Raw genomic sequence first — 72,089 nt, 5'->3', positions numbered from 1 at the left:
TCTCTAAGCAAATAAAAGCACAAATCTTGCTCAAGTTTATAGACATACCTTTTTAGATGAATCCAGTCGAATTCTAAAGCCTTACCGAACATAATATGTGTGCCCCAATTCTCGTGCTTCTCTCACCGTATACATAACAGGGCATTCCTTGGTGAGGATGCACTTACAACACAATCAAGTTGTGTTGGGGTGAATAATGTCTTGCTCACCACAAGCGACCTTTGGATTATCATGAAAGAGATCGGTTTTAGGACCTTTCACATCCAATTCCATTTTCCCAAAAAACTTGTTAAGTTCCAACATCATGGATATTGCCTTCTCCATAGTCATGGAATTTTCTTGGAGATCATTCCTTTTCACACTCAAAACATCATCGACTTTCTTTGGTATCCACTTCTGAGTGCGTTTAGGAACAATTGGAACCTTCTTCCCATTACTCTCTTCTAAAATTCTCGGAAGAGAATTGGATCGACTATTCTTTTGCAAGTTAGTCTTTCTCCAGTTGGGAGCATCGGATCTTGTCTTCGTCTTTACGAAGTTATCCTTTTGATAACCATTACGATTTTGAAAAGGATTCGTACGACGTTTATAGGAAAATCTAGGTTTATCATAGCAATGGTTCCCTTGTCTAAAGGTTGGACAAATACAACCTGTAACGTTAAGAGGATCAGTCTTAACGTATGATCTTGGTTTCACAACTTCTTGTGATGCCAAAACAAGAACATCATGAAGTTTCTCATTCCTTATACGTAAACGACATCTCCTTTCCAGGTGACCTTTATTTCCGCAATAGTGGCAAACATAAGGAATGTTCTTACCTCGATCCATGTGTTCTGTCTTTGGAGGTTGATAAACTTTGCTCTTATGAACCTTAACTGCAGGTGAAGGTATTTCACTTTTGCCATCAGTGGAAACCTTTTGTTGAGAAGAATCATTAGCCTTGACAAATTTTACCTCTTTGCTAATACTTGGAGCATCTATTCCCTTATAGCCCAATCCTCGTGTATCACGATGATTTTTACTTTCTCCTAGCATAGTGGTTAATTTGCTTGATCTAGTATTGAACTTGTTCAAGTCATCTTCCAACATCTTGATTTTATCAAGAGCAGCAGCTAAATCAGCCCCAAGGAGTTTTTCTCGAGCGAGACAAGCACTTTCTCTATCATCAAAACTAATTTGTTGAGAGTTAAACCTTGCTTCAGATTCTGCAAGTTTCTCTTTCAACAAAAAGTACTTTTGATAAAGATTATCCCATTCAAGTGACTTCATAGTAGGTTTTCCTCAGAATCCTTGAGGATCGATTCGCATGAACGATTCGAAAAATAAACACCTGCGTAACATCTTCTCAATTTCTTGTTTTATCGACAGAGAGGAATCAGAAGAGGTGAGACATGAGAACTTGTAATCTTCTTCATTTTCCATGAAATCCAAAAACTTAACATACTCAGAGACTTCCTCATCAACATCTCTATCAATATCTGAATCACCTTCATCAGAAATTTCATCCAACTGTTCTTCTAGGACAGTTTCCCAATCAACAGTTTTTACATCAAGAGAATGTTTGGATATTGACTTAGATGTGACAGTTCTCTCAGGTGAATCCAAGATTTTAGAATCATCTGGTAATTTTTGAACTGGTACGTTATTAGAGATAGACTCGTCCATAATCAGATCGCTACAAACACAGACTTATAAGGTCTTTAACGTGTTTGCTTGCTCTGATACCAATTGAAAAAGCGAGGGTCTAACAACACCACCCAATATTTCGCTTAGCAATCTGTATGGACTAACTCCAATATACTTTACTAGAGAATCAACTAGACAGTCAGACTCAATCTTGAATAAAGTATATCGAGGAGTTAATATCTCTCTCTTGATTTGATTTTTACTCAAGCTAAGAACAATAGCGAGTCTTTATCAAATACAAGGAATAACTTGAACGGAACCAAAGACCAATATCCAAGTGTTAATCAATGAAATCAACAACCACAAGGTCGGATCTCTAATCGATTAAAATTTAACGCACAACCTGTATTATTAACGAGGAAACCGCAAATGCAAAAAAAAACCCGGGACTAGTCCAGATTGAATATACATTGTATTAAGCCGCTACAAACACTAGTCTACTCCAAGATAACTTCGGACTGGACTATAGTTGAACCCAAATCAGTCTCCCAATAATTCAAGGTACAGTTGTACTTCCTACACCTATGATCCCAGCAGGACACTGCGCACTTGATTCCCTTAGCTGATCTCACCCACGACTAAGAGTTGCTGCAACCCAAAATCACAGACTTGATAATAAACAAATCTGTCTCACACAGAAAAGTCTATCAAAGGATAAATCTGTCTCGCACAGAAGAACCCTAGGTTTTTGTTCTGTTTTATGATATGAAATCAAGGTGAACATGAACCAATTGATAATCCGGTCTTATATTCCCGAAGAACAACCTAGATTAATCAATCACCTCTCAACAGTCTTACTTGTATAAACAAGAGGACATCGAGGAATCACAAACAGTGAGATGAAGATGTTTGTGACTTCTTTATCTTTCCTATCGGAGAACTCTCACGATCACAAGCCAGTCAATAAGATTGTACTCGTATGATAGAAGATGCAAGATCATATCACACAACTACGATAAAAGTAGTATCGGTCTGGCTTCACAATCCCAATGAAGTCTTTATGTTGTTAACCTGGTTTTAGAGAAGAAAACCAAAGGTTAGAGGAGAATCGACTCTAGCGAGCGCACTAGTATCACACAGACGTGTTGGGATTATTTTTGCCCAATGCTAGATGTCTCCTTTATATAGTCTTCAAATCAGGGTTTTTCCTTAGGTACAAAGCAATCAATATTCACCGTTAGATGAAAACCTGATTTAGATTCAAGCTAATATTTCTCAACCGTTAGATCGAAAACTTAGCTTGTCACACACACTTGAGATATACGTTACTGGGTTTGTGAAAACCGTGACCAAACGTGTACGTGTATGTTGGTTCAACATAGTAACCCCAAAAGGTTAACCATATGAGCATTTCATATTAACTTTGTTCTTCTTCACCATAACTAGTTCAATTGACTCAAATGAACTAGTTAGAGAGTTGTTCAATTGCTACGAGATCTTATGTAACCACACAAGACACAATTGAAACAAAGATGATTCGATTCGATTTGAATCAGCTCATGAACTTTAGCCACGGTTTGCATACTGCATTCCTTAGTAATTTAAGTTTCATGTTCAGAGCACATCTTTAGATCATAACCCACTCAAGTTCGCAAACAGGTTCGTGGACTTAAGGCAACCGACAGAGTTTTCCAGACTCAGCAGAAAATCTCGGCAAAGAGACTTCCGCCAGTTCGCCGACTAGGTTCGCGTACTGAGTTCGCGGACTAAACACGCAAACGAGTTTCTGGAAATCCCAGCATAAATTCTCGTTAAGAGAACTTCCGTCAGTTCGCGGATTTGGAAAAGCCAATTCCTCCGGTTTCTCTCAATCAACAAAGTTCACAAACTTCGGATTAAGGAATAGGACTTATGCACATATGTGTTACCACACAATGCTTATATCCATCATTGGTTATATTGACCTAAACTCTCATTCCAACCATTGAAACATTCTTAGAGGACGTTATATAGTTGTTACACTATTTCTCGTCAAAGCGATTTTCAAAGTGATTGAAACATTATGACTTTCGTCATTAGGTGAAGATAAACCCGATCAAAGCGAAACGCTTTACCAACACATGATTTCGAGATATAGATAGGCGAGATATACTCGGCTCGAAATATCAAATGTGTATGATCCAGTCTATATAGCATACGACTTTTGTCTGATAAGAAGTAGGAGATAGAATAGATAGACTTTTGAGTGATAGATAAGTTCAAGTCTCCACATACCATTTTGTTGATGCAGTTTCACGGTTCCTTGAGTAGATCTTCGTCATTGTATGATGAATCGCCATGAAGTCCTTGAGATCAACTACACTTTTCTATCCTAGTCCGAGACTTAGCTATGTATACTGGAAATCAAGACTCATAGTTTTGATCACTAACATTGACAAACATGCTTGATATAGAAACGCATGCGAGGTCGACCGAGCTATGCTCTAACAGTCACTAATAAAATTGGTTTATGATCTGATATTACTCTAGTTAGAGCAATCTGAACATCTTCATTAAACAAAATATCTTAGTCCACACTTAAAAGGATTATGTCTAACCTGCACAAAAGGGGATCTGTATGCATATCTGACCAAGTATAAGATCCTCCCACCAAAGGCAAATCCACCAATTCTTGATTGTAGATGAAATTATTGAGAAAAATAGAGTTTCTTGTATCAGCTTCACCCATATTTCTCTCATCATCACTCTGAATGCATTCCAATCACCTACAAAAAAAATTGGTCTTCCCCACCAGTGTCTTACTTCCCTCAGATCATCCCAGAAAATAACTCTCTCATTATACTCACATGGTGAGTATGCATTACATACTGCCCATTTAACCCCATTAGCCTTAGCTGTGAAAACATTTGAAATTGAATTTACTCCTTTTCTAACATCCTCCTTCAACAATTTAGAAGAATCCCAAATTGTTAACATCCCACCACTATTGCCACTATTACCAACAGAAAAAATAATCCCAATCAAAATGCTCATCATATCATAATTGCTTTATCAGCCATTTGTTCATCTTCATCATCTTAGTTTCCTGAACCAAACAAACTGTACACCTTTGATTGAAAATAGCATTTTTCAAAGCAGTAATTTTCTCAAAAGAGTTTAGCCCATGAAGATTCTATGAAATAATTTTATAATCCATTAATTACTTCTCAGATGTTTTCTCCACTCCTCCAATTCTCAAAGGCGAAACTTCAATTAAAGGTAACTCATTTTCCCAATCCTCAGCAATTCTTTTCATAGCTGCCTTGTTCTTCTGCTCATTAATCTTCTTAAACCTTTCTTTATACTTCATAACCTGCTTCAACACCACCTTCTTAAGCAATTGCTTATCTCCCTCATGTTCTCCTCCATAAGAGCAACAATGTAACATCATAAGCTCAGCAGCTTCCATCACCTTTTCCATACTCTCTGTGTGTGAAAGTTGAATATCTCCCAACTTCTGCACTACTTTATTTTAAATTTCACAGAGTAAATTGATTTCCACTACTTTTTTACTCATAACCATCTCTCCTTCCTCTATCTCCAACACCCCATTCTCACTTCTCTCTTCACCTGTCTCAAAGTTATCGCCCACTCGAAAATTTGAATTCGAATTTCCAACGTTCGAGTTTTGACCAAATAAGACCAGTTGGTCAACTTGACCACCAATATTATTTTCCACCAAAATTACATCATATGATTTCCTTGAAGAAGCCTTATTCTCCTGTCCCGTTTCCAAGCTCGGCCCCATAACACCCTTCTTTCTCGCTTTCATATTCAATGCAACATAATTTTGAATTTCTTTTGAAGAAATATCTCCGCAAAAAAAAAAATCAAATTCCCTTAATTATCTACCGTAATATGCTTCATCTAGCAAAAATTCCTCCACATAAAACGGATCCCACTCCACCGTCAGCACCACCTTCTTCCCCTCCACCACCGTTACCAACACCGCTGGCACCTTGCTGAGTTCACCCAACACCACAACTCTGAAGAAAAAAGATCATTCTCTTCTTAATGTCTCTGTAACTATTCTCTCAAATTTGCCAAGAGAGAGTTCATTGCCTATGTTGGATAATATTCCAGAGGACCATAACTTTTGATCCAGCACTCTAATCTTAAACCATTGATTGTCTCTGAGGTTTTAGACAATGGAAAAGAATGACCTACTACCTTCTTAACATCCTTCCTACCTTTCTTTTGATACTCTCCTTCTTCCTTGCTTTGCAAAGACTGAATTGTATTTGGAACAAAGTCACCAGTCCACTGGGATAAACAAAGATCTACATCTTGATATCTCCACTTTTTTGGCACCCAAATCTTCTTCCAGTCCATCTCATCTAAAGTTAACAAAGCTGTAGTTGATGATATATTTTGAATGATCATGAATCTCTTAATCCCCAATACCTTCTTAACCAGCATAGCCACATGATTCCAACTCAACTTCTTACTCACTTTGACCACCCATGTCCATTTGAGTCTTTAACTTTTTGAATTTAGAACTTCCAGAAAATTTTTATCCTTTGGTATTTCTTGTGTTAACATTTTTAAGCCTTGCCTCTCCATACACAAATCCAGAGCTTCACTTCGACCAACACCTTCTGTTATCTCCACTTGGCACACAAATACTGTATGCCTTAGATTCATCCCCCTTTCTAAATCTAGAAATACGAATATATTCCCCTCCTTGGTTATCCTGAACCTTAACAACGAAAAGATCATCTCCTTCCATCTCCCCCGTTTTCTTTTTTTTGTACTTTCCTTTGAAAACTTTTTTCAACACCCAGATCAACCACCAGATAATTATTTCTGGAAAAATCTCCCAAGCTCTTAAACCTTCCCATCCACGTTCAAGAATCTTAATCATCTCCCTGTTTCCCATGGATTCTATAGAGATCTCAAAACTTTTCTTATCAAGTTGCAAGAATTTTTTTCTCCCCATAGTCACTCCTTTTTTCTCGCTCCCCCTCTCTCATCGCTATCAGAACCTTTTTCCCCAATTTACTCTCTATGTTATTTCTTACTCTTTATGTTATTTCTTAATCTACGTGAAAAACTCTACAACATCAAGTAAAATGGAACGGAGGGAGTAATAAATAATTTATTCTATCAACAATGATAATAAATATATTTTTACTAACTGATGCTTAGGAATAACAACATGATTCTAATGTGTGTTGTTGTGCTGAGCTATGTACAAAAAACAATTGATGTTTGGCAAAACATAAACCAAAGTTAGAGCCAAGCAATCAATTTTGTTTCGTAATATCAGGTTCAACTATTGTTGTTATAGCAAATGACTATAACATACATATCTCTGAAAGTTGTTGTGTATTTTATTGTGCTTAAGAATGATGTATTTTTTAGTATTAAATAAATAAGTATATAGATAATATTAAAATTTAAAATTAGTATTATTGTACAAAGGTATTATTTTTTAAAAAATCAGTTGTTGTTTAATATTGCCTTTGTTTTTATTGTTGATAAATTAAAGAATTTTCGGTAATTTTCTAGAATACAAAACAAGGTTTGGACAAGTTAGGCAAGATAAAGAGAGGTCCAGATTTGTCTAGGGAGAAGATAAATCAATGACTATGGTTTGTTCAACTTAAAAATATTATGAGTATTTTATTAATTAGTGTCTCATTAATTTCTCATAATGAATAATTCATTAAATTTTCATTATAAATGTCCTCTTAGTTAATCTAATGATACATATTTCCATTAATAAATAATTTTAATAAAAATTACTACCTCCGTCCCTAATTAGATGACCTAGTTAAAATTTACTAGTAAATTTAGAAATGATTTATCTCTCAAACTATACAACGGATTTTCGTAAACTTTATATCATCGGAAAGCATTTTAAAACACCTATCTAATGAATATAAATATGGCTATCAAATTTTGCATATTTATTATAATAATACTAATCTATCACTCCACTTATTGGACGACGACCAAAGGGAGGAGTCCCTTAATGATGAAAAAATGGTGAGTTTGTCCGTCACAATGTTTGTGCAGAGAAACTGAAATTGGCTTTTTGGAAATCACAATTTCATGAAATTAAGCTCAAACTTGGGATCATCAATCAAATTGATTACAGATTTCAGTCAAACACCATTAAACAAACAGCTTCACAGTTCAAATTTGTCGGGTAGGGAGGGGGCAGGAAGAAAAATGAAACTTATAAAAAAATTGACCAAACACAAGGCTACACGCAAATTAATTGTAATCGGTTCGGTTTCTCACATCTCTCTTTATTCCCCTTTTCTGTCATGGTTTCTGTTTCCTGGCTAAACTGGGGCCTACTGTGATTAATTTGGGTCTACGACTAAAAAACGAAAAGGGTCATTAAGAAGTAATCTCTAGAAACCCCTTATCCTCTTATTTATGTTAATGGCTAATATACCCTTATACATTAGTGATGATTAATTAAGTTAGTATTAGTTAAATTAATTAGTGTTTGAGTTTGATTATAGTGTTAGGATTATAGTAGAAATTCATTTCCTCTTTTAAGGTTTGCAGGGAAAAAAGAAGTAGAGGGGAAAAAAATAAAAAACTAGGGTTTGTGTTGAAGACTCTAGTAGTGATGAAGAAGTGGGTGCATCAGATAATCATGATTTCGATCCTACCAAATTGGATAATTTGTTGAAAGAAGAAGAGCGCGACAACCAAATAATGCTTGAGGATATTATTCAAGCACAAGAACAATATCTCCGGGAAGAAGAAGGTGATAATGCTTCAAATAGACAGGTATGAGTTGTAATGATCCACAAACATCTATTTGCATGTCTAGATCATCCACAAAGGAAAAAAATTTCAAAATAAATTCCCAGAATCGGTTTATTCAATATAACCACATAAACCGATTCTGGGTAAAATCCCCAAATTGGGTATCATAATCGGTTATTTTTCATCACCATATAATCCGATTGTAGTAAATTTTTGACGCGATGGGTACGTGACCAAAATCGGTTTTTGTTGGTGATGTACATATGTCGATTCCTTCACTTGGATGTTCACGTAAAATACACTGAATTCACAATCGGTTCATTTATTGGGCCGACCGAGCGAAGCAAGGGAGGACCTTTATATGGCCACTTTTTTATCAAATCTAAGTGATCAATTACCACAAAAAGATTGAAAATGGTGCATGCTGAAAAACCAAGAACGCTCCTCATGTAGCTGGATTTTTGTTAAATGAACTAAAGGTCGCGGGTTCAAATCTCGGACACCTCAAAGTTTATAGTTTTTTCTTTTTCGTTCATCTTCTTTCTCCTCCAGCTTTTTTCTTCCTCCAAGTTCATATCGAAACTGCGCCATCTTCTTCTTTAGTCCACCACCATCACCGTCACCATCACCACCACCATCTCCACCACCATCATCTCACCACCATCCAAAATTCGTATTGAGGAACAGAGTGAACTAATTTCTTTTTCTTTTCTTGTCTTTCTCTTCACTCTCCTCCACCTCCTTCAATCTCACTGTTACAGATTCAATCACCACCACCACTCTTCATCAGCAGATTCAATCAGATTGGTTTGGTGGTTGAATCTGGTTGGACTGGAAATCAGAAGGGAAGATGTCGTTGTTGCTATGGAACTGTGGTTAAGGAAGAAATGGTAAATTAGGGTTTGTTGCTGCCATTAATAAAAATGATGAATCGAAATTGAAATGAAGAAAAATATATAATGATTTTGAGTATGTTGCAGAGCAGGTTCGAGTTGGAATCGAGGGTGGATGCTATTGATTGCAGATGGGTTTTGATGGATATGATTATGGTTTGAGTCGAATCTGAAGTTGGCAGTGAATTGAAGCCAAGAAGACAAAATGGAGATGTTCATGGGAAGTGGTTTTGATGGGTGATGTTTCTGGGTTTGATTTATAGCTAATTCAACAGAGAAAAATGATGAAATTGCAATTTGAAACTGGAAATGCTGCCGTTGAGAGGAATTGCAAATGAGTTTGTACTTGGTTTCATGCTGAGTGATATTAGTACTTCAATTGTGATTCATAATTGGTTTTATGCTGAATGTGATATTAGTATTTCAGTATTTAACTATAGATGTGATTTGTTTCGGCCTACTAGCAGAGTTCTGATTCTTCTGGAGCATCTGATGTAAGGAGATGGAAGAAAAAACAACTTAAATTCAATAGTCAAAAACCATTCAAGCTTAGAACTGAGGTATAAATCAATAATGATCTTTGATTGTTAACTAGTAGGGATTAATTTTTTTTATTTTGATGCCCAGTCTTTATTTCAAAGGAATACAGGTTACTAATGGGTAATTGTCCTTTCAGCAAAGAGGAAAACATAAAGAAGAAGTATTCGTAAAGAAAGTACAAGAAATGCTTACAGAAGAGGATAAGCAACGTATACCCATTGCGCAAGGCCGTCCACGGGCAACAGCCGAACCAGAGGTATGCCAAAGCGAGTTTGTAGGCTTCTTAATGATCTTAATACAATGATATAGAAGTAGATTTTGTATGGAAAATCGTTCACTACATAGTATCTTTAGTTGCACAATTGGGTATGGTTTGATTGTTGGAGATGGGAATACAAAATTCGCAATAGTAAATGGGAAAATTGAATTTCGCAGTAGCATAGTACCTCATTTATCCGATTGTTATTGTTATTTGTCTCAGAAGATGGATATATAAAACTCACTCTAGTAAATCGACTTACCATGTTCAATTAGAGATGGACATCTAAAGTTCGCATTAGTAAACGGGTATTTCGTTGAGCGCTTACTGTAATCTGGAACTTCCATTATGCAATTGTTATTGTTATTTGGCTTAGGAGATAGACATATTAGTAAATGTGTTACATATTAAGCGAGTTCTTAGGCTTCTTAATGATCTTAGGCTCAGGTAGAAATATGAATGATAGAGATGGACATATGGAATTTACACTAGTAAATGGCGTAATTTGCTTAGGTGTATATTATAAACTAAGACTTTCAATTGCTACTGTATTTAGCTCAGGAAGAACCATTGTGATGTATTCTAAATTCAAATTAGAAGGCAAGCATATGTTTTTGTGAATGCTGAGTGTAGTTTCTGTGTTTTCAACATTTGATAAAGCCACCAGTAAAAGACATCACGAGGCCCATCGACTTGAAACTTCACAGTGATGTGCGAGCAGTTGAGCGTGCTGATTTTGATACTCAGGTAAGCTGCCAACTTCTTATCTTAAGCTATATGATCCTCAACAACGGTTTCGTGCTTTTAATAATCCATGTGATATTATAAGAACTGATTTTCATGTGACATTTTCAGGTTGCGGAGAAGTTAAGCTTACTTGAACAGCATAGAATGGAAAAAAGATAGGCAACAGAAGGTAAATATCAGAAACTTTGAACCATATTGTCTTGGTTGATTTGTAGTAAAAAATAAAATAAAATTATGTCTTGATGCCATGTAGTAATACTTTCAATCTTCTTGGTTTCTGCTTTTTAGTTGGAAGAAGAGGAAGAAGTCAAGAGGTTGAGGAAGGAGCTAGTTCCAAGAGCTCAACCAATGCCATATTTTGAACGCCCTTTTATTCCTAAAAGGTATTCTTGAATTATGATATCCATCTACATATAATTTCTTTTGTTGTTTAGTTTGGAGGAACGTAACTGGCTGTTCGACTTGTACCTGTAATTTGTTTTGTGTTTTTCTGGTGTTTTAGGTTTAGTGAAGCATCCTATTATTCCAGAAGAACCAAAATATCATGTTTCCCATCACAAGAGAATTGGGAGACATGAGACGAGAAGAGGAAGAGGGAGAGAGATGAATGGTTGGCGATATAAAACATTACTTAACCGAGAATTTTTTTCACCATTGATCGATCGATCATTTGTTCTCTATTTTTTGAACTTTTTACCAGTACACTTTAAAGATCATTCACTGACAGTTTGTTTGGTTTTTTTTTTTTTTTTTTGTTTGTGTATGTCAAAGCTAAAGCAATAGCTTTAATTGTATTGTGTTTTTTTGAGTAATCTTGTTGATTTTCACTTAGGTCGTATATAATTGGGCCGAGTGAGGGAGGACCTTATATTACGATTTTTTTTTTGTAAAATCTACAAGTGATCAATTGGATTTAGAAGATTGGATTTTTTTGGTAGTAACTCTTTTTTGGTCGTGTGCACCTCAGAATCCGAAAACGCCTCTCCCTTTTTGTCCAACTATTATAAAAATCTACGTAACAAATATAAACAACAATATCAAATTTGGGGTAATTTCCGTTGCCTCCCCCGTAATGATTGGTAATTTGCATTGCCTCCCCTACATAAATAAAAGTAGCAAAACCTGCTCTCATCAATAATTCCGTTTATTTCAAGTTAGCTGACTCTGCACTGATTTACACGTGATTTTTATTTTTTTTGGGGTATTTGTGTTACTTCCCCAGTAAAAATTGGTAATTTACATTACCTCCTCTGTAAAGATTGGTAATTTGCATTACCTCCCCTACGAAAAACCACGTGTAAGTTAGTGCTGAGTCAGCTGACTTGGAATAAACGGAATTATTGACGAGAGGAGGCTTTGCTAATTTTATTTTTGTAGGGGAGGTAATGCAAATTACCAATCTTTACAGGGGAGGTAATGTAAATTACCCAAAAAATAAGAGTTTTTGTGAAATTCGGAGGTGTTTGTCATTTTATGCAAACCACCACAAAGAATACATAATAATGTAGTCATATTTTGGTTTATGCATCACCTAATTTTCTGTTGCAACTAATAAAACGATAATACTCCCTATGTTTCAAGAAAAGTGATACTTTCACTTTAGGCACAGTTCTCGAAAAATGAATGCATAGCCAATGCAAACCACCACAAAGGATGCATAACACATCATGCAACCATATTTTGGTATATGGATCGAATAAATTTCCGTTTTTGAAAAAGTGATACTTTCACATTCCGTTTCAGGTTGGTGATACTTTCACTCTTTTTTACGAAAAGTGATATTTTCGCTCCGTTTTAGGAAAAGTGATGTATCACTTTTTCTGAAACAAGGCGAAAGTATCACTTTTTCTGAAACGGGGCTAAAGTAGTCGTAGATAAACCCCATCTTCAGATTCTTATTCGGTCAGCCCTTCCACCGTGGCAACGGTTATACTAGTGTATATATGTAATCCGATTGTGGAGACGAAATGATACAGGAATATAGATGAAAATCAGATTACATGTTATGCAATGTGAACCGATTGTGAAATATGGAATTTTTTCTCTGAAATCATCAAGTCTTTAATCAGACTTTATAATTTCTCATATAATCTGATTCATGTCAATCAGTTGCCTTGACTGTGACACATAAACCGATTCTATATCCTACACCTTTCGATATATGTTGTATATTGTTGCGGCGTTCGATGAAGATCAGCCCAAAGTCGTATCTTTGCTGGGTGTTGATACCTCTGCCCACTATTTCACCGATTTGGAATGGAAAGAAAGAAATGATGCAAAGCAATGGTTTATAGACAAGGGCATAGAGAACAAATGCGCATTAGTTTTAGGTCGTCGTTCAAAAAAAGATCGTTTGGAACTTGTTTGTAAGAGAGGTGGAAAGCAAGAAAGTCACTGGGAAAAGGACAGACCGTACGCGAAGAAGACGACAAGGGAATACATTACCAAATCAAAGAAGTATGGTTGCCCGTTTAAGATTATAGTTAATAGACCCAGTGGACCCAATGGTAAGGTATACAAGATCGATAAAGTGACGAATGGTTATCATGATCATGATGATCCAGAATCTCTTACTGGACACACGGCCGTTTTTGGGTTGAAACCACATCAATTGGAAACGGTAAGGTCGATGAAAGCGTGTAAACCAAGTGACATCCTTAGGAAGATTAAGGAGGATGATAAGGATAACTTGTCCACTTTGAGGCAAATTTACACGGCAAGAGCATCCTTTAGGAAGAGGGAATGGGATGGTAGAGCGATTATGGAACAATCTCAGTGGTTAGCCGATCAACACGGATACACAACGAGGAAGCTGCTATTGGAAGGAAAAGTGACTCGTATTTTCTTGGCGCATCCGGAGATGATCAAGTTGGCCCAATGCTTCTATCAAATTTAGTTAATAGATTGTACGTACAAGACCAACAAGTACAACATGTCGTTGTTAAACATAGCTTGTCATACTTCCGACAAGCAAACTTTCACGGTAGCATGGGGGTTTATGGATCGGGAGAATGATGTGAGTTTTACTTGGATTCTAGAGACCTTGAAGGAGATATTTTGCCTTAAGTTTCTCTTCATATTTTGTCGCAGCCGATGATGATGATATGGTTTCTTTTGTAGTTATTTGTTTGCTTAACACTTCATCCATTATATTAATATGTTTGTTAGGTGATGAAGACGAAGTTGCGTTTGTTTGTTCGCTTCTTTTGCATATCTCTTCTTCCATTGCCGCAATTGATTTGGTTGTTCGCTTGCATCTTTTAAGTATGTGTTCGATTGAATTGGTAGTTGATGATGATGGACTTGACATCTTCTAAGTAGTGTATGACAGAGAATAGGCTATCCACTTTATATACACAAGGTACCAACGGCTATAATTTCAATTTCAAATAATAGTCGTTAACATTCACAATCGTATTATATAGATGCACTAATAATCTGATTCTTGATTTCTCTATCCGAACTTGAACCCGGAATCGGTTGATGTGTGCATTAACGTAAACCGATTTTGGTTGATGTTCACCCAGAATCGGGTTATGTAGGTGCACCATAAAAACCAATTGCTTGTAACATCAAGCATAATCAGACTAATATGGTGCACACATAAACCGATTCTGGGTGGATTTTTAAAAAATTTGATGAGTGAATTTCAAAGATCTAGTGGTAAATCATTGTAGAGTACCTCTTAGAAGGAATGAATTAAAGGGATTTAACTCAATCACTTGAATTGTTTGTTTTGGTTTTTTTTTTTCAAAACCCAAAAAGAAATTAGATTTTAATTGTTGTTTGTGATTGATTAGGTTTTAGATTTGATTTTGATGGAAAAAAATTGTGTTTTGATTAATGATTTTTGTATTTGTTAATTAAGTGATTATGATTTTGTATTTGTATTTGTATTAGAATAATTAAAGTTTCTTTCAAGGTTAATTTATTATTTTTACCGTCATTTAGACACCCCATATCCTACTCTTTAGGTTAGTTGAAGTAATTCATAGGCCCAAATTAATCACAGTAGGCCCCAATTTAGCCAGGTTCTGTTTATGTCATTATTTATCTCCTATTTCATGGGATTATGCAAGGCTACGCGTGAATTAATTGTAATCGATTCAATTTCTCACATCTCTCTTTATTCCCCTTTTTTGTCATGATTTATGTTTTTGTCATTTGTCCCCAACTTCGTGTAATTATGCATGCTTGAGAGATAGTGCATGATGATAGGTAAAGAGACAAGAAAAGAAATGGATCAAGAATTAAATATTATTATAAATTTTAGGAAAATGAATAAACATAAATCTATGTAAATTGGGAACCCAACAATTTATATCAAAAAAAAATTTAAATTCTAATGCTAACATATTTTACAAGATTAATCTAATTGATTTTAAAGTAATTTTATGTGTTTTAGTTTTGTTACAAGTTTGATGAATGACCTTTGATGATATTTTTTTGAAGTAGTGAACGAAGTAATGTTCTACTGCCCATAAGATTTGCTTAACTATTAACTATGTTTTTCCCAAAGGTTGTATGACTTACATACACAATATTAAAAGATTCGAGGATAAGGACATGTTTATTAACCAACTCCTCAAAACATTTAGACCTGGATCGATCGGTTCGATTCTTCTCAGGTAATTACGACATGTATGAATCAATAGACATTTGAAACGCATATCCTTACCCGTGCCGTTACGGCACGGGTTGAGACCTAGTGCCGATACAAGATTTTTTTTTTTTTTTTTTTTTGATGGAATGCCGATACAAGTTCGACATACAATAATGACTACTTTAGTGTCTATTGAAGAAAACCATGTCCCTTATAGCGGTCATTTATACATACGCTTCGTAGGATTAGGTGTTGCTGGAAAATGAAGGATATCTTATGTCCTAGCCGAGAGTGCAATCGCTTCCTCAAGTTTCTGATCAGCTGTATTTAGATTTCCGACGTAAGCTAGTAAAATTTAAGATAGTAAAATGTGTAAAATTTTATAAAAATGTCATATTTCTTTCTTTTGAAAAAAAGTGATTTAATTGGTAGTACAAAGCAAAGACTTGGTTATGACTTTCCAATATACTGGTAGGACTGTTGCCACGGTGGGAGGGCCGACCGAAGAAGAATCTGAAGATAGGGTTTGTCTGCGACTACTTTTGTCCCGTTTAAGAAAAAAATGATATTTTCACCCTGTTTCAGAAAAAATGATACTTCGCTCCGTTTCAGAAAAAGTGATACTTTCTTCCCGTTTCGGAAAAGTGATACTTTCGCCCCGTTTCGGAAAAAGTGAAACTTTCGCCCCGTTTCAGAAAAATATCACTTTTTCTGAAACGAGGCGAAAGTATCACTTTTTTCGAAACGGAACGAAATTATCACATTTTTCCCGAAACAGAGCGAAACTATCAAATTTCCCGAAACGGAGTGAAAGTATCACTTTTTCTGAAATGAGATGTGAAAGTATCACTTTTTCTTAAACAGAAAATTAGTCGATCCATAAACCAAAATATGGTTGCATTATGTGTTATGCATCTTTTGTGCTGGTTTGCATAATGGTTATGCATTCAATTTTCGAGAATTGTGCTAAAATGAAAGTATCATTTTTCTTGAAACAGAGGGAGTACATCGTTATTAGTTGCAACGGAAAATTAGTTGATGCATAAACTAAAATTTTGCTACATAAAGTATTATGTATTATTTGTAGTGGTTTGTATAATGGGTATACATAATTTTCTAAAATTGTGCCTAAAATGATAAATATCCCCGAATTTTTTGTGAAAACTCCAAATTTGATATTGTTGTTTGTACTTGTTGCGTAGAGTTTTTTACAACCTTTCCAACGAGATAAAATTTGTAAAATTCCAAGGCACGAATTTTTAGATATGTTATATTAAAGTTTTCCTTCCAATTATACCCCTGAAAATATAGGATATACAAGGAGTTATAGTAATTTGACTAAAAGGGAGGGACATTTTTAGTTTTTCGGTCCTAACCATTTCCAATCTTTTTGTGTCAATTGATGACTTATATTTTACAAAAAAATGGTCATATAAAGGTCCTCCCTCGCTTCGCTCGGTCGGCCCAACAAGTGATGTAAATTCTCTATATATCCCACTGAACCAGAAATAGTGACACCAAAATATTCAAGTTCTGATCCATTTTCATGGAACCAACGTGAAGATGATTTTTTTTTTTTTTTTGAAGCAACGTGAAGATGATACAAGGAGGGCAAGTGCTTACCAAGCCTTTGTTTTTTCTTTGTTTTTTTTTTTGATTAATATCACCCTAGGTTATATACAATACACGTGAGTAATTATATAGAAAGTCATGATATTAGAACAAATGAGTCACTTTGGTCCTATTAACTTCGTCAGATATCCGGTTGGTCCTTTTTTTATAGGGGAAATTAGGCTCAGACCCAACCCATGGATAACCCATAATATGAGGCCCTTAATTAAAAAAAGTTTAAATCTAGGCCCCGAGTTTTTAAAAGACCTTGATACCCTTATGCATATTGTCAAGCCCATAATTAAATAAAATTTAAATCTAGGCCCAAAATTATTAAATCTAGGCCCGAAATTATTAAAATACAGTGTGAAGGTGTAAACAGAAGTTACACATGCATATGGCATGTGTAACCAGAAGTTACACATCTTATGATATGTGTAATGCAAAGTTACACTTGTATATATATATGTAGAAAATAAACATCAAAAAGAAAACACAAAAGAAATACATGTATTACTTTAATATTCATTTACAACAATTTCTTAGCATGTGTAACTAGAATTTACACACACATCTGTCTAGTGTAATTGAGAGTTACATATGTGTCTATCTAGTGTAATTGAGAGTTACACATGCATCTGACTTGTGTATTCAGCGTCAACTCCAGCTCCAGCGAGACCATTACCACATTTAAGCAATTAGCTTTTAAGAAGTTATCTGAAACCTAAAATATAACAACAAACAATCAGTATTTATAAGATTAAAATGAACAGTACATACAACAGTGTATATTCAGTTTCACAAGCATCTGATTAGATGCATCTGAATTGTGTAACTGAGAGTTACACATGCATATAACATGTGTAACTAGGAGATACACATGCATCTGGCTTATGTAACTAGGAGTTACACCTGCATATGAAATATGCCATTTATCATGAACTTGCAAGCGTAAGTTACCTAAAGCAAAGTATGTGTAAGTAAAGGTTACACATCTAATTAGCATATGTAACTAGAAATTACACATCTATTTAGATTGTGTAACTAGAAGTTACACATGTAATTAGCATGTGTAACTAAAAATGACACATCCATACCAAAACACCATCACTAAGACAAGCAGAATGTAAAGTAGATCCAAATTACAATGTCTAACACATCCATACCAAACACCACCACTAAGACAAGCATAATGTAAAGTAGATCCAACTTACAGTGTCTAATACAGCTCTAACATCCATACCAAACCTCTCAGCTTCATACCAAAACACCACCACTAACTCCAAATACAAATTATCCTCCAAATATGATCCAGTACCACCACCACTGCTTCCTCATCCTCCTCCAAAACCTGCACCTCCACCATCAACACCACCACAACTTAATAACCAATAGCTTCCGACAAGCTAAACATAAAATGAGTCATCAACATACTCAACAGGAGAAATATATCATATGCAGAAAGCAATAGATACAAATGTGTCTTAAAGATACAAATGCTACAACTATTTACAAATACACATGCAACAGGATATATATGTGTAACTTCAAGTTACACATGCTAAAAATAAAACTGGATATATACGTGTAACCTCAAGTTACACATACTGTAACAAAAAACAGCATGACTACATTATCAATTTGAAGTTGTTCTTCTGAAACAACATTGTTTCTTCATCCTCTTCTCAGTATAAAACAAAAAACTCACAAAAAATTCACAAAAAACAAGAGACAAACAGAAAAATAAAAATTCCATGCTAAAAATACAACTGGATATAATGTGTAACCTCAAGTTACACATACTGTAACAAAAAACAACATGACTACATCATCAATTTGAAGGTGTTCTTCTGAAACAACATTGTTTCTTCATCCTCTTCTCAGTATTAAACAAAAAACTCACAAAAAATTCACAAAAAACAAGAAACAAAGAGAAAAATACAAATTCCATGCTAAAAATACAACATGATATATACGTGTAACCTCAAGTTACACATACTGTAACAAAAAACAACATGTCTACATCATCAATTTAAAGTTGTTCTTCCAAAACAAGATTGTTTCTTCATCTTCTCGGTATCAAACAAAAAACTCACAAAAAATTCAAAAAAATAAGAAAAAACAAATAGAAAAATACAAATTCCATGCTAAACATACAACAAGATATATATGTGTAACCTCAAGTCACACATACTGTAACAAAAAAAAACAGCATGTCTACATCATCAATTTAAAGTTGTTCTTCTGAAACAAGATTTTTTCTTCATCCTTTTCACAGTATCAAACAAAAAACTCACAGTAAATTCATAAAAAACAAAAAACAAACAGAAAAATACAAATTCCATGCTAAAAATACAACAGGATATATATGTGTAACCTCAAGTTACACATACTGTAACAAAAAAACAGCATGTCTACATCATCAATTTAAAGTTGTTCTTCTGAAACAAGATTTTTTCTTCATCCTTTTCTCAGTATCAAACAAAAAACTCACAGTAAATTCATAAAAAACAAAAAACAAACTGAAAAATACAAATTCCATGCTAAAAATACAACATGATATATATGTGTAACCTCAGGTTACACATACTGTAACAAAAATTATCATTCACTAGATTGCTGTAGAATTGGACAACACAACGTTTTAGCCCTTCTTTAATCTCATCAGCATAAGCTACGTAATCTATAGCATTAATAAGATAACGATTCGTTGATATCAAATCTGAAAACAAAATTTCAGTCGAGAATTAAGATAAAGAGATTGATTGATTCTCAATAAAGAAACCTAGCAAATTTTTGTAATATGTTTTCAAGATTTTCATCTAAAAACCAATGTAAACAGATGTAAACTCCGGTTACGAGTTCATCAAATAATATCATTTGAAATAGTAAAAATGTTTCTAATCAAAGCTGTTTACAAATCTGAAATCAAAAATAAAGATTAAAATCATATTACGAATCTGGAAAAAAATCCCTGACAGATATATGCAATTCATTTTCATTTGACTATTCCTCTGCGGCTCCACAAGAGCTTTGATTTTTTTTCTTCACTGTCCAAGGAGACAAATACAGCGTATGAGAGAGTCTTAACAAACCAAGAAATGAAAGCGAAATGCATTAATAGAAGATGATACTCATACTTAGATTTTTGATGAATTCATGTTGAATCTGCGGATCTATTAATTCGAATCTGTTTCGTGGATTTATTTTTTCTACTGAAACTGATACTCCTCCTTCTCCTGGTGGTGGATTTGTGATCTCCATCGTCGCCATCAATGACAATAATTTACCCTGATAGAGATAAAGATGAATCTCAGAAACCCTATAAACTATTTTTCTACAGCAGAGAGAGAGATCAAGATGAGAGAGAAAGAAAATAGAAAAATGAAAATGTATTATGATATTACTCTTGAATAAATACTAAAGGGTATTCTTGGTATTATTAAAATTCGTATTAATTAATTATGGGCCAGATCTGAAGAAAATTTGATTCTTTGGGCCTAGCAATATCATTTTCTGAAAGTATGGAGTTGACAATATATGATCCATTTGGTGGGGCTTCAAAATATTGAACCCATATAATAGGGTGTTTCTAGTATTTTTCACTTTTTTATATTTACTAATTTTTCACTCGTGTGATGCACAGGTCTGTTTCTCTCTTATGAAATATTAGATCCATATTTAAAAATCAAATCATTTTACAAACAAAAATTAATATTAAAAAAAATTAGCTTATGAGCTTAAAAGCTAAATAAACCATTCTATAAACTAATAAAAAATCAGATGCAAATAACCTGTTTTAAAAATTCATTCATGGGATTGTATTGCAATATGATCTTCAAAGCTTACTATTCTTATTCAAGCTATATAAATTGATCAATATATTTGAATTTCTGGAGCTCATGCTTTTAATATTATACTCTTGCCTCTTATGGTCCACCCAATGATTATATGCCTTTACTTCATCGGGAGATGTTTGAATTATTCTGGTTCGACAATTGACTACTTTCATTGAATTATATTTCTCACACAATAATTGTTATTTCTACCTTGAATTTTGCGATGACACATCTTGTCAGACATGTAACATATACCATTCCCTTCGTGCAACCAAACCAAGCATCGTTGCTTGGCAACTGAATATTTTGTCATGTTAACATTGAAATTAATATACATCGTATCAATTACTGATAAACTTTTGTAATTATAAGAAATATTATTTATTGACCTCGTTTTCATTATATGTTAGCAATTCAACACATTAGGTTTCAGCCAATGTACTCAATCTTGACTGAGATGGTCGAAAGTTCGTCGGAAATTTTGTTTCCGGCATTTAAAGTAGCGAAATGTTAGATTCCGCCGTTGAAATTTTTTAAATTTGCATGGATCTTGAGTTATATATATATATCTATGCACAATTATGTATGGAAAATGTTTGTTATACAAATTATAGATATAAATTTCAAAAATAAATTTTCGGTAATTACTCTGAGAATTTACCAAGAACGTCCTCGAGACAAAATTGTCCCAGTGTCTCGGTCCCTACCGAGATGGACTAAATCCGGAATTGACTACATTGGTTTCAGCTATAGTAAAACATTAAATAGTCAACAGAAACAAAGGGTAAAGTCTACAACTGATCCCCACACCCAGGTGCATTGATCTTTGTAACACAAGTTGCAGCTAATGCCAAGGATTTTTCGGGTTTTTGATGATGCCAAAGCTTTTTGTATCCTGGATATGTTAAGGTTGCCCAGTACTTATTTGTGAACCCCGTAAAAATATTTAAGGTAATCACATAGAAAAATTCATTTCACTTATGATTGTAATTGGTTGACAGATTTTACCTGGCCTCGGCTTGCTCCTGAGAACTCCCCACAACCTTAACAAAACTATTCAAAATGTATTTTTCACTCTTCTGCTTTCGTCATATACATGTAACTTAGGGTTGTTGCATAATTGAAATGGAGTCGGCACTGTTTTTTGCACGAAGGAAATGAACTTTAATCAAATATATTGAACCCGCCATTTTGTACCCCTATGCTCACCCATTATCAGATTTCATGTTCGACGTTTTTCTTAGTATGGCTTACAAATTGAAAAACAAATAGATTTAAGGTTGTCACCGAGCACTAAATTTTCCCTATGCCAATATGTATTTTTCCAAAGTAATTTAAATAATTTTTTACAAAATTTGAAATTTGCAGTATCATTGATGACTTGATGAACTCGATTTGCCCTCTCGCTGGGTGTTCAATTGGATGATTCATCCTTTAAGATTATTCCAAACTCATAAGAATTCTGATTTCTTTTGTTTTATTGCGATTTATATAGTTAGTTTCCAAGGTTGATTCCCTCCTCTGTTTCTTGGAGAGTGAATTAAATGAATAGTTGAAAACGTATAAGCTAGCTAGTACAATGTTTACTTAAAAAAAATCAAATAGAATATTTGAAAGAAAATGATAGTAAACATGCCACTTTAGATAAACCAAACATTTTGGTGATATTATGATTCACCAAATAAATGTAAACAAAAAAGTATGTATACTGTTCGCCACCACTTTTTGGTCCTGGAAAGGAAAGAACTAACTGCTCTCTTGCCCTAGAAAAAACGCGAAATATAAATATCATTAGCATCCATCCAAGCATGCATTTCTGGATACCTATATTGCGAGTCGCCACAAAGAAAAAACTACAAAGCCAGATTAAGAATGGATATTTAGGAATACACTCACAATCCAGTCAACTAAATTGATTCTTCAATCAACAGTTCAACAATATGTCGACTTTTATCACAATTGAGACATCCGCAGGAGATATGAACTGCGTTAGTGGTAAACAGTTCAAAACACACAAACTAATAGTACAAAACTAAATTAACGAAATCAAAACAAATGTGCATCACCATAAAGTAAGTCAGGCATAAAAACAACACAAAGGAAGAAAAAAAACCATGGTTTACTTAGGAAAAAGAACTGATAAAATTCATTAAAACAATAGTTCCAAAATTTGATACAAATGCAGGACTTGTCACCTGATAATGGCTATTCCAACTCGTTATAGATCATCTGGTACATTTTAAGAAAAATTATCACAAAGAAAAAACCATTATATATCAAAACAAAAAAAAACATATTAAGCTATCAAGTGTAAATGTATATGGAGTTAGTCTGTAAATATATATGGAGTTAGTCTATGTAATATAAGATGGTATATATATGTCAAAAGACAACACTATGGAATTTTTTCGAGCTCCCTCAAATCGGAGAGATGAACGTAACAAAATAAGATGGTATATGGACATATTGCACCTGTCCATAACAGTCATCCTTTATATCCTATTTTATGATATAAGAAAGAAACGAAAATGGATAAATGAATTTCATATATTTCTCAAATTTTTCAGTAACAGTTTTGTATAGCTACCACATGAACATTAAATAATTTAGGATTACACAGAAGTGGAAAAAAAAATCAGTAAAATCCTCTTTCTTAATACATTGTTGACTTGTTGTACTTCATTGCTTCAGTGTATAGGGTACATAATTAATGTTTGACTTGCAGTAGCAAATACACCATACAGTCAGAGTAGCTGTAATAAATCAGCTGTATACATCAGGAATTTAAGAACATGAAGAAGAAAAATTATTTTGAGGTGTTGAACTGCAGGTTTCGGCAAGGTTCATTAACCAAAATAAATAAAACAATGGCAAAAAAAAGAGGAGATTGTCTCTTATTTGTGTATGCAAGATTGTTTTTGCCCAATGGAATTGGTGAAGTAATGAATTGGGTGCAGGTAACATCAATGTGTATCACTTCATGGATTACACTTTTTGTGCCATTCTCAATTCCTGAGGGCTAAGACCACATGTTGCTTGCATAGCATAAGAGAGGTGGTCATAAAAATAGCAGTTTGTATGGGACTTTATATCATGGATTGATTAGTTCCATAGGATCATGAAAAAAAGCAGAAGGGAAAAAAAATTGATAGTTGATTTGTGTATTACACAAACACAAACTGAACATAAAACACAAAAATAAAATATATAACGAAAAATTAAAATTGTGTCGACATTAGTAACCTTCTTTTTTCTTGCGTTTACATTAGTTATCTTCTTCTTCCCAAACTGAATCTGCAAGCACAAAAAATCAGTGTGTACACGTAAGAAAATAAAAAAACAAAACAAAAATATCAAAACAAAAAACAATGAAATTAATCGTTTGCATCACCAATAAAATTAATAGAAAAAACACAGAAAAATCACAATCGTGTTGATACTACGTTATTGATATTATGACCATGATCGACAGTTGCTACTCACTATTGATAATATATTTGCAAAATGAGTTTATGTAATACCTCGTAACATCGATGTGGCTAACGCTTGACCTATGGCTCAACAACGACAGCATGTGCATGATCAAGGCTACATGCACAACAAAGAACAATCAATCCTCGTAACCTCACTGTTGCTAGCGCTTACCTATGGCTCACAACGACAGCATGTGCATGACCAAGGATACATGCACAACAAAGAACAATCAATATGAGAACCATAAATCGCCTGAAAATGACAAAATCTTAGAAGAGAAAAGCAACGTGGAAAATAGGATTTTGTTTTTTCTCAAATGTTTTATATAGTGAAACACACAACCCAAAAATTCCATAAATAAAAATTTGTTTTGGAAATAATATTAATCAATATCTACAAATTTACATTTTTAGATAATCATATTTACTTGTTGCAATATTTTGTACATAATATAAATCCACATCTAAAAATATCTAGAATTCCTATAATTTTGGCCGGATGGATTTCCCTATTATGTTATTTTTGGCAATCTCAAAACATGGTCTAGAATTTTTCTACCAATGATAGCTGCCTAAACTTATTCTTCTGGTGCACTCGATATTTTCCAAATTAACAATATTAAGAAAATTAACAATAACAATAAGATCACAATATTAAATAAATGATATTTTTTCCTTATTTACTTCAAAACATAATTTTATATTTTTGGATTTTTTTTTCAATTCAATTTGCTAAAGATTATTTGATAATCAGAACTTATACAAAGCCTTTAGTTGGTAACCTAGTAACAAGTTGGGCTCCAACACTTCTTTGAGTAGCAATGCTTAATCTATGAAAAATAAAACTACCAAAACCACTACTAGCATCGTTATTAACAATACAATTCTTCAGGCGCTTGAAAAAATAAAAAGTATCTTCACCAAGTTCCCAAAGAGTAGAAAACGCTAAGACACCCAAACCATATCCAAGTGAAGCACACTTTTCCAAATATTTAGCTTGATTACGCGAAACCGCCTTAGAAATAGCTTTACCTGGGACAAAAGAAAGAATGCCTTCACCAGTGAAGGGACAGACACCTGTGACATCCATGCAAACATCTTGACCATTCTCCCAGTTGAGAACAAGGATATCGGCAGGCCTCAAGTCCTTGCCATCATCTGACACCATACCAAGAGAGACTTCCTTGCGCGCAGGCACGTTAGCTTTGTAACAAATATCAACTACAACATCTCGAACAAGATCATGTAGAAACTTACTTCCAACATCTTTAGCACAATGAAGCGCATGGTCCCCAAAATAATATCGGGCATCTTTTACACGTTAAGAAAAATATGAAAAATATTGCTATTATTATTATATAATTTTTTTCACTAATCAAATTTTATATTGTTATCATTTTATGTTTATTTGAAATGAGCAATATTAGAAAAATGATATTGAAACTTATTTATTGCTGTCTATTGCAGTTTTTTTTACTAACGTTTTTTCCTCCCTTTTCATAATTTTGCTTATGATCATTATTTTCCATCACAATTTTTTGTTAATGATTTCGTTTTTCGATTATTAGATAGGACTCACAACTGATTTTTTTGGTGAAGAGGAAGCATGATTCGATCAACAGGTAAGTATCCTCATCTCAACGTATTTTGATTTTAAACTTTAATCGTTGTTTTTCTTTGGAATTGCAATTTGGATTAGTGTAATTATTAGTATACTGTAATTAGTATTAATTAATAAAGTGTAATCAGGCGTTGGACATTGGACATTTTATTTTTAGTTTTATGATCGATTAAATATTTTTGATGAAATCATGATGAAAGAAACATATTTTGATGGGATTTCTTAATATTGTTCATTCCAAAAATCATAATTTTACGAATATAAATAATTATAAATAGAAAAATCATACAAAGCTTTTGATTGGCAACCTAGCGACAAGCTGGTCTCCAACTCCTCTTTGAATAGCAACGCCTAATCTATAAAAAATGAACCTACCTACGCCACTACTAGCATCAATGCTAAATAAACAATTCTTCAGACACTTGAAAAAAATTAAAGTATCCTCACCCAGTTCTCCTAAGGTAGTAAAGGCAAGAACACCCGATCCATATCCATGGGATTTTATTTATGAATTTTGACTTAAATATTAGATTTAAAATATTTTAGTGGATTTTTGATATATGTTTGTAATTATGACGGGGATGTTTTAATATTTGGTTGCTTTAGGTAATTTTATTCTTGGTTTAAATTTAATAAGTTTTCAAAACAAAAAAAAACAACGGTGGGGCCAGAATCAACAAGAAGCGAGAATTAGCGTGGGGCTCTAATGAACGTGGAGCTCCGGTGAATGAGAACGCTTTAAAAAACTCCATTATTATATAGAGAATTATATTACGCGCTAGTCTTTTTATATCTCCTAAAATTAATTTATATTGAGTAATACCCTCTTTCATCCGTATATGTATATATATATATAGTGATTTATTAGGAGAGAAGGAAATCATTAGATTTATTTTCTCTTTGGTCTCGTCTCAGCTATCGAGAGAGTTTTTTCTCTGCTGCAACCGCTGTCAAATTTTTATAGTTTTACGAAGATTTTATTTGATTACGAAGATTGATTTGTTTACAGAGATTAATTTGATTTTGATTAGTCATAATATGGCAGGTACTCGACTTCTAAATTTAATTTATAATTCCATAAAATTCCAAACACGTTAAGTTAAGTTTGTCTTTTGAGTTTGTAATTTTTGAACCAATTATACGTTGCCAAGTGTCCTCACCAAAACGCTCGTTTCACAAAACTCAAAAAAGGCATATTTCGGCCAATAGGAAGCGAGAGTTTCCTCACCGCTCAACGCGGGAGCTTTATTTGTCTAGGCCTTTAAGTCTTTAGGTTCAAAGATTTTGGAATTCGTCTTGTTTCTGGTGAGTGTCATACTAATTCTCATTGATTTTTTTCTTCATCTATCATCTTTCTCGTCGATTTTGTTTGATAGATGAAATCATTTTTTTGCATTGTAGATCTATGTTATGAATCATGTTCATTTTTTGCATTGTAGATGAGTTTTTGCATTTTGTAGATCATCGAACGTGTTCAGTTCATTATGAATCATGAATTATTTTTTGTTTTTTAGTAGATCGTGATCTATGTTATTGTTCTGAATTAGTTGTTCCTTTGTCTTGAAATCTGTTTAGGAATATTATCTTTTCATTGTAGATTAATTCTGGTAAGATTGATTTTTCGGTTACCTCTTGCTTTTCTGATTTTTGAATTATTTTTTGATATACGAAGATTATTCTGAACTAGATTTGTTCGAATCATTTATTCTGGCAGTTCATTACTGTGAATTAAGTTTTTTTACCATCAGTTTGATTTGATTAGCTTTTATTTATTTATTTATTTACTTATTTGTTAAGAATAAGGTGTTCATGTGAAAGAAAGAATTCTTTGTTAAGAATAAGGTGTTCATCTGAAAGAATGAACTCTTTGCTAAGAATCAGGTCTTCATCTGATAGAATGAAATATTTTTTGTGTGTGTCATTTTAAAGAATCAACTCTGGTCAATATTTATATTTTCAGTTTATTTTATTTATGTGAACCTTTATTTTTTGTTTTTTCAGGTTCAATATGTCCCTCCCAAGTTGTTATGCAGTTATGTAATATAAAGGACATGGAATTCCTCTTGAAGTTTCTTTACAGTCTTTGCTTAATGATTCGAAAATGCATGCTTATGATTATTGGAGATCCTTGACTCCTTAGACCATAAGTTTTACTCATGCTGAAGGTTGTAATAAATTTTTTTATCAGTTATAATTTTGCTCTTCAGGGTCTAATTGTTGTTTCTTGTTCGAAACTACTTACACATTTTGATTTGTTAGTTGAGGAGGTTTCTCATGGTGCTGCTTCCAGATCTTCCTCTGGTATTATGTGTATTGTCTCAGTGGTGATGAATACAATGGGAGTCAGGTATGGGGTGGTGCTTCTAAGATGAAGAATCCTCATGTGACAAAGAAGTTGATGAAAAATCTTATGAAAGATCAAATAAAAGGAAATCTGTTAAAAAAACATAAGGATATTGTTTCTCAGGTGAAGGCTTCTTATGGTATTAACAGAAGTTTCCATCATGCTTTTAAAGGGAAGGAAGCATCTCAGGTGGAGATACGCGATGATGATGATGCAAAAAGTTATATAGATCTTGTTGGGTATATTGAAGCAATAAAGGCCATTAATCATGTTAGCTATATTAATTTTGAAGTCACCCATCAAATAAAAGATTTCAGAGACTTTTCATAAGTTTTGTTACTTATATGGATGGGTATAAGTACATTCGTCATATGTTATACTGTGATGCAACATTTCTTACTGGGAGATTTAAGGGAACATTGATGTCTGCCACTGACGTACATGTGAACCGAGGTAATTTAGTGCTTTTTTGTATATGTTCACACTTTTTAATGAAATGAAATTTTTTTGATTAGTTCATATTGATAGTTCATAGTTCTAAATGAACTGGCAGTTTTAGTTCATATTTTTAAATGAACTGAAAGTTCTTTAATCAGTTCATATTGCTAGTTCACATTTCGTAATGAACTGCCAGTTTTAGTTTATGTTTTTAAATGAACTGATAAGTTTTTGATTAATTTATATTGCTATTTCACAGTTTTTAATGAATTGACAGTTTTCATTCATATTTCTAAATGAACCAACATCTTTAGTTCAAAATTTCTAAATGAACCGGGAGTTTTTTGATTAGTTCATATTGCTTGTTCGCAGTTCTTAATGAATTGACAGTTTTAGTTATTTCTTTCTTTCATTCCATAAGTTTTTTTCCCTTTGGCGCTCGCTTTAGTTCCTAGTGAGGACATTGAAAGTTGGGAATGGCTTATGGAAAATTCACATTATTGTATTACTTTCATTATTGATCGTCATGAACGCCTGAAGCAATGTATTTTTAAGTGTTTCCTAATTCCCATCATAGTTAATGCTTTTATCATTTGAAGAATAACCTTCCTATCAAGAAATCTCATGAGAAATTCAAACAACTTACTGATTTGTTTTATAAAGCTGCATACTATTATAGCGTTGCTAAATGTGAGTCTGCTTTTGATGAGATGTGTGTTACACTAACTATACAAAAGTTGTTTCACACGAGTTTGGGATTCTAAATCAAGAAAAACGCAGTCCCAGAACCCCTAGACTTCATGAGAACTAAATAATAAGACCCTCAAGACATTTAAAAGAGAACCAGAACACCTTGAGACCGCATTCTACCATTCGTATCACATGTTTTACATCACAAACCTTGGATTTTCCCCTTAGGAGGAAACCATTCTTCTTATTTTGTATATTTTCCATGAGTTTTGTTAAACTCATGGTTACTTAATTATTATATTGGTTGGTGCAGTTGGAAATCTTAAACAATGTAAATCAATCTGGTTGGTTAGTTTTAATGTTAATGATCTTTTGTCGCTTATGTTCTACTATTTGTATCGCTGCATGTATTATTGAATACTTGTTCGTTTAAGTTTCAAATTGAATGATCTTGTGTTCAGATATAAATCTAGACTAGGGTTTTGAGATTTGTAATTGTCGAAGAATTCTAATTCACAAGTAGCATACATAACTGTTAACAACGAGATGTTCGCATGGGATTATGTGTAGAAGCTTAACCTAAGTTAAATCTGTGGGCCTCTTGCGCCGGATTGCTTAGAATAACCTCAACTCACAAATATCGTTGCTTCATTAGGTTAAACTTGAGTAGATATTGCGCCAAGTTATTCATTGAGAAGGATTCACAGAGTGTCTCTTGTTCCTTTTATGATACAAGGAGTTTTTCCAGAGTAAGCCTGCAATAGGATGTTGTAGGGTTATTGGTTTGAGAAGGATTGAACGTTAACTCGAATTGATTAACAAGCGTGTTTGGTGATGGAAGATGAAACCTCGAACCGGTATTTTCTCAGCTTGATATTTTGTCTTTATTTTATCAGTATAATTTAGTTTAGTAATTTTACAACCCCCTTGGTTACATAAGAAGTCAACAACAAATAACAATTACACAGCTCCTCGGGAGAACGATCCTTACTACTGTTATACTACTTGTTAGTATTAGTAGGAAATATCTAAACTAATTTGTTGCTCAAACCGCACACACCAGTACAATAGCATCTTGTTCAACTCCCAATCCATCATTCTCACCTTGATTTTCAGCATTCGCTTCATTGTTAATTTCATCACCCAACAATACATTTTTGTACTTAATGCTGAAAGCAAGTTGTAAGAAATTTGTTGTTAAATTTTCCATGTATTGAATTACATTTACATTTCCATCTCCCCTTCACAAAATGTCATCAACTTCATACTTCTTTGATGTTAAGTGTTCATCAAGTTTCTCAATCTTAGAAGTAAAAGATGACTTTGAAATTGTCATTTTTGCAAGTTGAGATGCTAACTCTTGTTGTTTAATCTCAATATTTTATATCTGTTATTCATGATCCTGTTTCATTTCTTCAATCTTTGCAACATGTTTAGCTTTTAGTGTTTCCAACTCTTCAACATGTTGAGCTTTCATATTTTTTATCTGAACCGCCATATAGTTGTATTCTTCTTCAAGCAACTCAACTTTTGTCTTCTTCCTTGCATGGTTCATTATTCTTTTCTCAATTACAATGTATTTCTCCATGAAATTTCGTGAGATCTACATATATATACAAAAATGGAATCTCAGGGTAACATTTTGGAATTCATCAAACAAAATAAACTACTACAAGAAAACAACTAGAAATTTCAAAGTTCATAAAAAAAATGAACTCCATATACATGGGAATGACCAATACATGATAGTTCACCAAACATGATGAACTCCTGTAAGAAAACAACTAGAAAGTCTACAGTTCATCAAAGAGGATGAACTCCATCTACATGGGAATGACCAACATATGAAAGACTATAAGAAAACAACTAGGAAGTTCAGAGTTCATCTAAAAGAATGAAATCCATCTACATAAGCATGACCAACACATGATAGTTCATTAAACAGGGTGAAAACCACCATATGATAAGCAAACAGAATGAAAATCAAACAAAATCAAATATAATAAAACCAATGCATGATAAGAAAAACGCTAAAGTAATTTGTTAACTTTCTAAATTGAGAAACATTCATTTCGAGGTGTTTCTTGTTGATTCTCCACCTTGCAAACCTGGTCCTGTAGAGTTTGTCGTCTTCTGTTTCTTGCACTTTCCACTTGGATTATAATGCTTTTGAATGCTCAGCAAACCAAACATGTAAAAAAAATTATACTAGTTAGTTATCAACACCAATAATAGTTAAACTAGTTAGTTAAAATATACAATGTATCATATATAATAAAATTTTAAATTTCATCTCACTAATAAACACATGTAACATCCTTCAGTAATCTCTTTTACGACACTTTCCATGATATGATTGTGAATTAGGTGAGGCCATGAGACTCTACCTACGGACTCGAGGTATTATATGTATTTACTTTGGATGGAACCTCCATCACAAGTAGTAAGAAAAATTGTTGACAACAAGAAAAGTTCCATCATTTTAACAAGATCTTCATTATGTGTTTTAGATTTAACCAACTGAAGGATCTTAGTTTTCAATCTTGCATTTCTTATTTCAAGTTCTTCATTTGCAGGTGGAGTAAATTCATGTGTTTTATAGAACCTTCTTAGTATGTAATCAGTTATACTTCTGGACTCTAGCAATGCATCTTGTATTCTTTTTTTTCTTTTTTTTTGATACACGGAATGCCAAACGTTACTGATAACTCTTCAGCAAAAGACCTTAGCATGTATGTTGAGCCCTCAATTGTAACACTCTCTTGTCCGGGAATTATTTTGTGTGTTTTCCATATAGTTTGACGAGATTTGAATGACTTATTACACTCTAAACAAATAATTTCATCTACTATAAAAACATTCATCATATTCCAGAATGAACTCTTTTTAAACAGTGTAATCTGCTCTCCATTTAAAGCTTCTTCTTCTGACAGTTTTGGAATATTCTTAGCAACTGAAATGCAAGCAGCAAAGCTACCCTTTTATTCTGATATTCATCTACATAGAAAAAGGAAAAAAACTAATTATAAATGATCTTTGGACAAAAACCATCTATGATAGCAATATACACAATGCACTCCTATTTTATTATAAGAAAATGAAAACACTTAAAATTTCATTGAACATAATGAATTCCAACACCTAAGAAGTTAAGAGTTTCATCAAACAAGATGAACTCCATCTACATAACCATGCCCAACGCCTGAGAGTTCAACAAACATGATGAAATCCTCTAAGAAAACAACTAGGTAGTCCATTGTTCGCTAAAGAAAATGAATTATATTTACATAAGCATGACCAACAACTGATAATTCACCAAACAAGATAAATTTCTATAAGAAAATAACTACAAAGTCCAAAATTCACAAAAACGGATGAACTCCATCTAGATAAGCATGACCAACGCCTGATAGTTCACCAAACAGGATGAACTCCTATGAGAAAACAACAATAAAGTCCAGAGTTCAGTAAAAAGGATGAACTCAATCTACATAAGCATGATCAAAGCCTGATTGTTCATTAAACAAGATAAACTCCTATGAGAAAATAATTGGAAAGTCCAGAATTCACAAAAGAAGATGAAGTACATCTACAAAAGTATGACCAACACCTGATAGTTCCCAATAGGATGAACTCCTATGAGAAAACAACTAGAGAGTCCAAAGTTCATTAATGAAAATGAGCTCCATCTAGATAAGCATGGGCAATGCATGATAGTCACCAACAAGATGAATTCCTATGAGAAAACAACTAGAAAGTCCAAAGTTCATCAAAGAAGATGAACTTCATCTGGATAAGCATGAGCAACGCCTGATAGTTCACCAACATGATGAACTCCTATGATAAAAAAAATACTAGAAAGTACAAAGTTCACAAAAGATGGTGAGCTCAATCTAGATTAGCGTTGTGTTTCCACAACAAATTAACACTCAGATCAAGGTAAAACTAAAGAAATCTGGTTCAAGAACCAGCCTAGAGAAGAAGAGGAATAACTAAAACTATTTCATTAATTTTCTTAAGCCGCCACCGTCCCTTCTTCTTACAGATTTATTAGCCCTAATCCAATCCAGGAGAAAAGATAAATGACTAACCGATACTAGCCATATGGCGACATCCTAACGTTTACTGTAAAAGTAGTGTCCATCTCATATGGTTAGTACACCCCACACAATTTACTAAAAATATACACAATTACACTCTAGAAACATGACAGTACCCCTCCGATGAAACAATCCTTGTCCTCAAGGATTGAAGGAAGGAAAGTGAGCCGAAATGTTGGCACTTGGCAGATTCTTCCCAAGTGGCCTCCTCTGTCGTCGAATTGGACCAATGGATGAGTAGCTGGGGAGCTGAGTGTTTTCCTATGGCCAAAATTCGTGACCCCAAAACAGCAATGAGAGTGACAATGACTTGCCCTTCATGGTCGACCACTGGCAGTGTAGGAGATGGTGTATGTACAACGTCAATCTTCTTTTTTAACTGAGATACGTGAAACACATGGTGTATCCGAGCCTCAGGAGGGAGTTGCAACTTGTAAGAAAGTGTTCCAATCTTCTGAATGATAGGGAAGGGACCATAGTACTTAGTTGAGTGAGAGTTTGAAGTTTTTCTAAGTGACACTGAAGCCTGGCGATATGGTTGTAGCTTTAGGTAGACCTGATCTCCAACCTCAAAAACTCTTTCAGATCGTTTTTGGTCAGCAAAATACTTCATGCGCTCCTTAGCTTTAGTAAGAGTGTCCTTAAGGATCAGTAGCATGCCTTCCATGTGCTTCAAATACTTCTCAGCTGAGTCTACAGATGTGGCAATTGATGGAGGGAAAGCCAAGTGTGGAACATCATAGCCATACAAAGCTTTGAATGGTGACATATTTAAACTAGTAAGAATAATTCATTAAGAACCTGCAACTTATTTATTTAGTTACCTGATTAAAATTGAGGTTCGAAGAGATACATAATAATGTAGAATCACCATTCCACCAATTGGAATCATAATAACATGATAATTCGAGTACATCATTATGATACAACATAAAAAATACAAAGTATAATATATCCCAATTTTGGCAATTACAATAATTATAAAGAATAGTTGATCAAAGAGATAAACGATGTAATCACAAGAATGATCTTCTCATTAGAATTTAACCATTTAAATAAATTCTTCTACATTAAGGTATAATCTTCGTAAAAGGAATAATCTACTCCAAATAGCATCATAATTACAACTAAATCTAGTAGCCATTAATCGACTTTGTAAGAATCTTGATCATCGTCACATCGGAATCGGTCGTCTCCAAAAATATACTTGAATACATTATCAGACACCAATAGAAAATAAATAAAAATAAATGCATTAAATCGCACTAACAGCGAAGTGAAGCATCGTATGACATATAATTAAACAGATTATTTATTGAAAACATAAAAAAAGAAAAAATAAATAAAATCAGACCCTTTTTCTTAAAAAATAAAATCAGACCTTAATGCCGCAAAAAATGCTATTCTAATAGAGATTGTGGTTTGCATTACTAACACCCTCATTTTGTGTATGCATGTCAAGAAGGGACACTTACAACATCCATGGACACTCTTAGATAGACAAAGTCAGAAAAGATTTGTACCATTTTTTCCGCAAAACTCAACCGACAATGAATTTAAGTATAATATTTTGATGATATGTTCTTCTTATAAGACTCTACATTCCTACAGAAAATGAACGTAATTCGAGATAGCAAAACTCACCATCTATCGATCTTAATTTCAATCGTTAACTTTGAACGGCTGATATTCGAAGGGGTAGATGGTCGTTTTATACATCTCGAATTGTGTTTATTTTTTGTAGGAATGTAGAGTCTTATAAGAGGAACGTATCATCAAAATATTACACTTAAATTTATTGTCGTTTGGGTTTGGCGAATAAAATGACGCAAATTTTGTCTGATTTTATCCATCTAAGAGTGTCCATGAATCCTACCTCTTTATATATTATTATAAAATTAATCAGCATAACAAAATATAAAATAATCGATAATTGACTAACTAAAAATAGTTTTTATAAAATATATACACAAAATATGACATAGTGGTCTTTCTAGAGTAACTTGCTGTTATTTTACCAAAAGAACAAGAAAGAAGAATGCACGGTCATAAAATGCAGCCGTAAAACAAAGACAGATCTCATATCATCGTCATGATCAGATCGGTGAAAACAGCAACGGCTCCAATGTTTTCCTTGTTCGAGTAGTAAACATGAAATGTTTATAACTGCAAACCAGATTGATGCTTACTATCCAACCTCCTCCTCCTCTCTCTTTCTCGTCCGCTTGTGTGATGTCACGTTACCTCACTCTCGCTATCATACACCCGGACAGGAGAGAGCGAGAGAAAACAAGAAAATAGGACCACAATGAATTTATAACCCCACATCACACCCTATCATCTTAATCATCTTTGCCCAACATCTATCACTTTCCAGTTTCCTCCCTCCCGTTTAACTGTTTTCACTGCACGTGCCATTAGTTTCCGATATTCCATTCTACGCGATACAGTGTACTGCACCTATCGAGATAGTACTCGAGCAGGCTTTTGGTCTTTCAGAAAACAAAACATAAAATTGGTTAAAAAGAGCAAAATCAACAATTCCTGGGTGAAAAGAGCATTTAGATTTTGATACTGTTTAAATGGACAAAAATTATAAAAATAATAAGATGTAAATGGTTTCATCCTACCCATTTTCAAATATTTTTTTTATTTTTAATTCACATCAGGATGCATCCAATTTCATCCTTGCTATTTTTTAAGTTTAAGTCAGCATGAATCCAGTTTCATCATTTCTATTTTTTTGGTGTCCATTTCACCCATATTAATTTTTACTCGTCCATTTGAACCATGTTTTAAAAATATTTGGACAAATGACCCATTTTCCGAAAACAAAATAGGGTCACGTAAAAATGCCCCAAGGGAGATGTGGTTTGTAGAAAAAATGGTGCCGGGTCGGGGTATTTAACTGTAATCGTATAGAAAGTTCTTGCATCTTGTACGAGTACATTTCGGAAGCTCGACGAAAACTTATAACTGTAATCATATAGAAACAAATGAAGCCAAGGTACATTTTCCTTAAAAACGATGGCAAAGATATACGAATGAGCTAATTTACAGGTTGTAATGTAATGTGGTCCACTGTTTATACGTCGTGGCTCATTAAGTTGATAGAGTTCATGACCATATGATCGACCACTTGGCCAAAATCTTATTATTTTAGGTGGTCGACTACAAATGGACCATAATTAACAACACTAATATACTTGTACGAACTGACCTATCGCATGTTAAGCAATATGCGCTTCATTAATTCATCAAAATCTAATTTAAAGACGTATATATGGACCAAAGACAGCCTTTATGAAATTGAAACACCGATGGATATCTTCAATGTTCTTTTGTTTCATTTTTTTAATCTTTGAAGAACCAAAAAGATGAAATCGTTTCAAAACTTGATTTCATTAGTTTTTATTTAAATTTCTCATACAATTCCTGACAAGCAGGAATTTATGATTGTACATTTAAATTGTGGAGGAAACCGGATATATGTCGGGAAATGATACGAATCCCAATGATAAGGATATGAATTTGGAAAATAGCGATATTCTAATAACGCATGATTCTAAACAAATCGAGAAATCAGACCACACCAAAACCGCTAGACACAACAAAACCTAAAAATGGGATCCCATGCTTCTGCGCATCATATCGGATTCAGTACATTTATTTACCGGTCAGTACCTATGGGGCTCCAAATATTTGGTTTTGAGGGCTCACAAGATGATAAAATTTAGTCATCAGATGGCAATCAACAAAATCCCTTATTCTACTACTTTTGCTAATGCCTAGAATACGTGTTAATGATTGATTAACTAACTAATCATTCAAAAAAGATAAAAAGAAATAAATGAAAAAGTTACTTTGATATCAGAATTTAAACATAAAAAAAATATCAAAGATCAAAAAGTTTTGATTTTTTTTCTTCTGAAATTGAACTTACGGTTGGGAAGCCTAACTGCCTAACCGTAAATACAATATACGGTTGGGAGTTCATATTTTCCAAACCGTAGATAAGTCCAAGGAAACTTACGGTTGAAAATTTTTGAATTTTTTTTCTGAAAATTTGAAATACGGTTGGGAGTTCATGTTTCCGAACCATAGACATATCCAGGGAAAATTTTGATTTTCTTTTAAAATACTGTGGAGTTTCCTAACCATAAACCATAAATACGGTTGTGAGTTCATGTTTTTCCAACCTATCAAATTCTTTACGGTTTGGAATTTCATATATTCCAAATCGTAGGATTGGTTTACGGTTGGGAAATCCAACCGTATTAAATTCTAAACTAATTTCTAAATCCTATTTTCATTAAATCTAACCTAATCATGTGTTAGGGCACCGACCCCAACTCGTCATAAGCCCATGGATAGAGCTCAACTCGAAAACCGGTTGACTAGATAAGGGATCCCATTGACTTATAAACTACCCAATTAAAACCCATCTACCAATGTGCGACGAAGGTCCCAACATCCCACCATGCTTCCAGACCCAACGTCCTCGTTGGCCCACTCTATCGACACTGGCCGGACGGTGGCCCTTTCTCTTATGGCGGCTCCACTCGCCTACCAGTGTTCAATGCTGGTGACAACTACTCCCATACAAAGGTGCCCCATACACTTTAATCTAGCCTATATAGGTCACCCCTTCCGTGGAGCGGGCATGGGTCGTGGTGGTTGGCTCTGATACCAAATGTTAGGGCACCGACCCCAACTCGTCATAAGTCCATGGGTAGAACTCAACTCAAAAACCGGTTGACTAGATAAGGGATCCTATTGACTTATAAACTACCCAATTAAGCCCCATCTACCAATGTGGGACTAAGGTCCCCACATGATGCAATAAAAAAAAGGTGGGTTTTGTTATTTTACTCAATTGAAATCATTATTGGGTAAAATAATCGTCGTTGAAGAAGAAAAAATGGAAGAAGGGGCGATGGATGAGAGGAGGAGAAGAAAAAAAGAGGAGGAGAAAGGGAGACGTGTTTTTTTCTTTTCAGGTTTTAGTTTTTGGTATTAATAATATTTAGTTTTAATTTTTAATTTTTAATTTTAATTAGGTTTAAATTAGGTAATTATGTTAGTCATCAAAGGGTATTTTCGCATTTCTGTTATACATTAGGTCCCCTCATCCCTATCGTATTTAACTGTATTGGATTAACATCGCCTGTTGGGTTAACTGTATTGGGTTAACGATAGTTGGATTTTGTATTCTCTATAAGAATTCTTTTTTACTATATAATCATATACTTCATTTATTTACTTACCAATTACCATAAATAAAAATACCTAATTAATAGCCTGGGACAAAATTTAGATTTAACAACAACAAATTTCTTTTGGATAAGAATAGATTTATCTCACAATCCTAACCCAGTTTTAAACTAATCTAGTTATCTATCGGTATTTAGTATTATTTATTGTCTCCCATGTAAGATACAATGGTGAACTCTGATACCAACTTGTGACGCCTCAAATATAAAACCTGCTTAGTTGGATACAACCTAACTGAAGTATCAAATCTAGATTATCGATTTTAAGAATCATAACCACATAAAGTAAACTAAAAACAAACCCAAACTCTTTGATACTATAGAATGAAAGTCTCTCGAGCGGTATGAATATATAAATGTGTTGTTTTACAAATAAAGAAACAATAGATATATAAAAGATACACAACACTTCTAAATTCGATAAAGCTCTAGGCTATGTAAACACATGTCTTTACGTACACCATCTCTTTTGATAACTGAAGTTGAAGTCAGTTCGTGCGAGCACATCATCCCAAAGGGGTGCTCAGCGGAAACAAATAAATTTCAAGTAATCACTAACATGCTTCACAGTTCTAAAGGATGATAAATTAAAACACAACAGTAAAAGAAAATAGATAACACCTTTTACACCCAGCACTAAACGCAACATCGAAAATGTGATACTCATGATAGAAAAGTTATCCTAATCCTACCTTCTCAGATATTGCGTATCATAATAACAATATCCGTAAAAGACCACCAGATGGCCCACAAAAGTGAAGTTAGAATAACCTAAAAATATGTTACCCCGAGTCGCACTTCTAATGAGAGAGGACGACGCTAGAATAACCCAAGTCTCAAATAATAATGTTATCCACACAGAGTGCCCATACAAACCATGATTCAGGAAAGTACCATCGAAGTCTATAAGATTTACAATCAAGCATAATATGCACACGAGTGATTCACCTCAAATATAATAGTATATATAATATTACCAAAGAAAGAGCATCTACTCTACTAAATAATATTGAAACGGAAAAGCATCCGCCTTAATATCATAATAAATTAAATAAATAAAAAACAACCGGCTCACCCTGGCCTACTAAATAAATTCAAGCGGCTGATCATGCATCCTAGTTAACTTAGCAAGGAGCTGTGGGAAATCACAGACACTCCTAGCGGGGAAACCACACAACAAATATCACATAACCTACCCCATTCAATTACAAACAAACATGCTCACAAATAATAAAGACTTATCATACTCGCAGAAAAAATAAACTTAATGATTACAAGATGGTTACAAGAGTTCCCACCTGATTTCATGATAAATCACGCTCACTTCAAGAATTCCATCTACATGTCTATAATAGCGTCCCTCATCATCATCATCATCATCATGAACGTGTGATTACCGTCATTTGCAGATTCATTTCAGGCCATGATTTCAATTCCTTTTCTGCACAAATTTCAGCTCAATTAGTTACAACAATTCATACACTACCAACACAAATAATCTGTATCCAAATCTCTCCCGTTCACAACTCATTCTAAATTTGTTTAACTAGTACAGATAGAACTCAAATCCCAAACCTGCAATTCTCATCCAACCCAACATCCTGAAATTATCAAACTTAAGAGCCCTCATCTGTTCAATTATATCAACATTCGAAAACCCTATACAGTAAAACCTTTATTTCAGACTATTATTGGTCCCATAAAAAATTATTCTTATATAAAGGTAATTTTTGCACGGGTTAAGTCAAAATGGGACCAAATCTTTTTGTTCTTATATCGAGTTTATTCTTTTAAAAAGTATTCTTATATAGAGGTTTTACTGTAACTCATTAGCTGCCATAGCAACAACCAACACCATTGTCCATAACTCCACCCTTCTTTCAGTCATATCCATTCAATATTAATACCTGCAATTCAACACAACCAATGATGCCTAACTCCATTTGTATTACAACACCATAACCTACACATTCTTTCCTTGTGTTCAACTCTGACAATACTCTCCCATATTTTCATTCATTGATTCCACCATCATCTCTATGGAATTATGTTCTAGAAACATTAGTTCTTTAGATGTAACCCATTCCATCTATTTCTTGAGCATGATCTGCAGCTATAATATTATCTTAGCTTGAACAACACTGAACCTCCATCCATTCCATCACTTGAGATATGATGTCGCCTGTAATTCCACCCTAATCCACTCAATCATACAATACCATCTCTAATCATTCTCTTAGGACATCAATTTCATCTTCTAAACTTTTTATGGGTTCTTCTTATGGAACCCTAATTTATGATTTGATTTGCTAAAGAAACTAAAATTAAACCCTATACAACCATCTCCTCCTCAATTAAACAAAACCCCTTAACAATTAACTAGATCAAATCAATTCCACAACAAATCAGAATTAAATACAGAAATCCTAAACTTAGCTTACCATTTCTTCTGAATTTGAATTAACACTCAAATCAAATATTCCTAATTCTACTCTTCTTATATCAATCGTAGTCTCATAATCATCATCACCCTCATCGATTATCAGAGAAACCCTAAACTTCTTCACTGCTCAGCTTCTAAACTCTACCACTGATTTCTTATCATCAACAACAACAACATCATTTGCTTCATCTGTTCTTCTTCATCACATGATCATCTCAACTACATCAACTACCATCACTAAAATCAACAGCAGAGAAAAAGTGAAGAAACAAAGAGAAATAAGAAGAGAAGAGAAATGAATCTCTTTGAGTTGCTTTTGAGATAAAACCAATGAGAATTACTAAGGCACTCGTCTAATATGATATGTGCAGCCATGAAGAATATATTTATTATCTATGACAGAGGATGCCCTGATAAGAAGTCTTGATTGCCTTAATAGCTTGTATATACAGAATGACTATATTACCCTTCATACAAATTGAATGATGTTTTCTTCTTCCGGTGTCCGAATGACACGTTCCAATAGTCCATTTCGCGTAACTTTTCGAGATCTATACAATGGTACTGATTTCACGTACATTTTATTGCTCTTTCACTCTTTATTATCATGCTTAGTTAATCAAGTTATTAACGATTAAATCGTCTCTTGACCGGTCAAATATTGTTTGACGAACTTAGGGGTCCTTATATTCCTTTAAATGTCGTTCTTTCATTTGTGATGTACCCTTTAAAAGGTATTACATAAACCTACGATGACTTAGCTCAAACTAAATGATTATGGTATGGCTATATTAGCCTAATGGATTCTCTTTTTTTATTATAATAGTATCTCGATTGATCTGAGAAAAGGGAAACTTAGAAACATTTTATTCTAAAAATGCATTTTACTAGAACACTGCTCGGTTGACTCCAACAAACGTTGGTATGTCAAGTTTAAAACTCATCTATTGAAATTAGTAAAAATGGGATTTCGAGAATTCAATTAGAATTTGGGAAACTCAAATATAAAATATCTTTTCAAATAGGTAAATATATCATTTTATGCATGCGCCATTCTCACATATGTTTGTTAGATCACATACCAGTACGTAGATAAAAATCCTAACGAGCAATATATATCCTAGAAAAATAAAATCTTGGAACATAATACATTTTCAGAATCATGACATATTCCCGATTTTTTTTCTAGAAAGAAAGTAACACCTCCAAGAAAAAAATTAGATATGACTCACTTGATGTATCAAGCAAAATTAAGTGTAGTATTATTATAATACAAAATATTCAAATAATATTGCAAATATTAAGCTTAATCTTTATGCCAAGGAGAATGAGGATTCCCGTGTTGAAGATCTATTTGTTGATCTATAAGCCCATAGCACTTCATGAAATATGTCTGCTCATCTTCCTTTAGCAGCGTCAAGATGTTTTTTATGTTGGACAATAAAATCTTGTTCGAAATTTCATCTTGGCCTTTTCCTTGTGGGAAATATCGCGTGCTAAATATGTTTCATTCAGTGATTAGCTATTATCCTTTCCTTTGGTGTGCTATCTTTAGCATTTTCTTATGTTATCATCATATCATAATTCAAAGTTATGTATGGTTCAGAAAACATAATTTTGCTGTTTATTGTTGTTTCTGCAGAATTCTGCTAGCTTTTCAGCTTGAATTGTGTTCTATTGTTAGCTACTAGCGTCATTCGCAATCCAAATCTACAGATGATGTGTTCCCATATGAATTCTCTGACATCATTTTCTGTGATTATTACCAGCGCTTTCGCCTCATCCCATTTTGAGAAATAATTTGTGCAACTAATAGGTATTATCTGCCTCCAGGTGCTGTATTTCAACAGGTCTATCAGTTCAGTTTTCAGCTTTTAAAGCCTGAAATTTTTTAAATAACTTTCTCATATGCTTTTAAAGTAAGATGTGAGTTTTAAAATTATACGTAGTAAATGGACCCATAATGTCCAATGCCCACTTCATGAATGGTCGAGGAGTTAAAACACTGTACCAGTTTTCTCCTGGTGCATGTATTTTATTACCATACCTGCATATTCCAGGTTCTCACAGTGTTAATTATCACTGTTTCACATTCATGAACTTTTTCAGAGTATTGATCTTTGTTGCCGCTAAAGGGGCCAATTTTCTCTGAAATTTTCTGACTTGAATAGTCATATTGTACTTTCTGCAATTATTCTGCATCTTTCAATGCTTGTCGGAATGAGATTAGAATAGGATAATTTTCTGAGTTTAGTATGAATTAGTCATACCTTTGACATTTATCGCTCTTCTTTTTGATCTCTTCAACTGCTTGTTTCATGTGTGGCCAGAAATAGCCTTGGGATCTTGCTTTTTCTGCTAAGGACCTTTTCCCGGCATGGTTACCGTAGTCTCAAAAGTGTATTTCGGCTAGGATCTATTCTTCCTGCTTTTATGTTACACATTTGAGCAGTGGTCCTAAGTATGTCGTTTTGTACATGTCGTCATCTAGGAGTTGGTACCTAGCTGCCTTAGTTATGATTTTTCTTGCCTCTTGTGGTTGTCATCTAGTAATACTTTGGACTTGAGATAGATGAAGATACCTTGCATACAGGTTTTTTGTACTTCATCTAGGGTCACATTCAAGGTCTGTATCATTGCGTTATCTATATCTGGCTCATGAATAGCTGACCTCTCAAGAATTTCAATCTTGATCATTCTTTGGCAGGCTACAACTATGATTGACCCCTGGAAAGCTAGTGCATCCGCATGTCTTATTTTATTCGTTGGTAGCTTTCTAACACCCACTTTCTCAAAGATGGATATTAGGGTGTTGACTTTCCTTTTGTATTTAGCCATTGAAACATCTCTTCTTTCAAATTGACCTTCCACCTGCTTTGTTGTCAATTGAGAGTCGCTGAATAGTATGAACTCTTTAAGCTGTAGACTCTTAGGAGCTAGCAGTCCCTGTAGCAGTGCTTCATATTCTGCTTGATTATTTATTGTGCTAAAGGCCAATGCATATGAGAATTCAATGAAATTGTTTTCTGGTGTAACTATGACTACACAAGCTCCACTTCCTTTCGTGTTTGATGCACCGTCAACAAAAAATTTCCACACTCCTGGAGTGTCGATTGATGAGTCATCACAGTTCAGCATACTCTCAGGTTCATCCTTGACTTCCAGTTGATCTTCACTGAACATTAGATCGAAGTTTGGATCCTCAACTGGGAAATCAATTACGAAATTAGCTAAAACTCGCTCTTTTATAGCTTTCTTTTTTTTTACCCGATGCTGAACTGATTCAGGTTAATTCCCCATTTTGGAATTCTTCCAGTTTTCGTCACCTTAGACAGGACACTTTCAACCGGGTAGCCTGCGACCACAATTACCTTCCAACGTAAGAAGTATGATCTTAGATTTACTGATGAGAAGTAGATATCAAAGATTACTTTTTCCAGCTGTGAGTATCTTGACTCTGGTGCTGTTAGTGATTTGATGATGAAGTAGATCGACTTCTCTTTATTGTCTTCCACTCTGAGTAGTACTGCGCTTTGAGTGGTTGCAATGTAAAGATAGAGCTCTTCACCTCTGACTTTGGAGGATAGTATAAGAGAGGAGGATATGTAAAATTTGATGTTATAAAGAGATACCTGACATTCTTCACTCCAATAAAAATCTTGTTGCTTGAGAAGTAAGTTGAACATTGGTATGCACTTGTCTGACAGTCTTGAAATGAATATATTTAGTGCTGCCAATTTTCCTATCAACTGTTGTACCTCCTTTTTGCAGGTTGGAGGCTTCATATCCAGAATTGCTCCGATTTTTAGCGGATCAACTTCTATTCCATTTCTGGTGACCATAAAGCCTAGGAATTTCCCACTCTGGACTCGAAAAGCATATTTATTCATGTTGTACTTTCTGAGAATGGTGAATATCATGAGCAAATCTTGTATGTGATCTTCTGGATTTTTGCTTTTCACGACCATTCATATACGTAGCACTCCATTGTGCTTACGACTAAATCTTTAAACATTATGTTAACCCGTATCTGATAAGTTGATCCTGCATTCTTCAGGCCAAAGGCCATTGCTATGAAACAATATAGTCCGTTGTCTATGATGAATGCAATGTACTCCTCATTCTTTAGATTCATGTATATCTGATTGTAACCTAAATACCCATACATGAAGGATAATCTTCCATACCCCAGGACAACTTCCACTGTTCTGTCTATGTCGGGCAAAAGGTAAATGTGTAACACCTCGAGTTCAACTTCCAACATCCATAAATCTAGAAGGAATGTCAATTGGGATGAGATGACAACTCAGTAGAATGCACCCCAATTTAATTATCAAGGAATAACATATAAAAAAAACATATAACATGGCGTACAATATAACTTCAACGAATCAATGATATATTCAACAATCACAATACCAATAATGTTTCCAGTAAATTATCCAAGCTAGAATTCAATCCATGAGTTTAAAACACCAATAACGTTTCTAACAAATAATGAAATTCAGATTTCTACACATGAGTTCATAACACCAATAATATTTTCAACAATTCATTCACATATGAGTTGATGGTACAAATGTCCTCATACACACACCTATCATTTTCCAACACGGACAGCCGTCATCGATGGTCATCAACATATATAAGTTCCTATGGGGATCATTATCCATTTAACTCTCGGGGATTATTACCCGTTTTACACTCAGGGATCATTACCCGCCCTTAGCATGGAACCATGTTTCATCCAACGATAAAACATGAACTCATTTCCAATTTTATAATCATTTTTACAAATAATACAAGCAACAATAGTTTAACATATGGATAAAGAACATGGATTTCATTTAAACATTTATGCAAACAAGCTAATTGCATACATTTTAATCATGCGTCTCAGGGTGATTAATTTATCCGATCTTCCTAATTTTAGAAGAAAATACATAACTTAATAAACAACCACATATCCAAATTTCACAGCAAACTAACGACTCAATTAAAAGATATTGATTTAATATTATCATTTCACAGCAAACTAATGGCTCAATTAAAAGATATTGATTTAATATTATCATATTAAAAAAGCTTGGGTCCAAGAGCATAGCTCAGTGGTATCCCATCAACTCCAGTAAGGAGGAAGTCAGGGGTTCAATCCCCGCCGCCGTAAAGGTTTGTAGTAGATTAGAAAAATCTGGGTTCGGGCAGGGGCCTGGGTTCGGCTTTCGCGTATCAAAAAAATTAAAAAAAAATTAAATTTTTTTTGAAAAAGTCGGGCATATTACATCATGTTACCAAAATATTCTTAGTAAATTCATATTAATCTAAAATTGAGAAAATCCAAAGAAAAATGAAAGATATCATACATATCTACAACTTTTATTAAGATTACAAATCAATCTAACATCATTAATGTTACCTAAATCAATCAAAAACATGATACAACAAAATTGTCCAGAAATCAACGGTAATTTTACCGCGAAATATTCTAAAATTTAAACTAGTGATACCAAATCATATTATCTATCAATATGAGAAGCCTGATCATCAATCGTACGTATATAGTTATGCAAATAAATTACTTAAATTTAGCAACTCAAAATCAACAAAATGAAACCCAAAGAATAACACTAAATAGATAAATTAAAGGGTTTAGCATTTTACCTCTTATTATCTATAAATCTTTTTTTTCATTATCGTTAGCCTCCTTTTTCTCTAGCTCAATTTCCTTCTCCTTCTCATTCTCATGCTCTCTAACTTTTGGTATTCTAATTTAAAAAATTCCCAATTTTGGTTATAAATCTTATATTAATATTAATACTGATAGTAATAACTAATTATATGATTATATTAATCTACATTTCCACCCTAACCTTTTACTAACTGATAAAATAAGGAAGTTTTAAATATCTAATCAAGTGTCATAGTCTAGGCTAAGGGAAACTAAGAAACATTAACCTAAGCTAACTCGTTTAAAACCCGACCCAAAACGGTAACTAAAAATATACGGTATTACATTCTACTAAATTAAGAACATAATTTAAATATCTACATGGCAAATACTTTAGACGTATGTCAATAGTTCAATAAACGCTTTCGGAGAAAAAAAAAAGAAGCAATTATTCACACAAATTTCATTTAGATTGGAAAACTACAATCTAGGGTTAAACAAGCAATTCATACAAGCAAATCAAGAAATAAAATCAAACAAGCTTGCGTAACGATATAAAAAAGTGATTTATTTACGGCTTCATTCAAGATCTAAATCCTAGACCTCTGATACCAACTTGTAACACCACGAGTTCCGTAACGGGGTCAAACCTGTATGGAGATCCGAACTTGAAAAGTAACGGGTCAGAAAGATACTTACATGTATATTTACTTCTTTGTTTATCATATTTCATCAAGCGCAATCAAATTTAAATACAAGAATTATCTTTTTAAAAATCTTTAATAATATTCCTAAAAAACAATTACACTTCAGGCAATTACAAAATATACAACACAATCATCAAGATAAATAACTTCTTATTTCCACTTCCAACTTCGAAAACAAATTAATTTAATTATCAAGGAAAAACATATAACATGAGGTACAATGTAACTTCAACGAATCAATGATATATTCAACAATCACAATACCGATAATGTTTCCAATAAATTATCCAAGCTAGAATTCAATACATGAGTTCACAACACCAATAAAGTTTCTAAAAAATTATGAAATTCAGATTTCTACACATGAGTTCATAACACCAACAATATTTTCAACAATTCATCCAATTAGATTTCACTCATGAGTTCATGGCACGAATGTCCTTGGGTCGTACACCCATTTATCGTTTCCCGACACGGACAACCGTCATAGATGGTCAGGAACATAAGTTCCTATGGGGATCATTACCCATTTAACTCTCGGGGATCATTACCCGTCGTCTTACACTCGGGGATCATTACTCTCCATTATCATGGAACCATGTTACATCTAACGGTAAAATGTAAACTCATTTCCAATTTGCAAATCATTTTTACAAATAATACAAGCAACAATATCTTAACAACATGGATTTCTTTTAAACATTTATACAAACAAGCTAATTATACATTTTAATCATTCGTCTCAGGGTGATTAATTTATCTAATCTTCCTGAAATTTTAGAAGAACATATATAACTTAATAAACAACCACATATCCGAATTTCACAACAAACTAACGGCTCAATTTAAAGATATTGATTTTGTATTATCATAATAAAAAACTGGGAAAATTACATTATCTTACCAAAATATTCATAGTAAATTCATATTAATCTGAAATTGAGCAAATCCAAAGCAAAATGAAAGTTATCATACATATCTACAACTTCTATTAAGATTACAAATCAATCTAACATCATTAATGTTACCTAAATCAATCAAAAACATGTAAAACAAAACTGTCCAGAAATTATCATTGAAATTAAAACATATATTCAACGGTGAATTTACGTGAAATATTCTAAAATTTAAGCTTATGATCGCAAACCATATTATCTATCAATATGAGAATCCTGATCATCATTCAAGCATATATAGTTATGCAAATAAATTACTTAAACCTAGAAATACAAAGTCATACGAAATAAAACCCAAAGAAAAACACTAATAGAGAAAGGATTTACCATTCTACCTTATATTATCTGCAAATCTTTTTTCATTCTCCGTAGCCTTCTTTTTCTCTAGCTCAATTTCCTTCTCCTTCTCATTCTCATGCTCCCTAACTTTTGGTTTTCCAATCTAATATTCTTTATCCCAATTTTGGTTATAAATCCTATATTTCTGTGTATATACCTTTGTAGTTCTTATAATAATATATTAATACTAATAATAATAATTATAAATATTTTTCATAAAATGGGTATTACTGTTCATAAAGGTGTTGGGGCTCAGCTTGTTGCTAGGTTACCAACAAACTCTTTGTAAAATATGACTTTGTTTGCTTTTCTAATCTAAGCATTCCGCGACGTCCTTTTTTTTTATAAAAAATAAAATAATTATAATTATAACTAATATAAAAAAAGGGGCCACTTAGGGCATTTATTAGAAAATAAAATCAAGTCAATAATTGCATAGGGCGTGTCCGAAGCCTAGCGACAAGCTGGACACCAACTCCCTTTTGAATAATAATACCTAATCTATGAAAATGAGAACTACCAACTTTATAATTGGCATCGTAATGAAAAAGGCAGTTTCTCAATCGTTTTAAAAATAAAATAGTGTCTTCGCTAAGCTCGCCTAGGGTGGAAAAGGCCAAAACTTGGAAACCATAGCCATGTGTTCGCACATTAATCAAGATACTTGTGAATTTTTCGAGTCACAACCGCAGAGATAGCATGACCTAAAGTGAAGGAACGAGTTCGAGCACTTGTGAATAGAGATATCCCGTGACATCAAAACAAACATATTTACCGTTTAACCAATTGTAAACAAGAATATCCGCTGGCTTCAAAGAGTTTGCACTGTTGGATAAAAAAGCCCAACAAAACTTCTTTCCTCGTCGGGATTCCATCTTTGTAGCACATATCATCAATGAAATCTCTAACCATGTCGTGCCTAAATTTGAGACCTACTTCACTTGCACAGTGGATTGCATGGTCGCCATATATATCCATGGGCCTAGCACAAATGGAACACGAGCTGCCGGCTTCAAAGAACGGTATGCCTAGTCGGTACTGGAGCACAACACTAAACTGGCTTGGTCCAACTGCTTGGTAAATCCGGATATTGGAACGACTTTTAAGAAATCCATAGAATGCTTCTCCCTGTTGTATTGCCATAATATTGATTCTCTGTCTATTAGAGCAAAGCATGGGGGTAAAGTTTCCTTCACAATATCAAAGTAAGTTGCTGTTAGGGACTTCATAAAATGGGGTGCGGGGTGGGGGGGGGGGGGGGGGGGGGGGGGGGGGGGGGGGGGGGGGGGGGGGGGGGGGGGGGGGGTGGGGGGGGGGGTGGGGGGGGGGGGGGGGGGGGGGGGGGGGGGGGGTGGGGGGTGGGGGGGTAGCGTCGTTGATATTATAACTGGAAACTGCGGAGCCACATGCTTGTGTAAAGAGCTGTAGAGCATGTTCAAGATGGGACTCAGATTTGAGGAAGATACAAACTTAAGAATAGTTTGTTGTAAATGATGGATTTGTGCATACGAAGCCAAATAGCAATATTTGTCGGTATCATTCATGGTGTAAAAGCAAGCTGAACAAGATCTTTCGGTACTGACGCACCGTGGGCACACTGTCACACATATTTGATAGGTAGGGTGGCTAACCTTTGTTGTACAAGTCCGAATCCAGCACCATCTCCAACCACTAGTTGACGCAAATATTGAAGGAGATGTTAGTCATAAAGTTGAGTTGCGGATTGTATGGCTTCCGGTCTGGTGGTTCTCAGCGTGAAGTAAAGTTTAGAAACTCCTATGCAGTTCCGCAGTAATAATAACTCACATTGAGTATCTTGCAACTATTGTACCTTGAGCATTAAGCTTATGGTATTTTCGACCCTGTTCACCACCATGTTGCTGCAGTATTGTTGATCCAAACTTATCGGCCCTCCTAGTAGCTTCAAACCAAGCACTGGTCTACCAATGTTCGAAGGACACAACGTCTTCAAAGCTTCTATGATCATTTGTAGGCCCAAAGACCTCAGTTTTAGTGATGTTCAAAAACAAAACCCCGTGCAAGTCCTTCATGTTGAATAATCTTCAAGGCCTTGGCTACTTCCAATGTGTCGCCTTCGATGGTTCCATCGTCGAGGTATCAGGCATGAAAGTCTAGTGTATACTGAGATGTAATTTTGGTAGCCAAAGGATGTAAAATCAGGGCAAACAAAAGGGGACCAAGAGGGTCTCCCTACTGTACACCCATTGCGGAGGAAAGTACAGAATCATTGTAACATAGTCTAGTTGGGTTTGAGTAGCAAAACTCAACCCATTTTGATATGGTAGGACAATGTAAACTGACCTCCTTGAGCATAGCTGACCTATCGACAAGATTTAATGCATTTGTGAAATCATTCAACATCATGGTTTGGGTTGTACAGTCTCCTTATAACTCCAACAATCTATTGTCAGCATGTAAAATGATTTCGCCACCACAAGACATTCCTACACCGAACTGCAAATCACCTAAATATGGAGCTAATAGTTTGCAAGTTGCAGTGGCGATTAGCTTGGAGCATAGCCTCCTCCAAATGGTTCCAACCGCAATTGGTCTCATGCCTCCTCCTGGCTTGAGTAATGGGGTTAAGGGAGCAGTCGCGATGAATTTTCCAAGAGATTGGGGACACTGACCACCTAGCCACAAGTTAACCACACTAATAATGGACTGTAGAAGCTCCTCCGAAACAGCCGCCTTAGCACCACTGAATGCATCTAGGAGATGTTGTGCTCGTAGGCCATCCCTCCCGCATGAAGTTCCTTCGGAAAAGCTCTTAATGGCTGCAAGTACCGTGTATGCCTCAACAGTCAATGCAGGAGCTGAGTTATCGTGTGCAGGGATGGAAGAAGGTGGTGGATGTGGGTGTTCAAGCATTAATTCTTGTAAGGTCTATGGCGCTGTAGGTGCCAAACCATCAGAAGAAAGTACATGAATAGTCGTTGTGTAATGTCCATAGCTATTTTCTTTTACAAGCTGCGATATTGGCACTAACTTTTTTCTTCTTTTTGGATGGTTTGCGAATGGCTTTGGTGCGCTTAGAAAGACCCAATAACTTTTGAACCAAGGTTGAACATCCATTTGGCTGTGTTTAAGTATTATTTTTCTTTTTTTCTTTTTTTCCAAAATTTGATTTATTTTTATTTATTAATTTTTATTTTTATTTTTTAAGAAAGAAAAGAATTTTTTTTTACAAAGAGCTTGTTGGAAGCCTAGCCACAAGTTAGGCTCCAACACCTTTTTGAATAGCTAAACCTAAGCTAATGAAAAGAAAATTACCAACTTTTACATTTACATCATGCCTAGCTATGTAGGACTTCAACCTTCTCAAAAACTCAATAGATTCAATACCAAGTTCACCCAAAGTAGTAAAAGCTAGGGTACGGAAACTATAACCATTAACATTGCATAGATCGAGATATTTGACACGTTGGCGCTTGATAGCTTTAGCCAAGGCTAGACCCGGTGTAAAGGCTTGCACGCCACCTCCAGCAAAAGGAGAAACCACGGTAACATCAAAACAAGTATCACGCCCGTCTTCCCAATTGTAGACCATGATGTTTGCCGGCCTTGCATCACCACCATCACGAGAAAGAAAGCCCAAATTTTCTTCAATTTTATAAGGTACACTAACACGATGACAAATGTCCCCAAAAGTATCTCTAACAATATCATGACGAAACTTAATACCAACCTCACTAGCACAATTTTTGTTATAAAAATTTATTATTATTATTAATGGAAAGGTTTAATACATATCGGTGGAATCGTCGGTGGAAGGTAATCGAGCAATAAGTTGGGCCCCAACACCTTTCTGAATAATAATGCCTAATCTGTGAAAGACAGAACTACCTACAGTAGAACCTCTATAATTTAATCCGCGATAAATTAATAATCACGATAAATTAATAAGTTTTGCCGGTCCTGAGTCGGGACTAACGTGCTAAATTAATAATTCGCTAAATTTATAAAATTATAATTTTTTTTAGATTTTTATAGGTCCCTTCGAATATATAAATTAATAACTCTCCAATTTATATAAATTTAGTTTTACATTTTTGCTAATTTGGTCAAGAATAATTCATTTGTGATAAGTATTGAATGATGCAATAAAAACATATTCAATATCTTAATTTGCAGCTTTGATAGCTTCTTTACGGGAAGGTGGCTCTGTAACTACACTTTCATCTTCAACTTCCACATCATTACTTTCGTCTTTTCCCATGACATCTCAATTATTTCTTCTTCAGTGAACAAATCTTAAATAACATCATTTTGAGGGCAGTTTAAAAGAAATTCAACATCCATTCCACTGTGATAATCCAGTCTACTGATTAAATTTTGCAATTCTCTAGTTGATTTATTATCTAAAGCTTTACTTGGATTCTTTGATACGGTGTCATCCATTGAACGAATCTCACAATGATGAAAATAATTTGCAATGTAATAAGGTGTATTGGTTCATTTTTTTCTTTTTAGAATTAAACAATTTTTTGATAAACTAATTAATATATAATTTAATAATTATTAATTTATGCGATTATTTAATATCGTGATAAGTTGATAAATTTTGACAGTCCCGATGCTATTATTTTACAGGGGTTATACTGTATTTTGTAATTGGCATCATCCTAGCAAGGCGGTTTCTCAACAGCTTAAGAAATAAGATAGGGTCCTCCCCAAGTTCACCTAAAGTTGTGAATGTCAATACTTTGAAACCGTAGCTCTATTGTGTGCATTTTTCCTGATATTTGGTGTTTTTGGGAGTGCAAACAACATGGATAGCATGACTTGGAGTGAAAGTACGAGTTCTAGCACTTGTGAAAGGAGAAGCACCCGTGACATCAAAGCAAACATCTTTGCTATCTTCCCAATTGTAGACAAGAATATTGGCGGGCTTTAAAGCGTTAGCATTGTCGAAAAGAAATCCCAATGACACTTATTTCCTTGCCACGACACCAGCTTTATAGCACATATCAGCAATAACATCCCTCACCATATGATGCCGAAATTTGAAACCAACCTCGCTAGCACAATGTATTGCGTGATCCCCATAGATGTCCATAGGTCGTGCACAGATGGAACACAAACAGTCTTCAACAAAAAAGGGCATGCCTAGTCTGTACTGAAGGGAGGCACTAAATTATCTCGGCCCAACTGATTGATTCAACCCATTAATCTTTTTATTTTCCCTTATAATTTTATTTACCTATCAATACTAATTAGATGACTATATTTCCACCCTAACCTTTTACTAACTGATAAAAAAAAAGGAATTTCTAAATATCTAATCAAGTGTCATAGCCTAGTCTAAGAAAAATAAGAAACACTAGCCTAAGCTAACTCGGTTTAAACCCGATCCAAAACGGTAACGAAAAATACATGGTATTACAAACTGTCTTTGGGGCATGTCTTATTCAAGTTTGTAAAGTCTATGCAGATTATTACTTTGTCGTTATTTTTCATTACGACCACAATATTGGATATCCAGTACGAATATTTGCATTCTCTTATGGATTTTGCTTCGAGCATTCTCTGAACATATGCTTGCACCGTGTTATACAACTTATCTTTAATTTTTCGTTTCTGAAAAAGCGGGGGTATAACAACCACACCCAATGATTCATTCAGCAATCTGTATGGACTAAACTCCAATATAATTCCGAGAGCACCAACTTGAAAGTGAGACTCAATCAAGAAATATATCAAAGAGCTTTATCTTTCTTTCTCAATACAATCAGCAAAACGAACAAATAGAAATCCGTGAGCCTTATTGATATGAGAAATAACTTGGACGGTACCAAAGACCAATGCCCAAGTATCAATCAAGTTCTATCCAACAATCAAGGTCGGATTTATCAACTGATTGAACTACGCACAACCTGTGATATTTCAATTATATAAACAATTATAATGCAGAAAATAAATAACACAGACACCATAAATTTTGTTAACGAGGAAACCACAAATACAGAAAAAACCTCAGGACCTAGTACAGATTTGAACACCACACTGTATTAAGACGCTACAGACACTAGCCTACTACAAGTTAACTTCGGTCTGGAATGTAGTTGAGCCCTAACCAAGTCTCACACCGATTAAGGTACAGTCGCGTTCCTTACGCCTCGAGAACCACGCTGGGTTCTGCGCACTTGATTCCCTTAGCTGATCTCACCCACAACTAATAGTTGCTACGACCCAAAGTCGAAGACTTATAAACAAATCTGTCTCCCACAGATATGTCTATCCTTTATTCTTTTTGTTCCGTCTTTTGATACAAAATTAAGGTAAACATGAACCAACTAATACCACAGACTTATACTCCCAAAGAGCAGCCTAGAAATATCAGTCACCTCACAATAACCTATCTGATTAACAGAAAAAGTTATTGCAGAATCACAAGAGTCTGAGGCGAAGAACTGTTGTGATTACACTTGGTTGATCCACCGTTGGTGTTATTTTTGTTTGTTGCAACAGTGAGATTACACCAGTTCTAAGTGATGACCTTCTTTGTTTGTGTTCCTTTATATAGCTTCACAATCACAGATGGAGTAAGGTAAGTATCTGTGAATCAAGAATTTGAGTCAAGATGAAAATCATTGACTAGATCTGACTATTGAAAGATCCGCGCCATTCATTCTGACCGCAAAACTTTTTAAGTCGGTTTATTTAATGACATGATAATTAATGATTAAGCAAGCGTTATTTCTATGCAATATACTAATAGCACAAATTAACTATCAAAGTTACGATTAGAATGCTAATGATCAAATTGTTTCATTCTTGATACAAAGAAAATTGAGAATTTAAGAGAATCTGACATTTGTATCAACTAAATTGACAGTAATCATGCGTTTCATGTTTGTTCTATTCAGAATATTTTATCATCAAAGACTTGTTGGTGAAAACCTAACAATAATTGATTTCTACCTATGAACTTGTTAATCCAGATCAAGAACATGGATCTGATTAAATCATTCGTAATATCATTATGTTATAGAATGACTTATAAACATGTGAATTTAGATCAAGAACATGGATCTGAGTAAATCATACACAATAACATAATGTTATATACAGATTTAGACTTATACGTTCAATTATGCTTAATCAACGATATGATTTTGTTCAGATTTCATCAAAACATCTATTTATTCTATATCTGATATTTCAACTCTTAAAATTTCATGAAACAAGTAAGATTTCAAAACAAGAAAACATTATGAATCTAGAAGATTCTAGATCTAGAGTTTAAAATTTCTTTTCTGTTATAATGTTTACCACTGATCGACAGATCTGAACATGGTGAATACGTCTCTGAGATTAAAATCTTCAATCTGATTTAATGGAGGCATCATGCCTCTAGCGGTCTAGCCCCTTTATCTTAGTCTGGTGCTAGCTCGTGCAATCCTCTGGGAATGGGTAGTTTGTACAAGGTTCCGATGGGTACTAAGATGTGTAATCCTTTAGGAATAGGTAGCTAATCTGTCACTTCTGATGGGTACGGTTGCTCCACAAATTCCTGGATGTCTTGTTTGGTCATGCGGTAATGAGCTTCTAGGAACTTGGTGATGGCATATTCTCAGACGCATGATGGAAGTGTCCCTTTACGGTGAACACAACCAGTCATAGCGTAGAGCCACAACTTCCTTATACGAGTTCTTCGCATATATTTGTTCTTGCATTTGTGCGATCATTGTCCAGAGTTCGTGATGTCATATAATGTGTGCGTCCAGTTTCTTTTGGAGATCCCGGATATCCTTCCCGGGAAAGTGGTCACTTCCAGTCATTCTTGTCTTTCCCCCAGCTGGAGTTTCTTTTGTTCTAGTAGCATTCGACGAGCCTCCGTTTTTGGTTACTTCACAATTTTCTTTCTCTGTCTGGATTCGTAACATAATTAGTACTCTATATACTGGTGTTGTTTTGGCCTTGACAACTGATCACTGTCGTAGGCGTCAAAAATAATTACATTTTCTTATTACTCAAAATATATAATGAAGCAAGGGCAAGAAATGAACGTTCCCACATAGAGGACTTAGGTTGTCAATATGTTTTGGTTTCCAAAAGGTAACTAGGGGGTTTTCTGATTTTTATAAACTAAGTTATACTAAAAACAAATAAAGTAAAGCAAACACACAAATCAAGATATAAAGATATTGGTTAAGGATATCATTTTCATTCACTAACATGTTCTTGTCTTAATAACTAGAATTGATATTTAATCTCTCATTATCAAAAGCCCTAGGATACCTTGATCGCAAGTATATCCCACAAATTTCCTCTTGTCATCAATAAACACATTAAAAGATGCGAATATGAATTCTATCTAAGAGAACAACCTAACGTGTAAAAGCACTAATCAAGTTTAATTCCCTAGATGCATTAAGTTCTATGAAATCAGGCCAATCAAAATAATCGAACGTGTAAAAGCACTAATCCGATTTAACAAAGGTTATAATTCACTTGTGACTACTAGGATGTATCACTACAAGCAATACTTACAATTATGCTACTTGCAATCAGAAATTTATCACTTTTGCGTATAATAAACTCTAATTTAGCAATAAAGATAAAAGCAAACTCAATCGTCTCGCGACTCGACTGAACAAGCATTCAAATCATGTAACAATGTTGATGGTGAATCATAAACGATAATATTGAGACAAAACTAATATATCAAACAAGGATTCATGTTATGTGAAATCCAACTAATTCATAACCAATGATAAGATTAAGCACTCATGTTAAAGGAGTTCATCACAAGAATAAAAAGAAGTTTCATGTTTCTAAACCCTAGAAAAAAGTAGAAGAAGAGATTAGATAGATGTGTAAAGAGATGTACCTTTATAGTTTCTCTGCCTTATCGATTTCTAAGTCCAAATTTAGGTCGCACCCTTCTGCCAAAAGTTACTCCTTGAAACAACCCACATATAAGAGCCCAAGTCATCTGAGTAAACCAATGGATCGGTGAGTCAGGTACCTGGATCACTGAGTGAACTCGGCAGAATGAAATTCCCGCAGAGTTCCCTTTGATTTCTAGGTATTTCCAGCCATTTTCTTGGTCCTTTCCTGCACTTTACAATCATTCATTCATGCAAAATTTAATCAAGCATTTGTGCACCATCTGTAGCTCAAACAAATCCCAGTAAACCAATGCAGAGCCACCCATACGACACACCACTCTATAGCAGCCCACAATCTTTTGTTCTCCAACTGCAGCTGCAACTCCAGCTTCACTGCACCATTTTATTCTCTCCCTCCATATTGGCAACACCACCAATTTGAACTTCTGCCGCAACTGAAGCAACAAACCTTGCTCCTCCATGAGCATCATTCTTACTAACTCAGGCCATTGCAATTTGTTTCACCACTTAACACTTCCATTTCTGATTGCAGCTCAAGCACCTCCCCCGAGTTCCTCCTTGCCAGCACTGTAACCATCATAAGCCTTCACTTCTCTGTCTCACAGACCAATCAACCACCAGACTGCACTTCAGCTGCAACTTGAATCATACACAATCAACACCAACCCATTCTGAACCACCATTGAACTCCTACAATTGCAATTTCAACTCCATCTTGCTGCCAACATTTACTCCACCGAGAACCCAAGCTTCAGCTTCATGCCATTCCCATCTGCAGCAACTCAGCTCAACCATTGCTCGAATGCAAGACTGCATTAACCCATTCTCTTCCTTGTTCCTCTCAGCTTCTTTACTGCCTCCATAACCAACAACAGCACCACCAGTTCTGTTGTGTACAACCTCACTCTTCAAACCTTGCTGTTGTTGTTCTCAACTGATGGCAATAGTCAACACCACCAATTAAATTCATCTGTAGCAACACTTCTTATGCGATATTGTCACAACCATTAGCAGCTCAGTACTTTAGCCATTTATCCACAACATTATCACCAACTGCAATTTCCTCCAACAACAACTTCAAACACAGCCATCTTCCATGCTCCTAGCCTTGAACTTATTTCTTGTATCACCAAAGACCCATCTTCTTATATCGAATTCGAATCAGTTTCCACCTCATTCACCCAATTACCTGCAGCATCAGTTCCATCCAGAACCCTAACCACTGCCTCAACCTCAAGATCATGGCTATGCTAGCTCAAGGCAGCAGCGCCTGTATCATCATGCCTGCACAACCAATTTCTGCAGCTTCAAACACCTGTTCATAGGCCACAGTTTCATTACCATTCTCCATAGTCACCTGCAACAGCTTCAATTTCTTATAGCTTTACATATAACACCAACCACCGACCATTTTTTGCAATACAGCTCACTATCTAAACTCAGCTGTAATCTCAAACCATTCCCAGTCCAATGCCACCAGAGTCATCTCAGTAAACATCCAGTTGCCATCAATTCTTTGTTCTTCTGTAATTTCACACAATCCAAGGCCATTAGCTTCTACCAGTACCACCATCAAAACCGATAATCCGAAATACCCATCTCATATTCACAAGCCTTAAATCTGCTCTTCAATTACCCTGGACGATAGCAGCAATTCTTCTCTTTTTGATTTCAAAACCCATTCTTCCATTAACCCTAGCACAACTCATAAGCTGTCTCAATCTCCTCCATTTCTGGGTTCAATCAGCACCATCAGTTCACAATCATGAACAACAAAACCTATGTGTTTCTGCAAGACAAGAACCAACAGCATCAGCGTATTTTACGATTCAACTCTGATTTCAATCGGTATCAAAATTTCATCCAAACCCTTATCAATTCTACCATCATCTTCTTCCAATTATCTCCCAACAATCTGTCATTACTCGATAAAGAGGGGAATGGTTTCAGACAGCCATCTCTGCCTCTCTTTCCTCGCCTCTAACTCTCAGGTGGTTTGTAATGAAGACCATTCTCGGTTTCAGGATTGAGTAATGGGAAACTTAGGTTAAGGCCCAAACCATGGATAACCCATAATATGAGGCCCCTAGTTAAAAGGGTTTTAGAACCAGACCCCGAATTTAAAATAAATTTTAATAGAGGTCGAAATGACCAGAATAACCTTCACTATATAACTATCTAACCTAGGTTTCCTCTCAAACAGACACCTTCATTTTCATTTTAGGAAAGAGAAACCGGATCTCACCTGAGAAACTGCAAAGCGAAAACTGAAATTTTAGAGAAATTTTTTTGCAGATCGAAGAAACGAAAACCAAAAACAGGTAGATTTTCGATCAAATCTTCTTCTTCTTCATGTTTAATCTTTTCTTCTTCTTCGTGTTTAATATTTTCGATATGTTTTTAGATCTGTTTAATCTCAGTATAATTGAACTGTTTTCGATCTGTTTTTTGATTCAGTAGTTTTTTGATCAAATAGTTATTTGAATGTTTAACTATACAAACAAGGGCCTGTGTAACTTAAAGTTACACTTTCAAAATCTAACCACAGACTGTATTGTGGTTTGTATATTGAGTGTGTAACTTGGAGTTACACATACAAATGACCCTATATAACTGTAAGTTACACATTCAAGATGTCACCACTGACTTGCCAAGGGGCCGTGTAACTATAATTTACACATTTAGAATCTCATGTTTTGATCATATGTAATTCCTGTGAATGTGTAACTTCACAAAAATGTGCATGTGTAACTATAAGTTACACATTGAAAATCTCACCACTAACTTGCCAATTGACTGTGTAACTAGAAGTTACACATGCAAAATCTCACCATTGATTTTCCAATTGCCTATGTAACTAAAATTTACACATGCAAAATATCACCTATGAATGTATTGTGTTTAAATAATTGTTACACATCAAAAAATGACGTCTGTAAACCTTCATATGCATGTGTAAGTTTAAGGTTGCACAACACATAATAGAATGATTCAGTTTGTGTACTTGGAAAATACACATAGTTTGTAACATGATTTTGATTTTGCAGTTAGGAGTTAGGAGTGTATTTGATAAGTACACAACATACTGACTCATACTATTTTTGTGTGTGATGTGTACAGGAAAATTAAGGCAATCATTGAATGCCGTTATGGATTTGGTAAAGGTGATAAAACCTATAGGACTGACTGATAGGGCTCAAAGATATCTTAGGAGAGTTGTTTACGGTGAACTCGTAATGATGTATTACGATGAATATAATGAAGCCCAACCAAGTACAACAAGACAAATCACTACCAACAAACACAGCGTCTTGAAGCTTTTGAACTGATTTGATTTGGATTGTGAGACACCGTGTTCGTTCAAGTTTGGTGATGATAAGTTCATAGAGTCTACACCGGCAAAGTTGGCTAGTATATTTTGCATGCAAAGGATTGGAAGTAGAAAGGGTCAAAAGCTGTCAAAGTTATTTTCTCATCGTGATTTGATTTACAATGTTTTGTACAGCAAGTTCTTCACTGATATCAAGGCTACAAAATATCAGACGACAGTGACTAAGAAGAACATTTTAGAAAAGATAACACAACTTATGACCAAACATGGGAAAAGAAAGAAAGTTGATGAGAAGGATCTAGTTTGTTTGATAGGTTTTTATATTTGTTGTGTATTGTTTTTGGCGACGTAAATGCTAATGGAGTGAACGTGAAATATCTTAGTATCGTTGAAACATATGAGACGATGCTCAAGGTGTCATTGCCTGATTTAATACACGAGCACTTGTTTGAAGAGATTCATGATAATATTAATTGCTTGGAAAATGTGAAGGATTGTGTGCACTACCTACTGGTAAAGCTTGTGTGTAATTTCTATTCCAGCAGTTTTAGTGTTACGTTCAGGATATTTTGGTTCAATCGACTAATTAAAATTTATATGTTGCAGTTATTGTTTGCTTAGCACGCACCAGAAGACTCAATCCCAAAAGTTGCAAACCACGAAGAAGATATCCCAAGGGTTGGGAGGTGGGATCTATACCAGATTTGTGATTATATTTCTAGAACAGACATGACAGACTTTTCGATAAGTGTCATATGTTGGTTTATGTTTTGTAAATTTATGGTAATATAATTTAGATATAAGTTGGATGTAATCAAAATTGTGATGTGTAGCTATAAGTTACACAGTTAATGTGCTTGTGTAACTTATAGTTATACATGCAAAGATAACACCAGTGAATTCAATTTATATGTGTAACTATAGCTTACACATATAAAATGTGCTTATGTAACTTTAAGTTACACATACAACTGAAAATTTGTACATTTAGAATGTTCAACTGTTTTTGCTATCTCTTAATTTAACATCTCCATCTGTTAATTGCAGCCAACTGCTAGCTTTGTGGCTGAGTTTTCACAGATAGAAAAGCAGCTTGGTATATCAACCGTGGTACCAAGTAAGGACGACCTGCAAAGGTGGCTGAAAGAGCAAACCATTGAGAATGGACAACTAAAAGAGCAAATGCAAGAAAAGCAAAAAGTGTTCTATGCAGTGCATAAACTTGCCAGAGCAGAACGTCACCGACAAGCACATTTTATCTTGCATATTTATGCTATCAATGGGAATTCAACCTTACGATGTGGCCCAGGAAGAATATATGCAAAGAGGAAATGGTGGACAAGGACATGGAGGTACTGAGAATCAGGAAGAACTTATGCATCAAGGACATGGAGGTACTGAGCATGTAGCTACTAAGCATGAAGAGACTGAGGAAGAGAAAGAGAAAGATGACACAGAAACTTCCTTCCATGAAGAATGTAAGTAGTTGTTCATTTTTAATATGCTTCTTTAACTTGATAGTGATAATGATATATTAGTTGATATGTGTAGAGGTACCAAATTAGTTGACACTAAGGTACAAAATTAGACTTAGTAATTGTTGAGTGCATAGATCATATGGATGTGTAATCCCTAGTTACACATGCTAGATATCCAAGTCATATATTACACATGCTAGGCATCCAAGTCATATGCATGTGTAGCTGTCGATTACACATGATATATTCATCTTGAAGTTTTTTAAAAAAAATTTAACATCATCATCAGTTTCCTAAATAAATAAAGTTTTTCATTTCAATACTTGTGGAGTTCCATGTATCAGTCTAGCAGCTGGAAATACGCCAAAAATTCTGCAAGCTCAAACTGCTGCAGAGGGGGGCAAAACAACACTCAGGACATACAGTTCGAGTATGAAGAGTGTGACAACATGCAAGGCTCCTCCAAAGAAGAAGCCCATTGGTAAGAAAAAGCCCAATCCTGCAGATGTTGTCGATGTGGCGCAGAAGAAAGCTGATGAAGAGACACATGCTGCTGATGAGGCGCAGAAGAAAGCTGATGAAGAGACACAGGATGCTGATGAGGCGCAGGAGAAAGCCACAGGAGATGATTCAAATATCATTGAAGAGACATCTGCAACTGTTGATGACAGTTTGGTTATGACTGCTCCAACTCTGGAAACACCTTCAACTTTTGATGACAGTTTTGCTTCAACACAGTTTGATGATTCCTTGGTGATAATTTCTACAACTCAGCAATCACAGCCTGACCAAGGTGATACGATGAATCTAACTAAAATGATAGATGCAGTTGTCAGCAACATTAATCAAGCTGAAGGAATTTATGAACATGGACCTGCATAGATGGAGAATGCAGAACCTACATCCAGTGGTAAACCATCTTCCTTTTGAAACTTCTTATAATTTTTTTTCCGTTGTTGTTTATAATGAATGTGTAACTTCTAGTTGCACATTATAAAAAGCATGTGTAGCTTCAATATACACATTGTATATGCATGTGTAACTTAAGGTTATACACATTACAAACTTTGATATTAGACTATTTTTTGCACTTTTAGTATCTTAGTAACACCTATGCAAGTGTAACTTTAGTTTACACAATCATGACAGTTTTTTAATGATTATCCCTATTTTTGTTGTTGCACAGCTCAAAGTCAACTGAGTAGTAATCCAACTACTTTTAACCTTGGCCTAGACAATACTCCATTACCTGTCGAAGAACTAGTCAAGGGAGTTGTGAATGAACAAAGCCAACCTCTAATCATACAACAATGATGGCTGAGGAGCAAAAAAGCTGAGAAACAAGATCTCCAAAAGTATGAAAGACATCCAAAGAAGAGTAAAGGTGTTGTTATTGAAGAAACAATGGCTGCAGTCCCAGAGGTAGAAGAAATTGTAGTCGCATATGCTGAAGAGGATGATGGGACAATGCGCAAGGATGTAAAAGGTTCTCAGGTTATTGAAACCTTGAAAGGAGATCAAAAGCAGAGAGTGCTTGAATACTTCAGTACACATCGCAAAGCGTAACTAGATGTAACTTATTGATTCTGTTATGGTTTTTAAGTTAAGATTTTTATATTAAACGTTGTTTCTTACTAATTGGATTCTGTTATATGGTTTAAATGTTTCTTATTTTTAATGCAGAGACATTGCTTGGATGGAATTGAAAGATGATGGTACCCCGATGTTCAGTATAAGTGGAGAACTTATGCTTCAACTAACCAACAAAGAGGCCTACTTGGAATCAGAATTCATTGATTTTTATACTAGCAGGTTGACGAAAAAGATGAACTCAAAGCCAAAGTATCAAAAAGCGATATTCCTCTCCACAAAAGAATATGTAAGTACTTCGAAAAATTTAAATCTTCTTGTATGTAGATTCAAAAAAGGTTAAATTTAAAATCTTCTTGTATGTAGATTCAAAAAAGGTTTAAGTAACTGAGAGTTACACATGCTTATACAATATGCATTTATAACGTTCATTTTTTTTCTTTCTGGTTTATGCAGGAATCTTTTCTGAGTGATAGGAATGAATTCAACAGATTCTGGATTCCAAAGCTTGCTAAAGAGTATCGTGATATCCAACCAGTCAAAATATTCGCAATCATGAGTAACAACAAGACCCATTTTTCACTACTGGAGTATGACCTTACTAGCGGTGCAGGTTGGTCCCACAGTAACTCGTTAATCGATGTGCATGTCAGGAAACTTCACTTTGATCAAGCTAAGATTTATGCAGCTGAAATAAGTCAAGCACTGAATTATCAGATTCTCTTGATTTGAGTCTGAAGGCCAAAACTGCCCACTCGCCTAAACAAGGTTCATATCCTGATTGTCTGTTATTTGTATGCTATTACATGAAGTGTGGAATGAAGAATACAACATTTGAACAACAATCATCTCGCGTAGGCACACACCTGCATAAGGAAACGGTTCGAAAGGCGGGTCGTATGAGAGCAAGCATGCTTTTCAAGATTATTTCAGATGAAGACAGTAGAGCTGATTAAGCATTATTGTAAAAACAGTTTGTTGGATTGAAAAACTTTGATACTATTATGTTTGCAAAACAAGTTAAAACTTCTATACTTTGACAGATAGTAGTTTTTTAATTAAATAGAAAGTTATCAATCTTTTGTTGTTGGAAAAATTAAATAATAGTTGTTATAATGTATTCTTAAAACTAAAGTTACATGATTGCAAAAGGAAAAGTTACTTAAGGTGTAACCTGAGTTTACACATGCATTTATAATGTGTAAACTAATGCTACACATGCATATTTTTGAGTGTAAACCGAAGTTACACATGCATATTTTTGAGTGTAAACTGAAGTTACACAAACATTTGACCACTGCTCAAAAGTTAAGGAAAGGGAAAGTTACTTAAGGTGTAACCTGAGTTTACAAATGCATTTATAATGTTTAAACTAATGTTACACATGCGTTCACAACAATGTAATTTCTGGTTACACATCCATATTTTAGAGTGTAAACTGAAGTTACAAAAGCATTTGACACAATAAATCAAAAATAAAATAAAATGCATTTCAACTGTGAACTCACAAAATATAAAATCTGAATGAATGATCCTTGCACATAATCAACGTTGCAGAAAAATAAAAACGTTTGGTCCATGCGAACCGAAATGAAGAAAATTAAAAAACAAATAATCCAAAACAAATAAGAATCCACACATAAAATCATTACTTGCAGAAATGAACTTTGGTATACTCAATCTAGGGGGTGTGTACTTCGGAGGATTCTTGCAACTTGCCCTGTTGTGACCTGCTTCCTTGCAATTGCTGCAATGAACTTTCCTCTTTACCTTCTTCTCACCTTTACTTAGAATCCTTTTTCCTGGGGGTCTACCTGGTTGCTTCTTTACGATAGGAGGGTTGATGGTGTCGTCTGGATGAATTTCAACAGGCCTGTTGTAGTTGGGAATCGGCTGGATGGCATGCATATAAGTCTTCCTAAAATAGTCGCTTGTAAAATACAGTGAAATGAAATCAATAGCGTCATGTTTAATCTTCCGTATGGCTGCAAGAGCATGAGAACAATGGAAACCATATATGCACCACCTTGAAAAAAACAAAAAAAAATCAAAAAATCAGTTAGTTGCACATACAAATCATAAAACACTCAAAATTAGCTAGTTACAGGTGCATATACAGGATGTGTATCTTTAAGTTACACTTGCAAAATAGATGTGTAACTACTATTTAGACATTCATATATCTAATGTAACTGGAAGATACACATTCTAAAAAAAATGAACATACAAAGAGAAGAAAAAGCATAAGAAACCAAACCTTTGACAGGTGCAAGTCTGGTGTTCGAGGTCCACCATGTGAGACCTTTCGCTAAAAACTTCAAACACGGTAGGACTAGCAACCAATACTTCCCAAGCCAAACATTCATCTTGAAGAGCCGCAAGCTTTTCCTCATACTCAGGGGTTAATGGAGTCATCATATTAGCGCCAATTTCATGACGCTCTGCCATCAAGCACATTATTTTCCTCCTAATCTGAAAAGAAACAAAAACTTATGAATACATAAAGTGACAAAATAATAAATAAAAGACAACAACAACAACAAAAAAAAAAACACACACTCAATTGACCTGATCAAGAAGAGCAGATGCAAGCATCTTCTTGTGAACCAGAACCAAACTATTGAGTTATTCTGCTAGAGTACTAGATGTTCGTCCATACCGACAACCTTTGAAATAGGCATTCGCATACGCTTCAGGTGGGATGGTATCGATGTAATCAGCACCCCAATCGCAGTTCAAGTCTCTAATCTTCTGTATGGCCTTCGCATGGTTTTCAGGTGAGAGTGCGTATGTCGCCTCTTGGAAAAGGTCCATCACAAGCGAGTACCTAGGATCTGATCCAGTGATGGGCAGATTCTGCGTCAAATAATAGTAGCATAAGTTGTGGAATGAATCTGGATAAACAAGTGGAACACCCTGCAAGAGTCCTTCATGGCGATCCGAAAGGAAGGTGATTGGCCTCCCATCACCAACAACTTCAGTCAAATTCCTTAAAAACCACTCCCAGTTGATGATAGTCTCAGAATCAACTAGTGCCACATCAAGCGGAAAAAATCCTACAAAAAAAAATTGTGCAGAATTGAAAAAATAATAAGTTTCACAAAAACAGAAAACAATGTGTAAATACAAGTTACACATGCTAAAACAAATGTGTAACTTAAGGTTACATATGTTATTTTCTTAGTTATACGCTGAGTAAAGTAATGTGTAACTGAGAGTTACACATGTGTAACTCTCAGTTATTTGTCAACTGAAGTTGTTCTTAAAAAAAAAACACATAAAAAAAAACGTACCTTTACCACCATTGATCCCAGTAGCTTCCATCAAGCAACCTCTGAATCTACCAGTAAGGAAAGTAGCATCTAAGTATACCATTGGCCGACAAAACCGGTACCCTTTGATGCATGCAGCAAATGCAATGAAAATACGTTGGAACTGTTTCCGGGCATGATCAAATTCAAACTTTATCACACTACCAGGGTTGGTGTCCCTTATAGCATCAGTATATCTACCAGGTGCAAGTAGGACTTCACATCGTCGTCATAAATCGTCTTATAAACCTTTTCCCTACCATTATAGGCCCGATAGTACTCCATGTTAATCCCATAGTTGGTATGGAAATCAGCTTGCAATCTTCTTAGGCTTCTTGTGAGGATTTTTCCGAACTTCTTCCTCAATCAAACTAGACGTGTAACAACAACAATGCAACGAACAACAGTGCAACTAACAACATCCATGACAACCTGAAAAATATCAAACATACAATAAAAATATCAAAATTTTAAAACGAACGCAATTCACTCGGGGGCGTTGCTCCCTCGTGAGAAGTATATTCTATGCGGCAAGCTACATATGAGTAAAAGATACAAATGATACAAATGTTTACAAATAAACATGTTACAGGACATATATATGTAACTTCAACTTACACATGCTTAAAAATACAACAGGATATATGTGTAAACTAAAATTACACATGTTGTAACTAAAAAGCATCTGCATCTTCCTTACACATGCTTAAAATACAACAGGATATATATGTGTAACCTCAAGTTACACATACTGTAACAAACAAACAACATGTCTAAAATCAATTTGAAGTTGTTCTTTTGAAACAAATTTTTTTCTTCATACTCCTCTCAGTATCAACAAAAAGTAAACAACAAATTAACAGTTCGAACATGCAAGAACAACAAATAATTCAAAAAAAAAATAATTTGAAAACAGATCTGAAATCAAAACAAAATAAAATTCTTACCTAGATTTGTTGTTTTCTTTCTTCTGAAACAATGTTTCTTCTATTCCCCTTCTCAGTATCAAACAAACCTGTGTAAGCATCAATAAAAACATACTCAGTATCAAAACCAAATAAGAAAAATTAAAAAACTAGATCCAAATCGTAACAATCGAAAATCAATTGAATTGAAAACCAGATCCAAAATACAATTTGTACCTATGTTGATTTCTCTATTCCCAACTGTCTTCTTCCTCTTCTCAGACTAAACACAATCGAAACAGAACAAAAATCCAAAATCAGTAGAAGATAGAAATCAAACAAATCGATCAGAAAAACTAATGAATCAAACCTATTTGATACAAAGAGAAAAGATGAATCAAACCTATTTGTTTTTATTCAATGCATTGTCTCAATCTCGTCAGATCTAAAATTCAGTGAATAACATCAACAAATTGAGAAAAAAATAACGAATTCTTGTTCTTCCTCTCGTCTTCAACACAGCAGCAAACTAACGAATTCTTGTTCTTCAATGCAACGTTTCGTGTGAAGAAAAAACCTAATTCTATTTCTGAAGAAAAAATCAACGAGAGCAGAGAGAATAGAGAGCTGAAAAACTAATTGATTTGATTTTCTGTTTCTGTTACCGTATAAAACAGCTATAAATACTGGAGGTTAATTATGATAATTTCAGATTTATTAAAAAAGGTGCTGACATCAGCAATCCGGGAGAATTCAAAACCTGGCCCCAAAAATTAAAGTTCAGGGCCTAAAAATATTAAAAATTGAAAGTGTGGAGTTGATAGTGGAGGATCCATTTAGTGGGGCTTGTATATATTGAACCCATATAATAGGGGGGTTCTAGTATTTTTCACTTGAGTAATAGATGATAAGATTTATCATGGCACCAAGAATTGAATAAGGGCCACCTGAGATGATAGCATTTTCCATTCAACTGTCGGTCCTCTGGGACTGACAATTCAGATCCTTCCATGATTCAATAATTCTTCTCTGTTGTTACATGGAACTGACAGACTAATCATTGATTTGTTCATAACTTTCTCGTACGACATCAGAGTGATCTCATTCTTTTGACGCCGGCTACGTATTTTCGTTCTCTTCAAGGTGATGAGAAGAAATTCTGGATTTGAGTGAGTTTCACTTCTTTTTGCTCCAAATGACTCCAAAATACCTATAAACTCAAAAGTAAACACAAGATACATAATTTACAAGAAAACCCGCAAAGAAAGCATAAACAATAGATAAATAACAAGGCGTTTACAACACCTATCACCAACTTCAGTATCTATAAACTCCATCCTCTATGTCTACGATGATAGGGGTCTCTTATGACAACATTTCCGTCGCTGCTCATCCTCTATCGCCCGCATTTTATTGTACTAGTGGCTGAATTTCCTAGTGTAGTCGCCAACTGAAAAAGCGGGGGTCTAACAACCACACCTAATATTTCGCTTAGAAATCTGTATGGAGAAACTCCAATATACTTTCTAGAGAATCAACTAGACACTCAGACTCAATCTAGATAAAAAGTATATCAAAGAGTTTATATCTCAATCTCTCGATTTGGTATATATACTCAAGCAAATAGAAATCTGCGAGTCTTTATCAAATACTAGAGAGATAACTTGGATGGTACCAAAGACCAATATCCAAGTGTCGATCAATTTAAATAAACAACCAAAGGTAGGATATTCTAATTGATTGAACAACGCACAACCTGTGATATTTCAATTATATAACAAAATATAATGCGGAAAAGAAATAACACACGCACCAAAATTTTGTTAATGAGGAAACCGCAAATGCAGAAAAACCCCGGGACCTAGTCCAGATTGAACACACACTGCATTAAGCCGCTAAAGACACTAGCCTACTCCAAACTAACTTCGGTCTGGACTGTAGTTGAACCCAAATCAATCTCACATTGATCCAAGGTACACTTATGCTCCTACGTGTCTGATCCCAGCAGGATACTACGTACTTGATTCCCTTAGATGATCTCACCCACAACTAAGAGTTGCTACGACCCAAAGTCGATGACTTTAATAAACAAATCTGTATCACACAGAAAAGTCTACGGTAATAGATAAATCCGTCTCCCATGAATATACCTACGAGTTTTATTTCGTCTTTTGATAAATCAAGGTGAACAAGAACCAATTGATAACCCGGACTTATATTCCCGAAGAACAACCTAGTATTATCAATCACCTCACAATAGTCTTAATGGACGCATCGAAAAAAGATATTGTGCAATCACAAACGATGAGACGAAGATGTTTGTGACTACTTTTCTATCTTTCCTATCGGAGATATAAATCTCAAGCCAATTGTTACGATTTTACTCAAAACGATAGAATCAACAAGATCATATCACACAACTACGAGAAAGTAGTATAGGCCTGGCTTCACAATCCCATTGAAGTCTTTAAGTCGTTAACCTGGTTTTAGAGAAAAAAACAAAGGTTAAAGGAGAATCGACTCTAGCTTATGCAACTAATATCACACGAAAGGTGTGGGGATTAGGTTTCCCATTTGCTAGAGTTCTCCCTTATATAGTCTTTCAAATCAGGGTTTGCAATCAATGTTAGCTTGGTAACAAATCATTCAATATTCACCGTTAGATGAAAACCTGATTAGATTCAAGCCAATATTTCTCAACCGTTAGATAGAAAACTTAGCTTATTATACACAAATGAAATGCACGTTTCTAGGCTTGTGTAACCGTACTCAAACATGTACATTTGTTGGTTCAACAATAGTTAACCAAATGGTTAGCCATATGAGCAATTTCCTATCAACCATATTCTTCTTCAGCATAACTAGTTCAAATGGCTCAAATGAACTAGTTAGACAGTTATTCAATTTCTTAGATCTTATGTAACTACACAAGACACAATCGAAGCAAAAACGGTTTGATTCACTCGAATCGGTTCATGAACTTTAAAGCCACGGTTTGAAAAAGCATTCCTTAGTTTATATAAAAATTAGTTCAAGAACAACCGTCTTTAGATATAACCAACTCAAGTTCGCAGACTGGGTTCGCGGACTTAAATTCCCGGAAGGAGTTCACAAACTCCAGCATATTTTCTCGGGTCGAGAACTTCCGCCAGTTCGCGGACTGAGTTCGCGCCACTATTCCGGTTCTCTTGATCAACAAAGTTCGCAAACTTCGGTTCAAGGAATAAGGACTTATACATATATGTGTTTCCACAACAATGCTTATATTCACGAATGGTTATATAATCTAAACTCTCATTTCAATCATTGAAACATTATCAGAGGACGTTATATAGTTGTTATTCACAAACCATTTTTCGTCAGAGCAATTTTCAAAGTGATTGAAACATAACATGACTTTCGTCACCAGGTAAAGATGAATATGGCTAAAGCGAAAGCTTACCAACACATATTTCGAGAAATAGATATGCGAGAAAAACTCGACTCGAAATACCAAATGTGTATAATCAAAGTCTATATAGCAAAACGACTTTTGTCTCAAAATAGGAGATAAATAGACTTTTGAGTGATAGATAAGTTCAAGTCTCCACATACCTTTTAGTCGATGAAGATCCACCAGTTCCTTGAGTAGTCCTTCGTCTTGTTTGATGATAG

The 72,089-nt window shown here is 34.6% G+C and overlaps 1 protein-coding gene and 1 long non-coding RNA gene across 4 annotated transcripts; one reads left to right on the top strand and one right to left on the bottom strand.

The window, feature by feature from the left end:
• Positions 1 to 8,852: 8,852 nt before the first annotated feature.
• Positions 8,853 to 11,763, top strand: LOC113357103 (protein TPX2-like). Of its 3 annotated transcripts, none has more exons than XM_026600375.1 (8): positions 8,853 to 9,287; positions 9,383 to 9,632; positions 9,758 to 9,850; positions 9,967 to 10,086; positions 10,750 to 10,836; positions 10,945 to 11,005; positions 11,125 to 11,219; positions 11,339 to 11,763. In XM_026600375.1, the coding sequence occupies exons 2-6, from the start codon at positions 9,600 to 9,602 to the stop codon at positions 10,993 to 10,995; spliced, it is 384 nt and encodes a 127-aa protein (XP_026456160.1). In that variant the 5' UTR covers positions 8,853 to 9,287; positions 9,383 to 9,599; the 3' UTR covers positions 10,996 to 11,005; positions 11,125 to 11,219; positions 11,339 to 11,763. The 3 variants fall into 3 exon arrangements, 2 of the variants coding, with proteins under 2 accessions (XP_026456160.1, XP_026456159.1); XM_026600374.1 differs by having other exon boundaries at positions 9,378 to 9,632; XR_003363453.1 differs by having other exon boundaries at positions 8,858 to 9,628.
• Positions 11,764 to 56,089: 44,326 nt separating this feature from the next.
• LOC113357102 lies at positions 56,090 to 59,811 on the bottom strand. The gene is made up of 2 exons (XR_003363452.1): positions 57,799 to 59,811; positions 56,090 to 56,836 (listed from the first exon to the last, which is right to left on the bottom strand). It is a non-coding gene; the product is annotated as an uncharacterized LOC113357102 (long non-coding RNA).
• Between the last annotated feature and the right edge of the window lie 12,278 nt (positions 59,812 to 72,089).

The sequence above is a fragment of the Papaver somniferum genome, chromosome 3, assembly GCF_003573695.1.
Source record: "Papaver somniferum cultivar HN1 chromosome 3, ASM357369v1, whole genome shotgun sequence".
Lineage (NCBI taxonomy): Eukaryota > Viridiplantae > Streptophyta > Magnoliopsida > Ranunculales > Papaveraceae > Papaver > Papaver somniferum.
Note: the sequence above shows the minus strand (reverse complement) of the source record. Positions and strands in the feature narration are given on the sequence as shown.

Excerpts from the sequence above, each read along its gene's own strand:
- LOC113357103 (XM_026600375.1), top strand. The coding sequence starts at position 9,600 with ATGCTGCCGTTGAGAGGAATTGCAAATGAGTTT. Across the intron at positions 9,851-9,966 it reads CATTCAAGCTTAGAACTGAG|CAAAGAGGAAAACATAAAGA; the intron begins GTATAAATCAAT and ends TTGTCCTTTCAG. Across the intron at positions 10,087-10,749 it reads GGGCAACAGCCGAACCAGAG|CCACCAGTAAAAGACATCAC; the intron begins GTATGCCAAAGC and ends CATTTGATAAAG.